Source organism: Mustela putorius, unplaced genomic scaffold (genome assembly GCF_011764305.1).
Source record: "Mustela putorius furo isolate JIRA1106 unplaced genomic scaffold, ASM1176430v1.1 tig00003836_pilon_pilon_pilon, whole genome shotgun sequence".
NCBI classification, from domain to species: domain Eukaryota; kingdom Metazoa; phylum Chordata; class Mammalia; order Carnivora; family Mustelidae; genus Mustela; species Mustela putorius.
The window spans coordinates 19,321,412-19,390,051 of NW_025421989.1; the positions used below are offsets into that span (position 1 = coordinate 19,321,412).

Consider the following 68,640-nt stretch of genomic DNA (forward strand, 5'->3'; position numbering starts at 1 on the left):
GCTTGCTAGGGTCCTCTAAGGTCTCCCCTTAGGTGCACGCAGCCTTGTCCATGAACACAGCCTTTTGGACCACCAAGGGATAAAGTAGGCTCATTCCCAAGGTCTGTTCAATTTCTGGCTGGTCTGTCTGCCAGTCTATTGCTAAAACCAAGCACTATTGAGACTTCAGGCTGGCTGCGGTGTTGTCAGCAATGACACGGGCTTGTTCATGCTCCAGATAAAGGCAGGCCCCCCTAAGGGCCCCGGGAGAACCTTTGTGCCGTGTAGCTAGGGGAAGGGGAGCGGAGATGGGACTGCCCTGGCTGAAATACCACAGACTCCCATCATAACACCACTTAGAGCAGTTCTGCCCATATCCTTGAATAAATGTGCCTCCCATTTGTTGTATGCTTTTGACCAATTTCCCGAGTCTCCATTTTTTGGGACAGGTTTGTTTAGTTTTGATTTTTAGGGATAGGATCTGCTGAGCTCCTTAACTGGCCACTCCGGAAGTCCTGCTCTGTAAACCACATAAGTTGTACAGATTAATTATACAAATTCATCTTACTCCTTGGGGGAGACAGTGGGACCTTCCTTGGGTTGTCAAATCCCCAGGGTAATGTCACCTTGGCAAAATGTTGACTTCAGCCTGGAAACTAACTGGATCTGCAGGAAGAAGTCCAATTGTACAGACCAGAGCACCTCAACTAGTGGCCCTCTGTACTTATTTTCTTCCAGTTAGTTTTTAGGCAGGCTTTTTCAAGAATATTCAATGATCATATACATTCCATGAAAAAAAAAACCACCAAAAAGAGCTCTGTGGCCAACATTGGTTCACACTAAGCTAAACAAAATCAAAAGAAGTTAACGTCAGGACTTCTCAGAGCTTTTAATATGCTGTTTGTTGAGACTCTCTAGAAAGAAAAAATATATAGTGTTTTCTCAACATAATTGTGACCAACGAACACATTTTTCCTCCACAGAGAATTTCAAAGTATTAGTGATCTTTGAGACACCCTTTGGTGTGTTTTACTTGAAAATTTCCACTTGGATCAGACATACTGAGATGTTAAGGGAAGAAGTATGTTCACAACTATGAAAGCTATATGCATTAACCTTCTAAAGGGACCGGTGCTAGTGGAAATGAATGGAGGAAATCCCTCAGGGAGGTCTATTTCAGCAGACAATCAAGCTAATACAGCTGCCCCTCCTCACCAGGAGCATTTCATTGGTAACCTTCCAACTTTGTTTTTGTTTTTTTAAGGAGGCCTTCCCATGTGCCTGGCTTGTCAGACTTTTGAAAAATAAAGACACCATCAAGGAGTACAGTTAAGGGTGAGACAGAAAAGAGTTACAAGCCGGATGTGTCAGAAGAGGCAGGCTGGGGGTGTCCACAAGGTGCTGTGGTAAGGCCAATGGCACAGTTAACCTGGACCAGGGTGTACAAGGAGACCTGACAAAGGCCATGATGTCCAGGCTGGTTCTTGCAGGCCAAAGAAGGCGTGGCCAGGACAGGCAAAGGAGAAGAGCATGTGCAGAGGCAGAGAGCCACAGGGAACAGTGTATTCTGGGGACTCCAAGTTGCTTACGTAGCTAGAATGTGGGGTGTAGAAGACTGGACAGGTACAAAGGTAGCAAAACACGAAGGGTTTTGTGTGGCACCCTGTGGGGTTTGGATCTTATTCTCAGAGTGAAGGGAGATTATGAAAGGCTGTTGAATCTCAGGATGGTCTATGCTTCAGAAGCTCCCTCTGGCAGCAGTGATCATGGAGGTAGATCAGAAAGCCAGCTCCAGGCGGCCAGCAAGAATAATGAGGGCCTGAATGAGCCAAGATGCTGGGGCGAAGCGGACAGAGGGAGTGGTAGACCATTCCTAGGCTTCTGACTTGAACAATACCAGGCACTGGTACAGCCACATAACCGAGGGAACACAGGACAAGGGGCAGGTGTTTGGGAAGGAGTTAATGCATTCAGGTTTGCACTTGTTGGGTTTGAAATTCTGACAGAACGTGTACAAGACATTCAGGAGATGGGTGGGACTCTGGGTTGAGACACAGATTTGACAGGTTTCAGGATAGAAGGTTGTTGAAGCCATAGGTGTGGAAGGCAAGGGCAAGGGCTGCAGAGACTAAGCAACAGACAAAACTGGCGGGAACTGCATCTCCCTCTTCCAAACGCCTACAGCACGTGCCTGGAGCTCAGACGGCATCTGTCATGCGCTGCAACATTTATTTAGCTCTGCGCCTGTGGGCCACAGAAAGTGTCATGCTAGATGTGAACGTATGAAGAGAAATAAAAGATCCTTTCGTCCACGGAGGCTATGATGTCGTTGGGGGGGGGAGAATTCTACCCAACTATTATGAAAATGAAATGAAGAGTTATGAATATGCTGAGTGTAGAAGAGGCAATTAATCCAATGGAAGATATAACCCAGGCTTCGGGAAAAGAGGAGAGCATCTGAGTTGAGGTGGGAAAATAAGTGGATTTCGCAAGCAGGGAAGGGGAAAGAAGGCAAGTAATTTGAGGCTGGAAACTAACAGATCACAAGAGAATGGAGTGCGGGAAGTGACAGAGAGAAAGAAGCTGGAAGGGTGGCATGAGGCCAGGATCCAGGGAATCCTGCTGAGATTTCTCAGGAGTCCATTTTAAAGAAGGCACACACGGGCCTATGTACACCCAAGGGCCTGTGATGTAGCTAGCTTCGTTTCTGCCTATTCACTAACCTCAGAAACACATTTAAGAACAATCAATCACAAATGCTAAAGGAAACCTACAAAACCACCACACTACATTTCCATTCTGCAAAACTGCGTTAGTGGAACTTTAATTACTTGGCTTCATTATAAAATTTCCACTGCATGTAAGTGTAAATAATTTCACTCTAATGCACTCATTTGAATCTGTGGCTGAAAGCACTGGTAGAAATCCCATTTTTGTGGCACTTCCTTGGCACACTGAAGGAAAACAAAATGTATACTGTTAATCAAGTCCTGAGTGACTCTGAAAGTGATGGGTTGCATAAAGATAGCAAATAATAAGAGAAAAATCTATTTTAAAGATTAAAAATATTTTATTTAAACTTTTCTTCATAAACACTTTTAACATTTTTTTTTTCAATTTAAAAACAGAATGGATAGCATAAACATGTTTGAATAGATTATATTCACGGCTTGGGAAAAATTACCTGACAAAAATGTAAAGGCTTTCAAAACAGGTATAAAAGGCAAACCTTAAATTATTCTAAGATTTTTAAATCGGCCCTAGGATTATTTGACTACTGGCCCAAAATGTACCTAAAGGTCAAAATATTTTTCTATAGACAAAGGATGCCCAAGAGGTAGAGGGCATATACAAGTTAGGTAGAAAATAACCTCTCTGACCACCTCACTGTAACTCTCCTTCAGAAAGCGAACACCTAATCCTTACTGACACACTGATAGATAAAGTTTTTAATGCAGTTGTTCCCAAAGATGTAAAAAGAAAATCCAAGAATATCGAGGGGGAACAAAGCAAGCTGATGGCATTCTCTCGGTGTTGCTCACGTAACACCGAAGTTACACGGGTACATGTACTAAAAGGCTAGGACTTCCACGAGCTTACTGATTCCAGTCTATGTCTATTGAATATTTGACTTTATAAACTCTCAATAAACTAATTTTTCAGGACTTTCATTTTAAAGATAAATCTCTTTTTAGAAGATATTTATTCCCAAACCAACTCTAATCTGATTGAACAAACATATGTTCCCTAAAAATGTTCAGAGTACAAAAAAAAAAAATCAAAAATGTGTAATAGGCAAAAAAGAAAAATGGCACTAGCAGTTTTACTGCCATATAGCCCTCAGTTATACCTAATTTACACTATTATCTATGTTGTGTTTTACTTCAGTCTAAAACTTTAAATTATGTATTCTCAAAAGAGCTAGTCTTTTCTGAGATAGCTTATAAACTGAAATATCAATTTATATTATAAACTGAAATGTTATGACCTACAACCACATATACATATATAAAAATAGTCCCACTGAACGTTTGACATGTTTAGATTATGCAGCTCAAATAATTTGTTATAAAATATTTTAAAGCTTAGTTTCATGTAATTAAGACAAAACTCTCCATTTTTACCACTTCTCCTCACACAAATGTGTGTGTCCTTTACTATGACTCGAGCAGGCTTCCCAGAATGAGGTGTCCAAAGGTGCTGCTTTAGAAAAGATAAGTGAAGGGCTCAGTCAATATTTCACAAATTAGAGTAACACACACACAGAGCAGAGTAATGAGGACACACAGAATGCTGTCTCAAGAAAAGCTAATAGTTCTATTAATTAAGCTTTGCTTTTTTTAAAAACCAGTAGTATTTCTTCCAATATAAAACCTTCAATGTGAGAATCTTGGATTTTATGAAATGGCTGTAGTGCAAGGATTTTCTTTAAGCAGACTAAAATCGAAACTGAGAGGGTCAAAGATATGGAGAACAAACATTTCTAATTAAGATGTAATTAATGAAAATCGGCTATTTTTGTAAAGTCTGCCGTTTAAAATGTAAAGTGAAAACACACAAGGATCACAACAGTTACACTGTATAGTTTCCAATCTGACTGAATTAAAAAAAAAACTATTTTGAGCACATACAATGTAGATTAACAAAAATGGTTCCAAATGAAGCACACAAAAAATAAACTTGAAAAAAATTCTATGGAAAAATTTTCCATAGTTTAGTATAACAAAAATAAATCTCTTTCAACAATTAAACCACAATTTTAAAAGGGAATGTAAGTTAATCATGGATTTAAAATAACCTATATTAGCACTACATATAAACAGGTGAGTTTTCTCAATACATTCAGAACCCAAGCAATAGCAACTATTCTTAAAGCTCAAAACTGATTACAGCTAACATCAGGTCAGACATGACTTATGTGTGAAGCTGAACCCAGAGTTAGTTCAAGTTAAGATTTCAGACATTTTCTAAAATGTGAACTTTGATCTTGGTCTTGTGTCTTGAGAATGGAGACCAAGAATATGCAACTGTTCGCCCAGACTTTACCCTAACTGGGGCTATGAAGTCATACCTAAGCAATTAAAGAGAACCACCACTGGTGTGTGACGTATAAAAGCCTGATGGGGTACCCTGTCTCGATTTTTTCCAGCAAAAGACAACGATGAGGAAAATAATGAAGACGTTATTATTGTTATTTTCTTTAAAGCAAGACAGCACACACACAAAACATTAAACCAACTAATGTATTAGAAAAAGAATTAAATGGCTAACCTAATGCCTAACTTTCAAAAGTAAAATGATTTAAAATGCTTTTTAAAAGGTAGAAAAAGACTTTTACTCATATTACTATGGCCAACAAGATACTGAATTCCGTTTTAAGAAAGTGAAAGTAAATGACAGAACCACTTAATAAAAATTTAAGTCTCATATACAAAAGAATATCATTAACTTGATTTCTAAAACCAACGCCAATGTTTTCTCTTTCCAAAAACTACTTGTGTACCTGACTGTTTCTTAAACTCAAATGTCTCCGGTTTTGGAGTTTTAAAATCAGGCGTTCTTTTCATAGTTATCTAATTGCAAAAACCAAAAAAAAAACCAAAAAAAAAAAAACCAAAAAAAAAAAACCAAAAAAAAAAAAAAAAAAAAAAAAAAAAAACCCAAAAGTCTTCACATTTCCGTGACTTCACCCTTCCATTTTGTGTTCAGTGGTGGCAGCAGCAAAAAAAAAAAAAAAAGTGAAACTAGAAAATTTATACAACAGCCATAGAAGAAGGCATTGCAATATTGCACCAATATCCTAAGACCTGGCAAGTTTTGCCAGTGTAGAACTAGTCTGTATCAGATATAGACTCTACTCAGGAGAAAATGGCATCCATGTGAATGATCCACTCCCTGGTTATTCTTGCTTAATCTTGTTCTTCCTTCTGAGTTTAAAGAGTTGAAAGGTGCGCGGCTAATCCTACAACACTTACTATAAATGCTTTTAAACAGTTATTCTTGATCTGTTCTGAACTTTGAGGTTACTATCCTTCATGCTAGTAGCTTTCAGTAAATAAAACAAAGGCTGGGGGCTTACATCCCCGGTGCCACTAAGTATTCTGTACTAAATAAACAAGTAGATATGACCAGTAAGATTATAATTCTGTTTCTTACCTCTACATCAAAAATGAGCTCAAATTTTCCACGAGTTGCTACTTTCCATTCAATAACAGACGCAGCGGCCTTACTGAGTGTAAAGAATGGGAGTTGCACTTACTTTTAAGGGGCCTCTATTTAGGAGTCTGGTATGACCTAAATGCTCTTTAAAAGTGCTTGCACGCCGCAAGGCCCGGGCTGCGTCTACCACTCCGACTCTCACTAAAAACAGGGGAACGTTAAACAGACTGCAAAGAAAAACATTTTCAAAAAGAAGACATACATTGAATAAGGAACACTAACGTTTACTTTTGAAAAGAAAATATAAAATGTTAGTTTTCAGAAATCCATACATGTTTCAGGAATACACGGAGTTCCAGTATTACTGAATCAGTATGGACTGAAGATAGGCTACTTTGATACCAATGAGGACTCCAGTTATTTTAACTTTCTAAAAATGTTAATACACGAAAAGACGTTACATCTAAAATTCAACAAGTATGGCAAACCGTGTGTGCAAGTGCACTAGCTTAAAAATATAGAATCCTAACCACGCATAAAAGGAGATGTGCCTTATATGTTCATAAGATGTATGCAAGTATGGATATGCTTTCACTAACACAATGCAGATAAGAGAAGGCAGCTTAGAAATAGTGTTTTGAATATAAAAAAGTTAATTTTGTAGAAAATTTATATTTTTGCATTTTCAGCAAAAAGCCATGCAAAAAGGTCAAGAGTTTTAAACTTAAATTATAAAACCAAAAGGTCTAACAGACTGTAATACACTGAAACGTTCCAAAAGATTTCAGATCGAGATAGGAACCGAAATTACATCCAGTGACACTTATCAGGTCTTCTCTTAGAAGATGCAGGACTCCTACGCTGACATCTGAAAGAAATGTTTAAAGCACAAAATCAACTTCCCAGATAAGTGGATCACTCTATTAAACTGCTTCTGGAAGTAGTTTCAAGAGCTAGCGCTTAGAATGAACTTATTGCATGAGTCTGAGGCCACTAAAAAGAAAAAAAATACGGATGCTAGCACAGAATGAAAATTTTTTTACGATACTAGACCAATGGCTTTGATAGTAAAACTGGTGAGGTTTTTCTTCACTTTTTTTAATTAACTACTTCGTCACAAACAAATCTTTTGTTTGGCTTTTTTTTTAAAGGGAGAAAGATGTCATTAGTTGCAACGCCTGACCTCGTCCAGTATATATTCCGGGAAGTGCAGGTTGCACACTTGTAAACCATCCAGCTTGCAGGGCATCCGCGGGTACTCATCTTCCTTCCACTTGTTTTCTTCTGGATCAAAAGTAAGGATGGAATCGCTGTAATGACCGTTGTAGCAAAGGCCTCCGAGAACCATTATTTGTTTGTCCAGCACAGTCACACCATGGCCACTTCTGCCAATTGGCATGGATGCCAAGATGGTCCACTGATCAGTCTCTGGGTTGTACACTTCTGTGGAAGGGCATCCCTGAGACTCAAAAGAGGCTCTCAAGATCACACAGACACCACCGAAGACATAAAGCTTGCCGTTGTAAGAAATCATCTTGTGAAAGCATCTTGCGTAATTCATTTTGCTCTTATTCTCCCAACAGTTGGTAACCACTTGCGTTCTTCTGGTCCGCTGTTCTATGGTCCCTTCTTTACTGGGGTCGAACACGCACACTTGTTTGGAGGTGGAAGATGAGGTGATTCCACCGGTGATAAACAACTTGTTGTTGAGCACTGTCCCTTCATGTCCGTATTTGTTAACTGGATAAGGATCCACGAATTCCCATTTATCATTGGTGATGTCGTATCTCTCGGTTGAATAGAAAGTCTCATCTCTGGTTCTGCCAGCTACGGCATAAATAAACTTCCCAATAACACCAACTGCAAACTCTGAACGTGGCACTGACATGTCTGCCATCCGGAGCCAAGAGTTCTGCCTCGGGTCATACCTGAACACTTTGGAAGAAGCATGGAATTCGCCATCTGGGCCCAGTTCTTCCCCGCCCAACAAGAACACGAAGTTATTGACGATAGCAAGGCAGTCCGGGCGCAGAGGAACCTGCGGGCCCTCCAGCTCCCACCAGACTCTTGGCTTCTTTAAGAGAAGGATTTTACTGTTAACCATGCTATGTCCAATCATTCCTCGGAATACTGTAGTTTGGGGTTTGGCAGAGCGGATGCGGCTGGATTTCATGTCCAACAAAGGCTGCTGGTGAACGTTCTGAAAGTAATTCAATGCTTGGTCAACTTCATAGCGCAGCTGTCGGGAGTATCTATAAAATTCGGATGTCTTAACCTAAGAATACAAGTAAAATAATTTAACCAAAAGAAAGAACATCAATGGCAAAAAAAAAAAAATATATCAAAGCCAACTAAGGAGGCTAGTGTATGATCTAAGGCTTGCTGTACTAAAACTGCTTTTCTTGTTAAGATCACATACTTTTTTTTAAACAAAGCTATTATATATTTGTTTTTATAATAATCTATGCACAGTCCCAAGCCTTTCAAAGTAAACAAGCTATTTTCCAGGCACAAGCTAAATTCCTCTAGCAAAATATACTGATCATCTATTCTGTATCAGGCCCTGGGATATAAGTGGTGATTATGAGGACAAACAGAGGTTTCACAGTAGAGGGAGTCACGGCCATGGTTTCCTTAACCACAAGGAACACTGTAAGAGTAACCATGACTGAATAACTTGGGCAATCAAGTTAGTGAGTTAGTAAAAATTTTAGAAGATGCAAAATTCTCAGTAGGTTTTTGCTATAAAGACTTGGTCGGATATCAGCAGCTCCTACAACCATCAAGCAGGTGACAAGGTCCAATTTTTTTCCTTTTTGTTTTTGGAGCTGGAACTACATCATTGTGAGGATTTTCTTTTTTAACCAAAATCTTATGAAGCACTTTTAAGTACTGTGCTAAGTTCCATAGGGAGACAAAAATGTTAAGTATAAGATGGGGTCTGTTTCCTCAAAGAACTTCGAATATGTTTGGGGAAATGAAAATAGACACAGATTTGCCAACAAGCGAATGAGGCGGTTGGCGGCTGGGAACGAGAGCGCACAGCCCATCTGTGAGTGCTGCAGATGTGAAGACAGGGAACATACCAAACCGGCCCAAAAGACAGGCTGCCTCGTGGAAGAGGTAGGAAGCTGGACAACCACGAAGAAAAAGCCCGTGTCATAATGACAAGGATGAGTTGAGAGTCTCCCATGTCGACGGGAAAATCAGATATTGAGAGAGAAAACGGGCACAAGTGCATGACTGACGTGAAGTAGGGATAGGTTCCCAAAGCGAGGACTCTGACTGATCGGAGAATTTAGACTTGAGGTGCTCGGGAGAGTGCTGTCACTAAGGGACACAGGAGAAGCATTCCACTTCACTGGTGATCCATCTGAGCTGCTGAGAGGACACGGACATGGCGAGGTCCAGGCACCCGTGGGGGATCCAGGGGGACTGCTTGGGAGGGAGCCAGCACCAGGCATTTACTTAGGAGCTTCCTTTTCCTCCCTCTGCCCTATCTTTCTCATTCATTCCCCACCTCGGTCCCAAGAAAGTCTGAAACAGAAAGGACCACAAATGTGTTTTAAGTATTTTGGTAACTGTCTTTCAATATAATTGGCTTCCTTTGTAATCCCAATCACTGAACTTTATGGCTTTAATATCATTATTCTGAGAAGGGGTCCTTCCGTGGGTTTCACCAGGGTAGCGAAAGAGTAAACAGCACAAAAAAAGATTGAGAATTCCTTGTCTTACTGCGTAAAAGAGACAAAATGGATATCAATACTTCACTGAGGCTTTACATGTAATATCTCAAGTTAAATTATTCCTCCCATAAGAGAGTAACAATCATCACTATTTTTCTAAAAAAATGAGGATCAATTGTAAGATGAAAAAACTGAGGCGTAGACCCTTAAGTGACGTGCCCAAATTGTTTACATGACTAAAACTGATAGAGCAGGGATCTGAAACTTGCACCAGGACAGTCTTGCTCCAAAGCTATTTCCAAGAGGTTACTGCACAGCTTCCACTACTCATTAGAAAACTCTTTAAATGACAAACTCATTTATTAAAACACTTAACATACATGTTCAACAAGTTATCCTAATGACCCTTCTCAAAGAAAAGATAGTATAATGGTTCTTGAAACAAAGAATCAATTGCGTGGATCACAATGACTGGACATCCAACCCCACTCTTCCTAGCAAAACACCTAATGTAGAAGAGATCAAATAATGAATGGTAAAGAAGTAATTTCAATAAGCAGTCTAATAATAAAAAATATAGATCTGAAGTCTCATCCTCTACTTTTGCTTCACATATAAAAACGTACAGAACAAAGGAAATGAAGTGAGCTTCAATCACTTATGAGAAACAATGGAAACCTATATCGCCATCATCACTGAGTGTTTATTAACCTGGAACGATGTTCACAATAGATTCAGTTTTTTAAAAAAGCAATTGTACACTGGTAGCTCAACTGAATAAGATTTTGTGTATGCCCGCTTGCGTTAATAATGATTATCTCTGAAACTTCACAAACATCTCTGCATTCTTTTTTATGTATCATATTTATAAACAAAAAGAGTCTTGCCATTTAAAAACTGGGTCTCTTAAAACCATCAAATACACATTTGCTTAGGAAAAACGAGCATCTTTTTTTGTCTTTCCATTTCTTCTATGAATTGCCTAATGGTGTATCTCACCCATTTTTCCTCACCTTTTTCTTAATTGCAAGAGCTAAAAGGCAATACCCTGGAAATCAACCAGAAACAGAAACCTCAAATTAAATATTTAAGTGCCTACTGTGCACAGCCAGTGGCCTGAGAGCTACACAGGTTTTGAAGTAACAGAATCCCTTCCAGCAATGTAATTAAGCACCACGTCAAGCTGCCCAGGATAGCCGATTAAGAATCCAGTAGAGGAAAATATCCAACCTTGGCACTCAGGAGTTGTGGGATCTTGGGCAAGTAACTCAACATCCTTATAGCCATTTCCTCATCTGTATTACTGGGAAAACAATACTAGTACCTATGGCTCATAACCCTAAGGCAGGAGACAAGCAAGATCATCTATGTGAAAAGGAGACTATGGTACCTGTCATGTGGCAATGTACAACAAACAGCCATTCTTAGCTACCATCACTGACCAGCGGACATCTGTAAAAGTGTCAGCTTAAGTCAGTGCGTCTGATGATGTACTTTTGGTCTGCATAAAAATTCAGTCTTTCCAAAGTAAGAGGAGAAAGGAGAGAAACTGTTACTCTGGACCTAATTCTCCCCAATAAAACATGATTGGTAAGATGCGAGGAGGAGGAAGCTTTATAGAAAGCAGCCATGTCATTTGGAAATCGAGAAGGGAAGGGGAATGTTGCACATATTGGATAGGCAGATTTCAAGTTTTTTAAAGGAAAATTAGGATCAATTCCAAGATCGGAAACTGTGTAAAGAAGCTCAAGAAGGCTTGGAGGCTCTCAAAAGCATAATGCTGACTGCATAATTGCAAAACACACTGATGAGGGGAAGAAAAGGGGAAAGTATCTAAAAAATCTGATGTGCTGCACAGAGAACTTTCTGGAATTCAGATGTTAAAAAACCACTTACAACAGATGGTTAAAAAAAAAAAAACAAAAAAAAAAAAAACAACCCACAAAAAACAAGTATTACAAAGGGTGAAATGGAGCTGTAAGCATATTGTAAACGAGGCTAAAGCCTCAGGATGAACTGTGACTTTACAAAGCGCCAGAAAATGAATAAACGGCGTCTTAGAGGTTAGAGTAAAAAGAAGTAGAGGCAAAAGGGAAGCCCCTCCTGGATGGGGTGGTTAATGTAATAGTAACAGAGACAAATAGCCTTCTCCTATTTTATTTCCATTCTTGGCTTAGGATGTTTTCTTCTTTCTAATCTGAAGATCAAACACAATGACTAAGAAGAAACTTAAATCCAAGATGGCTGAGGAAAAAAAAAAAAGAAAAACTAGATAGATATTCTCATTAAATTCAAGTCATTTGATCTCAAAATCACATCCTGGGATCCTGAGAGGCTTCACAGATAAGGCTGCTTAATTGCTTTTCGTAATCTGTGTGGAATCATGAATGGGAAAGTACTAGAAGCCAGACATCCAAACTACGGACTGGTTAGCCTGAGGCTGATCTGTATTGTTAAAAAACATCACTTGCGATAAGAAAGCGCTCCACGCTGGGAGGCAGCATGGACTCACCCAGCAATGCCAAACCTTGACCACTTCCAGTTGAATGAGGACGTAACAGAACTGGCAGAGAATGAGAGAACCTATGAATGTGGCAAAGTAATCAACAAGTCCAATGATAAAGAGAAACACCAGGGACCCATGAACCACATAAAACTACAGAAATACTTGTGTTAATGCATTCTGGGAGCAGGGGGTGGGGGCACAGTAAAGTGAGAGGGTGGGAAGTCCACAGCTTTTGTCAAATACTCCAGGGATCCATAAACTCCAATGGAAAGCTATAACTGACTACCCTCAATACAGACTAACAATGCGATAGGGGAGAAGAAAATCATGGACTGAATTAAAACAGACAATCCCACCCTCTCCATTTGGTGAAACCACAGCTAAGAGGGCTGAGTTCCATCACTACAATTTAGACATCACAAAGCGGACCACATCCCGGACAGCAAAGGGATCCAAACCATATGAAAAAATGGTAAAACTGACAAGGAATGTTTAAACTCAAGAGAAAACTCGCGAGAAAGATGGCAACCGTTTTCAGGACCAGTCAGTGGAAGTTAGAAGGAAGATTTGGGGGCCAGCATAGGGAAAAGCTTTCTAATTAGAACTGTCAAGATAATGGATGTTCATTACATTATTTTAGAAGCACAGAAACCAGGACAACTCAAATATCTCACAAATAAGACACTGGTTGGCTTGAACTCTCGTATGCAGTCTTTACCATCTGCAGTCATTAAAAAGGAGGAGGTTAATCCACACGCATGAACACAGCTGTTCAAATGTCAAGTGACAAAAACTGCAGAAGAGTGTAACATTCTCAAAAAATAAAAATGGACTCTTTTATACAGCTGGCAGTATATTCAGAGGAAAACATATGTATACACATACAACATGCAGTTGCCCTTTTTCGGGTTCTATATAGGTCTGTACTTGGCTTTTTTTTTTTTTTTTTTTTTTTTAACAAGGACTACGGTAAAAAGGGTATGGGTACCTATTCTCCCCAAGCCAGGACTGCCACCTCTGGAGTCAGCATTCCTGCCAGTGGAGGTAGTCCAGGTGGGACCACGTATCAGGAGCGCCACGGAGGGGTCCTGGCGTCACATGAGGACGAGGCACCACGGCCTGTGTGATAGCCTTCCACATTCCAAACCCAGGCTCTTACAGATTCCATCAAACGGAGTCAGCTTAACTACTTCTTATAGTCATTCTCCTGTCTCATTTGCTACCCAACCTTTGGGTCCCTTTGTCCTTTTCTCCCTCCATCCATTCTGTTGTCTTCCTTTGAAACTCCAGCTCCAAAGAATTTAAAACGTCACTTCAACTCTGTTAAAATCCACATCACAGCTCCATATCTTTATCCAGCCTGTTCTACCTGTGGGCCCCCAATAATGGAAGCTGTGTCTTGGAGATAGTAGATTATACCCAAGAACATCTTCTAACCAAAGAAATTTAGCTCCTCCTCTCTGTCACAACTCAAAGTTCTAGATCTACCTTGCCCTTTTCCCAGGGCTACAATTTTCCTCTGAAACCAAATAATACAAATAAGCACAATTATAATTAGTTTCTTCTTTCATCAAAGAAATGGGGAATTAATGCCTCTTTGATAATCCTGGACAAAGTAATTACAGATACTCTGCTTTAAAACAAAAGGTGGAGGGCTGTATGAATGGAGTCATTTGAATGCATTAACAAAGGGAGCTATCAAAAAATAATCACGTGGCTCATCCTTAAGCATTTCTCCCATCATTCACTCCCCACCTAACAGTTTATCTGTAGATCAGGTACTTCCAAAAGCAAGATATGGGGGAAAATGACATTTCTTTCATATTCTAAAGAACTTTCCTTATCCTTTCATAGGATTAAAAAAAGCTGTCTTAATACTTAGAATATATTCAATATTACTTTTCTTACTTTGATACTTTAAAACTGCATTACAAAAAAGCATCTTCTCTTATACTGAATACAAAATTAAATTTGTTACCTCTCAAAAACAGTGATCTGAAAATCCTAAATTGGCCATTTCTTCCTCTGATCTTTTAATGTAATTGTGTATGTGCATATAAAGGAGAAAATGTGAGAAATTATCAAATTGGAATGTGGTTCCTATAAATATATACTCAGGTGAAGAAATAATAGCTAGATATTACCACTGGCCAAAAATTCCACTATCAAAATGTTTCTCCCTCCACTATCAAAATGTTACATCATCCATTCATTAAATTTTTATCTTGTAAAGGTAATTCATATATTTTGAGAATTTTGAGAATTAAAACAGAATTGGTGATACAACTAAAACAGCCATTTCCACAGAGCTTACTACTTTTGTTTGATTAAAAATCTGCAATTTAAAAAATCTACTAAAACTGGCTCAGCCAGTAAAGCATGTGACTCTTGATCTCTGAGTCGGAAGTTCCTGCCCCACACTGAGTGGAGAAATTACTAAAAAATAAAATATTTAAGAAAAAATATGGGACGCCTGGGTGGCTCAGTTGGTTAAGCAGCTGCCTTCGGCTCAGGTCATGATCCCAGTGTCCTGGGATCGAGTCCCACATCGGGCTCCTTGCTCAGCAGGGAGTCTGCTTCTCCCTCTGCCTCTGCCTGCCATTCTGTCTGCCTGTGCTCTCTCTCTCCCCCTCTCTCTCTCTGATAAATAAATAAAATCTTTAAAAAAAAAAAAAGAAAAAATAGCTGGCTACAGTCTAAAATTATTTTAGGCCTTCAGCCAGCCAATTTAAGATATTATCAGCTATTTCACCTTTCAAAATGTTTTTTTTCAAATGCCCAATATACTTAAACAAAACCTCACGCCTTTTATTAGTTTATCAATCAGTGGGGGGTGGGAAGTGCCACTGGGGACCAGAATAATCCCCAAACTAAAGATCCCAGATCTTAGGCTTGACACAGTCCCCAAGTCACTGTGATTATGGACAAGCCTCTGGTTTAGATATTTTCTCCTTATAAAAACAATCAGTTGCATGAAGATACCTAAGGCCCTTCCTATATCCCAAAATGTTAACCTAATTTTCAGAATGATGAGTATAAGGTGTCATATGGAAGGAAGACAGGCCTGGCTATCAGTTTTATCATCCCCTCTCCATAATTCAATCGGTTCAAAAGAAATATCCAGAAACAAAGCATCTACTAAAACATATTATACCTCTGGGAACCACAGCTACATTTAATATTATTTTGATATTCAGCAAAACATGGAGCAGTCTTTATGTGCTGTATTACAAAAGCATCTACCCTAGTATTAGAAGTCTCTTTATAAAATCATGCTCAGAACTGAAGCTTATACTGATATATGTTAAAATCATCACCAAAAAAGCTAGGTGCAAAATACCTTTAATTAATCCCTTTGTCCTGAAAAACTGAGTTAACGACCAAGGATAAGGCTATAAAAAAATCAGTTCCTGCTAAGCACAAATCCTCTCAGTAATACTGTAATTGCAGTCAAATACCAAGTGGTAAAGACAAATTTTAGTAAGGATTTACCTAACTCTTCTTCAAGCAGGCAACCGAACAGAACTTCCGGAAGTCAAGAAACCAGAGTAAGTCGGGGGTAAGGGAGAGGCCTTTCCTCAACGTAATACTCCCTCTAATACAAGTTTCAGCACCATTTGGTTAGTGGTCTATCCCTTCAACTTTTCTACAGTGAAAAATATGTAGTTCAAAAATAAGTATGCTCAGAAAGTCTAATTTCCTTCCAATTTCAACGAAGTCATAGAACACCACTAGAAATTAAGTGTGCACAAGCCTAAAAGGTAGAAAATGATTTCCAGAAAGCCCCTTAAGTCCACTGTATTATTTCATTATAGTTATATTTAGATAGTACAACTAAATTCTAAAGTTCTTCCTATTTATGGAAATATTTTCAACTACATAAATACTGTAATTTCATTTAAGAATATGGTAAAACAGAAGGAAAGCCAAAAAGGTTTAATCCTAAAACTAACTTCTAAATGAGCAAGGCTTACCTGTGACACATGCAACATTTTCTGAGTAAATATTAAATCTGAGAATTAAAACTTTAAGGCCTAAAATCTTAGTATTTGCCTTTGTTCCTCTCCTGCTGCTAACCTCATCTCCATTTTCTAACTTCTCCGATCTTGTTCGATTTCTGCTTATCATTTGGTCTCTCTCCCTCCTTTTTCTTCCGTTCATTAAAAAAACTTTCTCCTTCTACAAGTCAATATAGCTGTCTGTATTCCATCTCTTCCTGCGTGGCTAATTTCCAATTCTAGAACTTTGTTTTCTTCAGCCATTTATTTTATTTAAAAGGAAAACCAGCAAGACTGAATTTGTAAACTCCTGTTTTCACTAGGTTCCTGCCGGCTTCATACACCCCCCACCAAAGTCTCTCTCCCAGGGGAATCCAACAGCAGTGCACACCGTGAATTACCTACCGCACCCTCCAGGAACCTACGAACCTGGGATGAATGCAAGTCAAAGGTAGAAAACAAGAGCACTCTACTCCCCTACATAAAGGGCTTAAGACTTGAGGAGAAAAACACCTTGGGTGATTTTTTAAGAACTCTGCCCATGTTAATTACAATCATCCAAGTCCACGGGGCTGGGGAAGAGGGGTAGGTAAAAAGGAGACAGATACAGAAAAAGACACCAAGTGAACGGTGAAAGTCCGCTTAACCTAATAACCTAGCTTCTACCAGAAAACCCGCTCCTCTCTGTGCTTTCACTCCAAGGGGCAAGTGAGCTAGCTGACTGTCAGTTTAAACAATTTCAAGTTTATAGCTGTGTAAGTACTATTTAATATACGAAGGGGATTTTAAACTTCTTCAAAAACAACTCAAACTTATTAGGAACCCTAACCAAATTTCACATTTGAAATCTAGGTTACTGACTTTGTAAAAACAAACAAACAAACAAACAAACATTTGTATTGTCAAATAAAGCACTGCTTATGTTTCTCATGTACTTCAGTGAGGGTTAGAAGCAGATTTCTGTTTTTTCCTCTAGATTTGTCTGGCTGTAGCTGAAGTTATTAGAAATAAACTTTGAGTTTTCTGCTGAACTGTGGTAACACTACAGATAATGGTCTGGCTGCTGGACAGAAATTTTGGATCGCTCAAGTGTTAGATTAGTCAAAACATTCTGGAGGGCATATAGCACCTACACTTTACATAGATGCAACCGTACCCATACAGTGTCGTTACAAGTGGTCCGCGCCTCAATTAACCGGAATATCACACCATCCAAGTGTGACATTAAGGACAATCAATTTACTTATGTGTCACACAGTCCACTGTTAATGCTATCTACATCACCTATGCTAACAGAGAAAATATTTGGAAGATTATCAGTGTTTTGTGAAGACCAGTTCTGAGAGCTAACATTCTTCAGTATCCAAGGTATACTGGGACACTTAATTTATAATCCTTGAATTCTTTCCCTCTCAAGGTGAGCACTAGACACCTTACCCCCATTTTAACATGTAGCTTTTAAAGCCACAAATTCTGCACCTTAAGTTAAAGCCTTTTTAAAAAAAGGTATTAGGAAGTTCTTCTGTAGCATGTTTTATTCTGATACTAGGATTAATTTTTACTAATAATGAAGCTGGGTTTTTTTTAGCAGACTATCAAAATTATCTCAAAGTTGTAAAAGTTTCTATAACAAGCTTTCATAAAATGCAGATACAGTTTTTAAATCCAAATATATTCTCAGTAAAAGAGAACTTTTTTCTCACTAAAACATTAGCTTTGCTCTTTAAAAGTTACATAAACCCCAATTTGGGGCCATATGATGAATTACACTTAATACATGAGGAAAAAAGCACACTAGGGAACCTGACTATCACAAGCTAGTTTATAAAACATTAAGAATAAAGCAGAATACATCTTTATAATCTGCTCCCTTACTGAACAGCCAGTGAAAAACCAACTGTAAAAGCCTAATTATAAGCTGAACAAATGTGTTATTTTTAATCTTTACAGGACTGAAAGATTTTCCTTCCTTTTGAAAAACTGGAAGATTTTATGATTAATACAATTTCTAAGGGGAATTACTGGCACACTCTTACCTTATGCATATTTATGATATTGAAGATGCCCTAGGTTCAAAAATATTAAAATGTCACTGTACTAAATAACCAACATATGGGTATGTAAATGAATAATTTAACAATTTTGCTAAGAAGATCTTTTATATACAAAAAAAGTATAATAGCATTTTGCCAAATATACATTTACTTCATAAAATGTTTTCAATAAAGCAGTAATTGTTTTTTTAAAAACCAAAAAACCAAAGAAAGCAAGGTTTAAACTATTTAAATCTTCCCATCACTGAAATTCAGAATGACAAATGTCAGGCCTTATCTCTGTTAACAGACGCAAAGACCCTCGGAGCTAGTAAAAAACAAAAAACAAAAACGCCACAGACGTTTGTCAGTAAAAACTGAAAATGAAGTCTATTTTAAACACCCACTACAAAGGGGACCTGGGTGGCTCAGTCAGTTAAGCGTCTTTCTTTGGCTCAGGTCATGAGCCCAGGGTCCTGGGATTGAGCTGAGCATCGGGCTCCCTGCTCAGCCAGAGATCCTGCTTCTCCCTCTCCTTGTCACTCCCACTGCCTCTACTCATCCTCTCTGTAAAATAAATAAAATCTTAAAAAAACAATCCACTAGAGATAAAAGGAATCCTAAGACCTCTTCAACAACTATATTAAAAGGACAAGATCCTTAAAATTTATTTCTTCGAAATAAATTGTACATTTAAAATTTCCTTGAAATTCTTAAAATTTCTTTGAAATAAATTTAAAATTTAAAATTTAATTTCTTTGATAATACATCGAAATCCCCAGAATTGGGCTTGCACATCTGGAAGCTTTCCCACACCTTGTGCTTTTTTCAGTGCCATTAAATTTCTCTGGCTATATTTTGTTCATGCAAACAAACTGAATTTTCATGACTATCTAACAACTTCTAAATGACCCAAGCTGGGCCAGAACACCTTATATATGTCAGATTGTGCCTCAAAAGCTCTACACAAAGGTTGAGGCTACTGGTTAGTTCCCTTTAACAGATTAAAAAACAGGCTCAGAGAAGAGCCTGGGTGGCTCAGTGGGTTAAAGCCTCTGCCTTCGGCTCAGGTCATGATCCCAGGGTCCTGGGATCGAGCCCCGCATGGGGCTCTCTGCTCAGCAGGGAGCCTGCTTCCCCCTCTCTCTCTGCCTGCTTCTCTGCCTACTTGTGATCTCTAATAAATAAATAAAGTCTTAAAAAACAACAACAAAAAAAAAACAGGCTCAGAAAGGTTAGGAATCTTATTCCAGAACAAGTGGCACTGCTCAGAGTGGAACCCAGGTCTGCTCGCTTCCCAGTCCAAGGGCTTCCTACGATGACTGCTAGAGCAGGAAGGGAGAGGACCGTGAGGTGCAGAAGCGTGCGCTTAACCCCGGTGGCTTCTAAGGAACTCAGTGGAAATCTGGAAGCCATGATCTCTCTGGTGATGGTCCCACAGAGTACTCAGTACAAAAGTTAAGACCATCTGTTTTCAGCTGGGGAGAAAAGTAGAGGATGAGGGAGAAAGATACTACAGAAGCACCAACTCAAAGATTGCAGCATCGCTGGAGGACAAGACTCAGGTCCCCGCAACGAAAAGGGCTATTCCCTGATGAGAGGCGGAAGGCCCCGTTCCCTCACTACGAAGCTTCTGTTCAGATGTGTTCATTACCACCGAAGAAAGAATTAAAGTCCACACAGGTTCCTTCCACCAAGCTTTGTTCACTTGCTTTTTATTTTCCTAAGGCCAGGGTCGGGATCCTGACAAAGAGATGCTACGTTCAAGCTAACCTCATCAGCCACGCTAAAGAATAGGTAGGTAGGGTAAGCTCATTCAACATTAGAGCGTGCAGAACATCTTAAAAGGCTGAGAAACCAGGAAAAGGGTCTAATATGTGAGAAAGACTGTTTACCATATTCTTGTTCACAGAGTTTCTGATGAACAACTCACTCCTTGAACTTCTAGAGCAGCGCTGTGCAGAAGAAATATAAAGAGCCACAAATGTGAGCCACTGATTACTTGTACACTTTCTGGTAGCCACATTTAAGAAAGTACAAAGGTGAAGTTGATTTTATGAGATTGACGCGCTACTTACTGTACTAACGAGGCACCTGAAGTTGATTTTAATAATGTGTTTCATTTTACCCAGTATACCCAAAATATCAGTTCAAGCTATGATCAATATAAAAATGAGTAATGAGGTTATTTACACCCTTTTTGTCATCCTAATAAAATCTCAATTCAGACTTGCCACATCTCAAGTATTCAGTAGCCACAAGCAGTAACCCTACTGAACAATGCAGTTCTAGGGTCATAGCTATACACTAATTTTTTATTAGAAAGCAATCTTTTAATCTTGACTTCAGCTAGTTTTAATCCCATCAAACTGAATGGAAAGGCTCTCCATTTTTTTTAAAGGAGGGAAATTTTAAGAATCTAAAAGAAATCTAATAATACTATGAATAAGATTCTTGATTACCTTAGTCATAGGATCAGGCTACTTAGCCTCCTAAGGAAAAAAAAATGGTAAATTCTAAGTTTGATTAGAGCTGCTAAGTGCCAAGACTTCTTTGGCATTACAACAATATTGCCCTGTAACTGTTCCTGAAAAAACACAATGCTGAGAAGTAGATGTGTTAACGGGACACATAAGGAAAAGAGGAACTAAGTTAACACCAACACAAAGAAATAATCTGACAAATCCAGAATGTGGGACACACTAAGACAATCAGAGATCTGACCTTTCTCAAAAAAAAAAAAAAAAAAAAAAAAAAAGTGCGGGACAGTTTTAGATTAAGATTAGACAGATGTGATAATCAAAAGCAATACATAAATAATGACTAGATTCTAGGGCACTTTGAGAAATGGGAAAATTTGAATATGGACTAGCTATCACATGATATTATTGTTGATTAACCTAAGTGGAATGGCACTGAATTTGGGTAGGGCAGTTCTGGAACCTAGGTGACAGCTACAGAGTTATGTTATACTATTCTTCCATCTTTTCATGTTTGAACATCCTCATCATAAACAAGAAAAAAGAGAGAGTTCCAGATTCAAAGGGAGACACAACAATCCAATATGCTGTATGAACCTTGATTAAATCCTTTAAAAAAAAACAGCTTAAAAAAAAGACATTTAGGGAACAAGTGAGAAAAATCACAAAATGAAGAGCCTATTACATGACATTAAGGAATTATTGTTAATTTCAACAATGGTATTATGGTTATGTCGAATTTCCTCACTCTTGGGAGATGAGCTGCTCGCTCGAGCAGTTAGGGATGAAGTGTCATAATGTCTACAACATTCTCTGAAATGGTTTTACACAGCTAAAGCCAAGGCGGAAAGATGTTAACAGTCTTAACCTAAAGGATATGTTTATGGGTGATCATTCCACTATTCTTTCATTTAATGTTTAGAAAGTCATAGGAAGTTTTAATAATTTAAAGCTAAAAATAAAATGTGCCTATCAATATTGTTTTTCTAAATTTCAGCAAATAGGATAAAACCACAAATCGAAACTGCCTACGCTTTTCCCTATGTAGATTCTCATACTAAAAAAGGACCAGCACAGATGTAACATGTCTTTATTTCTGTGCCCTTTCTGGCAGTGTGCATATATAATGGATATTAAAATGGCTTTGTTTGAGACCTGCAGCACACTAAGTAAAGGAAAAATGGATGGGCCCTCTTTTCAAGGGAGCTCAAAATAGTATGGTGCAAAATAGTTCAAATTCTTATTTCCCAACCCAATTTTCCATTTAAGTTTGGTTTATGAAGTTTTATTTCTAGAGATAAGCTCTCAAAAATGTTTCTCAACATTCAGAAAGCCAATGTATGTTAACAATGTATGTTAAACTCTATTGGAAATAAAATAGAAGAGAAAGCCACAGAGTACTATGATAAGCAGTAACTCTCATACATCACTAAGACAAGAATCACTGACTACTTTCCATTGATCTTACCAGTATTACTAAAATAAAACTGAAAGATTTCTAAATTACAAAAAAACAAAGCTCCCTCTTTGGCCAGGGCCTTATGAAGTTTTCCTTAGAAATTAACTCAAGAAGGAAGCCTTAACATTTTTATTCTGAGGAGATCTACCCAATCCTGGGCCAGTGGTGAATAATCACATCCTATGCTACAGAAGCAAACAAAATCCATCAGAAGGTACATGAGATGTTTCATGTAATTTACAAAACTACCCGATGGTATTAACTTTCATTTCAGCCACTGTCACTACTGACCACCTTGAACTGGTAATTAGAACATAAAAAGGCTCAGCACTCAGCAATTAAAAATCATTTACTGCTAACAATTATCCATTATATTGTCCCACAGAAGGAGAAATTTTATTTCTTATTTCACCAGTACTTCCATCTAGACTAAAGTTGGAGTGTTTTGTTTAAACCGTGGGAGAGCATTTGCATTTAGTGCATAAAGACAAAACAGAATTCCCCAGAGAAAGAGAACAATAAAAACATTAGTAAGGAAAAAAATCGTTATCAGAGACAAATGATTGACATAGTTGACGTGGGGCCGATTATCACCCAACAAAAAGTAATTAAGCAATGTATTCTTTAGTTTCAGTTATTTCTGCCAGATCCAGTGCATTCTGAGAATAAAGATAAAAATCCCATAAAGTTGGGTTCTCTATTAAAAGTATAAGTTAATGATATTTCACAGCATTTCGGGGGGGGGGGGGACATGCCAGACTGCTGAGTGTTATCTGCAGGGGCAAATCTGTTTATTTTTCAAACGGTGTAAACAACCCTCCTTTGCAAATATTATATTTTTATCACCACGTGTGGTAACTAAAGCTAAAGAACTATTTAACATGAAGGGTGTTGAACCAAAGCTTTAAGTGTGCTTTCTAGAAAGAGGAAAAGATGCAAGAGGTAAACAGAGCCCCAGAGGTAACCGTATGATTAGAAACCAATTAAGTTAAGCAATTACTGAAACTGCTTTCTCTCCTTTTGGCAAGAAAAGATCATAAGTGAAGACTCTGATATAAAAATGAAAGATGCTTGCGTGCAAAAAGGGCAAGGCTGTTTTGGAGAAAGACTATTTTTCAAACAACAGAACTGTTACATGGTAAAATGTGCACAGGGCTGTTTGATCAACGTTGACAGAGGATTTATAGTCTATTTAGTTAGAAATGCCAAAACAATGGTTTTAGACATAAACATGTTTTCATGGTTAAATTTAGTTAGTATTCATAGTGAAACGGGAAAAACAGAACTACTTAAGCATAGGGAAGAAACAACTAGGTAAGGGTAGAGAAGCATCACCACTAGGGCCTATTGCTTTTCAAGAACTATTTTATGTTTACTCACTACATTTTAGAGGAATACAAAACTACATTAATGTACATCATTCAAAACTACAAAAACTCCTCTCAACTCTAATTTCTGCATGTATTACTTAAATTAATTTTTAAAAACGGAGCTAACCTGACCCAATTCAGATTTAATTACTTTGTGAAAAGAAAGAAAAGCTAAAGCAAACTTGGAATATTTTGGATTAAATAATTCTGCTTCAACTTTAAAAGTACTTTTAAAACAAAACTACTCTACTTACCTACCTGGTTCTTCTTTCCCCCACAAAATGTATTTTTAAAAACCTAAATGTACAAGCTACAACACATTAGACTGCTTATCCACTAACTATTCTTATAAACTATTCTTTTTAGCTCCTGACCAAGCCTGGGAATCTGACCTATAAAGACATACTGCCTCAACTAAATGGTGGGTCCTGTCTGTTGCTTTCAAATGCACTAACCTTCTCAAAAACACTGGATGGGGTCATCAAACAAAACCTGATGTTCTGAATGATGGTATCGGTATGTCTCCAGCGTCTTCTATCATGCCGCAGCCAAGACTGCACAGCCTCGTACAGCTCTATCTCTGGGAACCTGCTCAGATGATCATTATCCAAATAAGACATGAGCTTCTCAAAGCTCAGATAAGACAGGAAGTCAGGTCTGGACATGAGTGGCACAAAGTTGTCTAGCAGAAAGGCGTCCAACTTCTCCCTGACTCCCTCGATGTTTACACCAAAATCATCTAAGAGTCTCATAATTTCTGCACAATTTTCTAAGCAGATTTTTGCTAATAGAAAAGAGCAGCAGAACTTCACCACTTCTATAAGTTGAACATACATGGCAGCCTGAAGGATCTCATGAACAGTATTCATACTCAGTTCTATAGTTCCATAATACATAAATTGAAGGACGTGGCTGAAACCAGTAGCAGTTAGACCTTTTAAATGAATTTTGTCCTGATCTCGCTCCCTCATGTCTGCAGTAAACATAATTCTGAAGTAATCACTCTGGGTGGCCAAGAGTGCTTTATGGGCCTGGAACTGATGATCTTCAATAACCAGAGTGACATCAAGAAGCAATCCCTCCTCATACAGTGCTCTGAACCCGGCAGAGACACTGGTGTCATGGATGGAGGAACAGAATCCTTCCACGTCCCCTGCCATGAATCACCTGGAAAAAAGGTAATCAAAGAAAACTGTGTTAATCATTTCCATGCATTATTAACTTAAGAGCTTAAACAATTTTTCATAATTATCTCAATTCCACTGCCTAAGTCTTAAATGTACAAGCCCTTTGGGAGAAGACAACCTAAAGGTTTACAGGCTAATGTTTTTGGCTTCCCTACCTGGGGAAAAAGTCTATTACGTATCGATCAAACGATGGCAAATTGTTAACTCACAAATAATATATGCCTAGCCCACTGATTTTACACTGTTCACCAAACATATTTCACTATCTCCCCAAATTATCAACACAAAAAGGATTTGTCAGCCAAATGCTAAATTATGAGAAAAAGCAACAAAAAAGAAATCAACCCAAAAAGTACCACTGTTGACCTTGAAAAAACCTAGGAACTTACCCAAAGGAAATAATCAGATAAATATGCCAAACTGTACACACATGATTTTTCTTTCTAGCCTTACTTATAATAAAGAACTGGAAAATATTCAAAAGCCCAACAACAGAGTATATGAAGTAAATGTGGTATAGTTCTCTAATGGAGTACTGTAACAACTGAAAACGATGGCAGAAATCTACCTATTCTGACAAAGGATGTTTATTAGGTATTGTTACGTGAAAAAAGCAATGAAGCAGACAACTGCAGTTTACTTGGAGCATTTTCCAAAATTAAATACACACATGTATGTTGAGATAAGAAAATGTCTGGAGGAACAGATACCAAAATGATATCCTCGGGTAGTAAGATTTCAAGAAACTGAGATTTACCCCCTTCTCTTTTTTACTTACCTCATTAACCTTATTGTAAAAAAAAAACAATGATCACATATTATTTATATATTTAAAATATAAATATGTAAATTTTTGAAAGGAATGAAAGCACATTTTTGCATATCAGAGAAATGAAGCCAAGAGAATGGAATGATAATTAGATCTTCTAGGGCAGAATAAACTAATTGAGTTTATTAGACTGTTTCTGAAGCAAAGTAATTTTCTCCTTTTCACACGACTACTCTCCTTTCCACCCTGCCGGCCAGGCCAAGGGCCACTTATCTTCTCCTCTCATCCTTCCCAGCTCCGGGGCCTCCTCCCATCCCCAATTCCCTCCCTACCCTTTTCGTCTGTGCCCTGTGGAACCTTGGGTCAGAGTAAACAAACTCCCCTACCAGCTCCTGCTGGTCGCAAAGTTTTCTCCACAGTCTGATTTAAACATACAAAAAAAAATCCTCTTCTGTAGCTTATTAAGCCTACCTTCTAAGCCTTCTTTTAGGTTTCTACTGTCCTTTTTCTAAAACATGGCCTTTCGCTCAGATAGAAATCTATCTTCTACTGCTCCTTGTCACTGATCACATACCCACATCCTCACCAATGACTCTCGCCCCCATGTTCATGGACAACCTTGGCACCCGGCTAAGGCTCCTGTTCTCCACCTTTTCAATGCTCACATAAGATCACTCGTACAAAACCCACAAAGTCTAACTTCCTTGGCCACCTCAACTCCTACAACCTCCCCCCTGACTCCATTTTAAAACCGTGTTCCCCTACCTGCTAGAACGCACCACAATCTAAAACCGGTTACCATCTAAAATCTCAACTGTCAACTTTTCATTCTGGCTTAACCTTCATCTCTCTTTTCACTTGGCCTATCAATCCCAAACTTTACTTTCTGTCCTTCTCCTGCATAGACCTTCTAGTATCCGACCCAATCTCCCAAGTGCTTTCCTTTCCGGTCTCCCCCACTCTATCACCATTACCTCCTCCTTTACTTGCCATAAGAGCGTCTCGGTGTGTGCCAGGCATTGTGGTAGGCATGGAGGTGTCTTTCGGGAATCCCTCCCGCACCCTGGATTTGGCAGAGGCCTCCGATGTGGCAATGAAAAGGCAGCTTCCATGGCCATGCTAAAAGCACTACTTCTCCACCCTAGTGAGTAAGCTATCACTGTATTTTTCTACTTTGTTTCATCAATATGTTATCTGTGACACCCTATGTTTAATTTCTTGACCTATTAACCCAGCAGTTATTAATTCAGCAGTTATCCCAGTCTAAAGTCATCTTTAAGAAAATCCTTTGTTAGCAAGAAAAATGTCTGAAAGGATAATAGAACATAATGTTAAAAACGGTTATCTCAGGATGGTAGAATATTAAGCAGTTCTAATTTGTTCCCTTTTGCTAAACTGTGTTTTCTAATCCCCCTGCCACAAAAGTGTACTATTGTTTTTGAAAAAATCTCATTTTAAAAACTGGAATTTCATTTTAAAAATTAAAGGTTTAAAATAAAAAATTTTTTTAAAAATTGAAGGTTTAAAAAAAAACCCTTTAATTGCCAAATCCAATGATTAGATACTGGCCCCTATTTCTCAGAATCCTTCTGCAGTATGACTTCCTCCCGTGGCTCATCACTTGCTCTGTTTCAGGATACTATTTCAATTGTCTTTCTATTCCTGGGCTGCTTACTTCTGAAATCTCCTCCCTGGACTCATGTTCTCAGACCTTTTCTCTTCTCATCTAAACACTGTGTCTCCTTAAATGACTTCATTTAAACCCAGGGTTTCTCCTATTACCCACCTCTACCCATACCTTGACCACCTCTGTCCCAGTGGTGAATGGTCCGCTAGATACTTAGTGCCCCCCCACTGGGATCTCAAAATCATGTCTAAAAGTAGTCATAATTCTACCTTCTCCCAATCAGTTCTTTCTTCTGTATTCCCCATCTTACCAAGAGGCATCCTAGGTGCTCTTGTCCCGGTTTGTCCCTAACTTACCTTCAAGTATTACTGATTAAATGACATAGTATGTTTACTTACCTAAGGCAGCAAAATATGCATAAGGTGAAATTATTATCAAGTTTTTTTTATTAGTACTCCATTAATTCAAAAGCTATACTTTCATTTTGGAAAGGCAGAACACAAGAGGGCTGTTTATCATTTGGAAAAGAGATATAAAATATTTTAGACTCTGCAAGCAATGCTTGGCAGAACAACTTTACTAATACATTCAAGATTAAAGTAAGCTACTAGGATTTTTTTTCCTGAATTATTTTTTAAAGGTAAAATTAGAATTAGAGCTTAGAATTTTCCAAGTGATATGAGGCATCTGTACACAACTGAGCACTGGGAACAAAAGGAACATCATACAGTGTGGTATCTGAATAATCAAACATTATGGTTAATAGAGGACTACTCACATCACATTAACGATCAATTTTCAGAATAACTGGAATTAAAAAAACACAGTAAGTTAAACCGATAAAATATTTGATATTTCATTATCTTTCTCAGGATCACCAATTAGCACTCTAACATCAGTCAAGATATTGGTCACATTTAATGAAGATTCAGCAGTACAAGACTGGACATTAGCATTCATATACTTGAGAGTAGACTACTTTGTCTTTTATTAATCTGTTATTTTGATAGTGCCTAAAATACCATATATTTCACTCCTTGTCAAAGTGACCCTCTCTATTCAACAGCTGTCACTATCAGATTAGGTCTCAAACAGCTATCATTTACCTTTCTGAAAAAGGTTCCATCTAAAGGAAATTTTTAAAAAGAGATACTATGATGCAGTAAACATAGAGGTACATAGATCTTTTTGAATTCATGCTTTCAGTTTTCTTTGGGTAAATACCCAGAAGTGGAATTACTGGGTCATATGGTAATTCTATTTTTAATTTTTTGCAAAACCCCCATACTGTTTTCCACAATGGCTGTACCAATCTGCAATAGCCAAAATATGGAAGCAACCTAAGTGTCTACTGACTGATGAATGCATAAAGAATGTGGAGTTATACATAATACATATATAGAACACACACACACACACACACACACACACACGGAATAATACTCAGCCATAAAAAAGGGAAAAAAAGAAATCTTGCCATTTGCAACAAGATGGATGGACCTAGAGAGTATAATGCCAAGTAAAGTAAGTCAGAAAGACAGATATCATATGATTTCACTAATATGCAGAATTTTAAAAACAAATGAACAAGGAAAAAGAGACAACAGACTCTTAAACACAGAGAACAAACTGGTGGTTGCCAGAGGGGAAGCTGGTGGGGGGAATGGGTGAAAAAAAGAGGATGAAGAGTACACTTCTCTTGATGAACACTGAGAAATGTATAAAATTGTTCAATCACTATATTGTATACCTGAAACCAATATACACCTCTATGTTAATGGTACTTGAATTAAAAAAAAATTTTTTTTAAAGGAGAAACCATGCTTTCTCAAAAGCAGCAATCTAGGTTCCAGATACTTACTATGGCAGAATCATCACAGGGCAAAGAAGCAAGGGGGGGTGGGGAAGGAGAATGACTGGTAAACTGGGAGTCAAAAGATCCTAAAAATACAGCACCCATTCGTATTCCTCTGGGCACCCAGCCCACTAAGGGGGACTCCAAGTAGGCCAGCTTCCCCGCTGTGATCCTGTCCAGTCACATAAGGTCAGATTGGGGTGGGAAACAGGCATCAAGATGAACTCTCTCTTGTCAAGAATTTAGAAAAGGGGAAAAGAGAGGCACACCGACCGTGTATGACTAGGACTAGAAGATGTCGAAGAGCAGCTGTGGGCACCAACTTCTGCTTGCCATGCTGGCTTGGCTATCAGAGAAAGCCAGTGAACTGAGAAAGAAGAATAAAGCGAAGACAAGAGGACAGGGAGTGCTCCCCAATGCCCTCATTTTTCCCGCTGCTAGGCCCAGCTCTATTCCTGTCCCCGGATTCTAAAAGAAATCCTTCCATGCTTAGAATAAATTCCAATTTTACTACCTTAGGTGGGTTTTTTTCCTTCGTATTATAATCAAGATCCCTGACTAATGTGTTTTAGAACAGAAATTCTATACTTTAAGTTACTCAAACCTTCTTGGTCTTATATGTATACATCTAAAACTGAGAACATTGAACATGATGAATTCAAAATTTTGTCATAAAACTCTCACTTATTCTCCTCCAGAGGTATAATGCACTTAATGCGGGCATGCAGACTAAATAAACTATAGTTATTTCTCAAGTCTTAGCAATGCGCATTTGTCAAATTTACTTGATCTAAATTGACTCTTAAAACTAATTTGTGGTAGCTGGAACATATCAGTTAACTTTTTTTCTACATGAAAAAGCTTGGTGCATCTATCAATAAGACTAACAGCTTTAGAGCAGCAAAAGTATTTTACATTTTAATGGGAAGCATGTGTATAAGTATAAAATAGTAAAATACTCAGTGATTAACTGACCAACATTTAATCTCTAAATGGAAGTAGTGAGTTAAGAGTCCAGGTGTTGGAGTAAGGTGCCATGTTTGAATCCCGGGTCTGCCTCTTACCAGCTATGACCTTGGGGCAAGCTATTTACTCTCTCTGTGCTCTGATGTCCTGATCTGTATAAAGCGACATCAATATCAACAGAACCTTCCTTATAGGTGGCTGTGAGGATTACATGAATGACTACACGTAAAGACTTGGGACCAGTATGTGGCATTTAAGGACACCCTAATGTTAGGGCTTATTATGCCCTTTCTGTTGGTGTTACTGGAACCAGTATAACAGACCTGACCCTTTAAGAGTCCTGTTGTCTCTGGAAAAACCCTTCTCCTTAGCCATAGCATTTCCTTCAAACCCCAACCTGTCTTTATCAACTCTAACTTGATAAAGACACTAGGGCTGAGGGGTGAAATTTTTCAAGGTCATGCAACTAGTTAGATAAAATTAGAATTTGATTTGCAAAAAATACAAAGAAACTTGTATTCTGTTGGAAAGAGCAAAACTTTGGAGATTAAGAGTGCTCACTAGTACTTACCACTGCGTGACCTGGAGAATTTCAGTTAACTTCCTGACTTTAGTTTCCATCCATCCACACATTAGGAATTATCACCACCACCTTATTACTGAGTTGTGGTGGTGATTAAACGAATTTGCTTAAATGCCTAGCCCAGAGCAAGGCCCTCCACCAGAGGTCACTCAATTTTGGCTTCCACTGTCCAACTCTTGCCTATTTATCATTCACAAAACCAAAGGAACTTGATACCCCTCAAAATCACCTCTACAGATCCCACACCTCCCTAGGGTTTATCACAATTTAAGTTTAGAAGAGAGTAGATGTAATGGTAGTTAAAACCCTGGACTTCATTTTGTAATGGCATTATTTTCCATATTTTCTCATCACACAAGTATAATTTTCTAGCTTTTATGGGCTCTTCAAGTTTTTCTGCCCTAACCAGAGTACCCACTCTCTACATTTGTCCTGTTCAATACACAAGGTCTATGGAGCCCTTGAAATGTGTCTAGTCCAAACTGACATGTGCTGTTAAATATAAAATGGATGCCAGAAAAAAAAATGGATGCCAGATTTTGAAGAGCTAGTACAAAAAAGAAAGGGTTAGTTATCTCATTGTACAAAATGTTGTACTGATCACATATTGAAGTAGTATTTTGGATACAGTGGGTTAAATAAGATATGTTAAAAGTAATCTCATCTATTTTTGACTTAAAAAAAACCCAGTGACTATGAGAAAATTTAAAATTACATTTATCTTGTATTATATTCTATTGGACACCACAAATCAACAAAATCAATGCTTAAGGCATCAAACAACCAAACTTACAAATGAACACTTGAAACAAAACCACCTTGTTCACAATCCATACCCTGGAAGCTACCAAAAAAGAAGAAAAAGTGAGGCTTAAATTAAAATAAAAACACAAAATACACGTAGAAGCAAATTAAAATATTAATTAGAAAAAGGAAAGTGTAAGAATAAAAAAAACATAAAAACTTATGCATAAGAATAAATAAAATCTTAAAAAAAACTTATGCATAAGAATTCTGTAAGAATTACAGCAAATTATGGAATAAGTAAATAATTAAAAAATAAATCACTGTAAAACTAAGCTCAAATAAGAACTATAAATCAATGAGAACTGGTGAAAAAAACCCATTAAGGGGTTTTGAGAAGAGAGATTTACTAACATACAAAATGTTCAATGTACAAAAATTCTGTATCCTCACTTTTCAGAAACAGATCATCAGATTAAAGGAAATCATGGTTTATAAACCCACATATGTATATATTCTACATTTGGCTTTACAATGTTAAATGGAAGATTTTTTCCAAAGCAGGACCAACTTAAACTAGTGACAAGACATACACTACTAGAAAAGAAATATTGAAGAGTTTGCCTTGTTTCATTAACTTGGCACTGATTTAAAAAAAAAAAAAAAGCCTCATATTTTCTACGCATAAGAATGATTAGTATAGGGGCGCCTGTGTGGCTTAGAGGGTTAAGCCTCTGCCCTCGGCTCAGGTCATGATCTCAGGGTCCTGGGATCGAGCCCTGCATCGGGCTCTCTGCTGAGTGGGAAGCCTGCTTCCCCTTCTCTCTCTGCCCACCTCCCTACTTGTGATCTGTCAAATAAATAAATAAAAATAAAAATAATTTTTTAAAAAGAATGATTAGTATAGCACTTTCCAAAGTGTAGTCCAGGGACAAATGGGGTCCTTATCCTCTAAAAGGATTCCACAAAGTCAAAACTATTTTCACACTAATAATTTTAGAAGTTGTTTTTTTCACTTTCATTCTCTCAGTGTTTTCCAGAAGCTACACATGTGATATGGTAACAGATTAAATGCAGAAGCTGATAAGAAGCCCATTGTCTTCCATTAAGTCAGATATTAATTAGATTTGCAAAAAGGTAAAAATTAGATCTTCTCACCAAGTTTTGTATGGTCTGGAAAACATTTTTGTCAAAAATGCTATTTAATGTGTAATGGGTTTAATATTCCAGTTTTAATTTATATTATAATAAATATAAACAGATACAACCCACACAAACAAAAGCTCTTTAGGATCTCCAAAATTTTTAAGAGAATAATGAAGTCTTGAGACCAAAAGGTTTGAGTACTACTGATGGTATGATCAAGAGATCAATGACAACACACGCATATACACAAAACATACTCTTCCTACCTCTGCCCTGGAAGCCTATTACTGCTATTTATATCACAGAAATTTCTAACAGTTCAAACTCTCTAGTGACCAGTAAAGAAAGAAGTCTGGTGGGGGTAAAATTGGACAGGAAATTAAAGGCAAAGAAATTAAATGCTTCCTTTTCAGTTAGAAGGCTGCCATTCTGATTTGAAGGCAAAATTCTAGGCAATTAAATAGAAGATGTTTCAAAATTAAGGTCCATGTTTATGCCATAAGCATTAATGCTTTCACATTCCTCCCAAAGGTCCTTAAAAACTCATACAAAATCCTAACTCATTTGAAACAAAAGCTAGATTCTCAGCTTATACTTATTTTCAATGAAAAGTTTAAATTATTTCATACTACCTTCATGCTTAAACTGGTAGATTACCAAAGTTGGTGCCTAATGCAGAAAATCCCATACTCACACACTGAAAAGAAAATGCAAGGTTTACTATGGATAAAAATAGAATTAATTTCTGAGTCATAAAGTTTCTCACCATTTCTGTAACTTATAAAGAAAAAAATCTAAGTTCGGCAATCTCAAAGTGGCTAACTTCTCAATCTAAAAGGCAAGAAAATTTTAAAAACAGACTCACTGTATTAGCTATATTAGCAGTCATTTTACTCTTGGATACACTATTCAGATTGAGAAACAACTCAATTTTAATATGGGAGGAAAGGCTGCACAACTTTAATTTGTTTAATACTGGAAATTCTTTCTTGTCTATCTAAATGTTTTTATAACTCAGTACCAAATTGCAAATGACTGTTTAAGCTTTTAGGAAGGCTCCAGCCCCAGGTTGGCACCTATCATCTAAATTACTTCACTTTTCAGGTATGTTTAGCATTTAATCGTTCTATAATACAAGAAACCTTGCAAGAAAAAAAAAATCACTCCTGCTTCAATGCTATTTTTTCATCAGAAGATTTTCATTTAATGCTCCTCTGCCTATTCCTCAGTACGAACAGTAGTAGTCCAAGAGTGATGTCATGGAAAACAGCTTCCCTAGCCTTTAGAGATTGGATCCAGTGAGAATTCTAGGAAAAGCCTCTATTGGGGAATAAAACCCCAAATCTTCTAAGTTATATCCTAACAAGAAATCATCAACATTATAATGTTAACATTCTAGTTCTCTATAAGAATTATACAATCAAACTAAATCTTTCATAAGGTCTTGATGTTCTGATACAGATTTACTGCAAATCTTTAAATGATGTAAAATCATTAACTAAACTCAATGATTTTATCAGAGACAAAGGAATAAATTTTCTATCTGTTCTTATATGTTTCAATGATTCAGCCAGATGAGCCTTATATTAAATACAGAGTACCCTGCCTTTTCCAGCTTCTTCCAAAGTAAAATTTCTAATTCTGAAAATGCCTTCCACTTTTGGACCAGTAGCAGTACAACATATATCCACAACGAGATGAACCATGAGAGCCCCTCCAACGATTCTTAAGATGGTAATAATAATTATCTCCTATTACTCTCCCCCCTCATTCACCATGCCCCAGATACACTGGCCTCTTGAGCTGTTTCTTGAAAACAAGCCACACACCCAACTTAAGGCTTCTACACTTGCTGTTCCCTTTGCCTGGATTACTACATTCCCAGATATATACGGTTCCCTTCAAGTCTACTCCAGTGGCATCTCAAGTGAGGCCTTCCCCAAACCCCATCTTTGAAAACAAAACAAAAAAAAAAAAACCAAAAACCTCACCCACCCCCCACAACCAGAAATCCTCACTTTCCCTTTCTGCTTTATTTTTTTCTACAGTATATTGAAATAGAGATAACAGGCTCTTTTTTTCTTAATTAGTTTGCTTTTTATGTTTTTTTTTTCAGTTTTGCTTTGACTGTTGTATCCCTCACAACCTAGAAATAACAGCACTTGGCACGTAATAGGTGCTTAATAAATATTTGTTGGATGAAGAGATCAATTTAATTTTCATGACACTCCATGTTCTGTAACCCTCCTTGATTTAAAGATGAGAAGAATCAAAAGCTCACAGAGGTTAAGGAACTTGCCCCAGGCTATGAGTCTTAAGTGGTAGAGTTGGGGTCCATTCCACTTCTGATCATGTGTGTTTAACCAGTATCCTACAATGCTTCACCAATGACTCTTTCATTTCTCTTCAATAAAAAACCCCACACCAACTACAGTATTCCAGTTCAGAGGACACATATGCTAATAAATTAATTCAACCCCTCAAACTAAATATTCATTCTTCTCCCAGCTAATGTTATTAACTCTTAAAATATTTACAAGGTGAATGGCAAGCTGACAAGGCCAACTAATTTTGGGGGCCCAAGCGAAATGAAAGTTTGGGTTCCTTATCCTAAAGCAGGAAAAAAATGTTGTTAAAGGTACTAGAATAAAAAGGTTTCTCCTTTCTTCTGTGGTCTCTCTTGACTTGTCATGTTGTTTTTTTATTTGTGGTTTAATGCATTCTAAGTGAAGAAAAATGAAAAGTTTAAATTAGCATGAATTTTACCATTCACCTTTATATTACACAATGCCAGTTTTAAATGCAGATTATTACACCAACTTCAGGGCCCTTTTGAACACCCATGAAGCCAAGCCAGCCCTGGTTCCAAGATTTTAGACCCAGGTAACCCAAATCAAGGCAGAGAGAAGGTCAAACCTTGAAACTCCCAATAAAGCAGTGATTTGCCAAAATTTTATCTTTAGGACAAACGATAAGCCCATTTTATAAAAGCTAGCACATTAAGATAGGCTCTTCCATTTGCTAATTTAATCGTGCCTGCTTATATTGCTCTGCCTTTTTATAAAACACAAAAGCATACTCGAAAAAAAACTGGTATTGGGTTATAAATAAAACATTTCAGAAAAAACTCAGAAAACCATTTGCTGGCTAAAATAATAATATACTAAAAAAATGCTTCTTTTTCACTTTTTGTGGACCATTTTTAAGCCAAATCATACTACATTTTTGATGTACCTAGTAGGAATGATTCCATACTGATCTGTTACACATATATATTAGTTCTGACAAATAATAAATCCAATTTCTCAAACCACAAATACTTACTCTTCTATTATTCCTAACTTACATCAGCAGTAGAGTGCAAATTAACACCAATTCCCACTGAAAAACTGGCTCTAAGCACCTACTAAGTGCTGTGAGGATTTAAAAAGAGAATTATATAAACACTATTACATTGTCGAAAAGTTGAAAATTTCTATGCATTTCTAGATCTGGTAAGAATTACAGAAATCTGAATCCATTTATAAGCTCTTCAAAAACAATTTTCAAATTAGTAGAGATATTCAGGCATCCTGTTCTCTAGACATGAAAAAAAAGCATTAAATTAGAGTATATATCTTAAAAGCATTTTCTAAGTTACCATTAAATCAGGTCAACAAAAATAAATATAAATTCGGAAAATATAGAAGACTAGACATTAAATACTCCAAGTGAGAAAAAGAGCATAAGAGGCCTAGAAAAATGAAAAGCAAATAACTACAGTAACGTTAAATTTGAATTAAAGAATACCGTTATTTAAATAAGCAGTTAGCATTTCGTAGGAAGAAGGCCAAGCAACGTGACTATTATATATCCAGTTGATTCGCAGCACTGCTTCGCTATTCCGTACTTATTGCTTATACTTATAATACAGGGGAAAAAAAAGAGGCAGCAACAGTTAGCCACTACAACATTAACCACTCTGGCAAAGGTTACTTAAAAAATCGCTTTGCATTTTTACAACACTTTACATCTATAGGTTATTTTCACATATATGACCTCATATAGTCCTCTCTACCCTGTGATGTGGCTGGCTATTACTGCCTAGATTTCATAGATAAGAAACCGATGTTCGGTAAGCGATTTTCTCAGCGTCACCCAGTCGAACCCAGACCTTCTGATTCCACGTTTTATGCCTCGCATTTCGCATAGTTCTATTTCAGGCATAAACAGAATTTTTAAAGGGGAGGAACGGGTTAGGGAGAAAATAATCATGGTACCTGCAGCTGTGTGCTGCAAAAAATGGCTGAATTATGCTTCTTCCGTTTTTTCCCCCCCCTCCTTGAAAAAAAATTATATTTCAAACAATTTAAGTAAACTCAAATTAGGTCCCGGCGTCTACCAAATGTTTGACTCGGGTCTGTGCAGAAAACGCTACCGAACCCGTGCCCAGCGCGGGGCCGCGGACGAAGCCCGGGCTCCTGCAGGCCGGAGGGCCAGGGGCGGCTACGCACCTCGGGGGTCTGTCCAACCTCTAGTGGACGGCAGTCTGCATCAGGAAGAAGCGGGCCGGCGGGCCGGGCGGTGGGCGGTCGGGCGCCGGGATGGCACTCGGCAGGCTCCTCGAACCTCTACAAGGGGCCGCTCCCGGGCCGGGCCGGGGCACTCCGGCGGGGGGCGAGTCTGGGCGCCTGCGGGCCCCTCGGAACCAGTCCTGGGAAAGAAGACAGTGCTGAGTCGCGAGTCGAGACAGTCGGGCTCGGCGTAAGGCGGCGCAGCGTCGGGGCCGGGCCCGGCCTTGCCAACGCCAGGGGCCTCGCGGCGCCTGGCGGGGCTCGGCCGGAGGGCCGACTCGGGGCCACGGGCGGGGGAAAGGGCTGGGGGGCCGCGGGCAGCGGCAGAAGAACCGGCAGCAGCAGCGTCGACGACGGCGTCTCCGGGCTTCTGCCCCGAAGCGCGCCGAGCCTTAGGATCACCCACGCCGGGGGTGGAGGAAGGCGGGAAAGGGGCGGGCAAGGGGCGGAGCGTGCGAGGCCACGAGCCAGGGGCCGCTCCGGGCCGCGCGCCCCCTGCGGGCCGCGGGAGCCGCCCGGGGCCGGCCCAGGGAGGCGGGGCCCGCCGGCAGGGGGCTCCATGCGCCGTCGTCGCAACGCGGAAACCTGCCACGCGGGTAGGGAGGTCGAAGGGCGGGAAGACGAGAGTTGGAAAGCAGGCCTCGGAGGCGTCCTCGGCCCCCATCGGCGCCTCGAGGGGGCCCGTGCGCGGGCCGCGGCCCGGAGGGTGTTTACCTTCCCCCTGGTCGAGCGCCAATGCCGCCATGTTTCAGCCAGCGCGCGTCACTTCCGGCGCTGGGGGAGCGGGAGCGGGTGTGGGAGTGGGGTGGGGGCAGGGCTGTCCCACGCCCGCGGGGCCCCACGTTCAAGCCGGCCACGCCGGCGGGCCCCACCGAGGGAATAATGCGGCCGGGCGCTGCTCTGCGGGCCCGGCCGAACGCGCTTTCCCTCGTGGCGTCGCCGTCGGGGCTGGGAACGCTCGGCGGTGCTCGTCTCCGCGCTGCGGTCCCGCTTAGTCTACGCGAGCGGTGGGCTAAAGCTATAGCGGTGCGCCCACCCTGGACAAGTTGAGGATTGGGACGCCCGGAAAATGTCATTTTGCATCTTAAACACCGCGGTGGGGTTGGGGTGGAGGAATCTGCGACGACGGGCGGGAAGCCTTGCCATAGCTACCTGTTATAAAATTGACTACATCTGCGCCAAATGACATCATTTTTGTAAGGCAATTTGCAGGGGGTTATTGCGTCATAGTTCCACTTGGCTTATTACACAACGATTACACGTTTCGGAAATGCATTTCCCAGAGGTGGGAAAATTCATAGAAAACGGCATGTCTGCACCACACAGAAATGTCGGATCTAAAAACGCTGTTCTATTTGCGTCAAAATAAGATGGCAAGAACGAACATTCAGAGAGCAGCGATTTGGGGGGTGGCTATTCTTTTTAAGTAAATCAGCTGTAGAATTCTAGCTAATGCTTTTAAAACGCCGCCTTTCTTGATTTAAAAATATTAAAACACTATAGGACTGTTCTGTAAATTTGTTATTGTGAAATCAATCTCTTTGTGAGAAAAATGTGAATGACAGAAATACACAGCTGGAGGCCAGTGGTTCTACAGCTAACCTTAAATTAAGCCATCCGTTGCCCATTTCTAATCCTAAACTGAGGAATTTCTCCTACCCCAACCCCCACCCCATCCCCCGCCGCCATTTTCTCTCTAGACCAATATCCTGATGAATTTACAGTGAGGTGTGTGGCTAAAAGCGATCATTATCTCTTTCTAGCAAACTTGAACATGTCATGTTTCCCAAGAGGCCAAGATAGCACACGGTGTACTGTTTTGCTGAAGTAGACTAGTTCGTGGGAAAAAAATAAAGAATCACCTGAATCCTTTGGAAACAGGGAAATAAGCTTAACTTTTCTGACTTAAACTATAAAACGAGCTTTTCCGACTTAAACTATAAAACGAGCTTTAAAAAACTATAAGCCCTAAAATACAGCATACATTCAACTTTGAATATTTGAGTTTTCATACATTATTCTTGAACATTTAGAAGTGGTGAATTTTATTTTTGTGTACTAGCGAACAAGCTTATATTTTGAAGTATATATTACATAGTGTAGTAGTGACCTATCTAGAGAGAAACTTAGGTTCTTGACTAAAGCAGGAACCAAAATGTGTCTGTGTTCTATGTAGCTGGTATGTACACCTACAGTGAGTGATGTCCTAAACCATTGTGATTAGTACATCCTTATTATGACATTACCAGGCCTCATATGTGGCATTAAAATTTTGTCCAAAAGGCTCTTTTTTTTAATGGCCTTTTAAAAAAAGATTTTATTTATTTATTTGACAGAGAGAGATCACAAGTAAACAGAGCAGCAGGCAGAGAGAGCAGGGGAAGCAGGCTGCCTGCGGAGCAATGGGGCTGGATCCCAGGACCCTGAGATCATGACCTGAGCTGAAGGCAGAGGCTTTAACCCACTGAGCCACCCAGGCACCCCAAGGCTCTTTTTAAAAAAATACCATTTCTGAAACTAGGCAGTGTCTTTTCATCAATACGTATATTTACTATGTAGAGTCCATTCCTGGGCGTGAGTGGGGGGATGGGAGGGGTGAGGGCGTAGGGGTTCTGGGGTTCTGTTTAATCAATGATACCTCTTTCACTCTCATTTTTTTTAGAGTGTTTTATAGAAGGGTCTAGTACAGTAAAGAGCATTCTGCTTCTCTGAGACCAAGCAAAGTTAAACCACGTCATTTAAATAAACTAACTCCTCCAGGTAATTCCTGTATTCAATTACTTTTCCCACCAATTACTGGAAAGTAATGGGAGCTCCCAAATACCTTGAGGGCATCCTTTCACATTGGTAGAGTCCCACAGGGCAAATGGAAGCTGTCTTTTCCTAGCCCTCTAACTTAAGTATTTGAGAATACTCCTCAAATCCGCTGCCTTGCTGTCTGAAATGTCCCGAGGCATGCTGGAGGCTTGGGTCTAAGAGGCGGTAGAGTGGGAAGGAAGTTGCAACCTGGAGGTTAGGAGGATTTAGGATACTGCACAATCTTACCCTGCCCCCACTTTTTTTTTTTTTTTTTTTTTTAAAGCAGTCAAGGCTTTTTAGAAACCTAGAGTCTGCAGTCAGGTAATTGTCTTGGTAATCCCTTTGCATGTAACTGGCTCCCACCTTAACCTCTGGGAATCGAATTACATCTTCAGTGAACTCTGACAAGGTTACACGTGCATCTCTTTCCTCTTTAACACTGTTTGGACAGGCGCCCTATAGTCGATCAGGGGTTTTAAGGCATCTTGTTGAGGTCCAGTCCATTTCAGTCCCTCAGGGCCCACCAGCATCCCCCTCCCGCAAAATCAGTACCAACTTCTGCCAGCTCACACTAAGACCTGTACACTGACACATTCCAAAAGGATGGTGGCTGTTGTCCTAAACATTTTTTGGTGCATATACCACATAGAACCTTCAAAACGCAATCTGAGCGGCTCCTGGCTGACTCAGTTGGAGGAGCATGCAACTCCTAATCTCAGGATCCTAAATTTGAAACCCACATTGAGTGTGGAGATTACTTTTTAAAAAATAAACTTTTTAAAAATATTAGTAATATTTTAATATTATTTATTAATTCTTGTTAATAAATTTTATTAATTATTTATTAGTTCTATTAAATATTAATTAGTATTTCGATATTTATTTAATAATAATTATTATTATTTATTTAAAATTTAAATTTTGGGGGCGCCTGGGTGGCTCAGTGGGTTAAAGCCCCTGCCTTCAGCTCAGGTCATGATCCCATGGTCCTGGGATCGAGCCCCGCATTGGGCTCTCTGCTCAGCAGGGAGCCTTCTTCACCCCCATCTCTACCTGCCTCTGCCTACTTGTGATCTCTCTCTCTGTCAAATAAATAAATAAATAAAAATCTTTAAAAAATTTTTTAATTTTTTTAAAATTTTTTAATTTTTAAATTTAATAATAATAATAAATAATGCAATCTGAGAGTCCCCAAATTTTCCAGCCTTTAAAGTTTGTTGTTTTTACAACCCCATAGAATAATTTGATCCTTGGAGCGCCTGGGTGGTAAAGGTCTGCCTTTGGCTCAGGTCATGATTCCAGAGTCCTGGATCGAGCCCCACATTGGGGCTCCCTCCTCCACGGGGGAGCCTGCTTCTTCCTCTCTCTCTGCTGCTCCCTGGGTTTGTGCACTTGCACTCTCTCTCTTCCTCTCTGTCAAATAAATAAAATGTTTAAAAAAAAATAACTTGAGCCTTTATGTTGCATGACTAACAGGAAATGGGTGTCTTCATGAATGTTGGAGGATTGGGCTAATGCCTACATGCCTTGGTTGTTGCTGGTCACCTGTCACTTGGAATGGCTCCTTGTAGTTTCTCTCCTATTATCTCTAGCCTCTGGTCTGTCACCACCTCTCCACGTTTCTCCAGTATTCCCTGTGTACTTCTCAACTCACAAACCTGACTCTCCCTCCAGTCCTCTAGCAAAGCAGAAACCCAAGGCCATCACAAGGAAACTTCAGTCTCTCTAATTAGCAATAATCACGCTTCAGATAAACCTCATTGGTTTACGATACTGCCACTGCGCAAATCTTTTTAAACAGGACATGGCTTCTCTGGTCATCTCTAAGCCAGATTTGTGGCCATTAAGTGGGAACCCTTTGCTAAGCATAGGAAAGGGTTTGTCCCAGTTCTCTTCCCCAAACTCATGAGCCTTTAAACCCATCCCCTGGGCCCAGCTAGGAGAGTGCCAGGTCCCTAAACAAAAGGAATATGGGCACACACACAAAAAGCCTTCAGAGAGTACTCCCCCTCCATGAGATAGTGTGTATTTGAAGTATTTATATTTGTGTTCGTTTATCAGTGTGGGGAGTTACCTCAACGTAAAGGAATTAATAACTTATCTCTGTATGGCCGAGAGGACTCAACAATGTGATTCTTTCTGGAACCAAATGCTTCTTCATGTTTCACTTCCATCCATAAAGCCCTAGCAAGCAATTCTCTGCTGGCAGTTGTGAGAATAACTGCTTTGTGCTTGAGGCCAGCAGCTAACAAGGGTTTAGAAACATTCAGGGTTGTTCTCACAGTCCCCAACACATTGTGACAGGTTTAGACAACATGGGGTGCTCTGTGAGCAAGCACAAAGGTAGGGGGATGTAATCCGGGCTTGAGACGGTCAAGCAAGCCTTCTCAGAGGCAGTAACTTCTAAATTCAATCCAAAGGGAAGAAGTACAGGGGAAAGGGAAGAGAGTAAAGGACCTCCTACAACCCAGTCTGTTTCAGGCCTAGGAGAGGCAGCAAGGCAGCTTTATTTAGAGAGCCGCTGGTAATTTAGTAGGATTCCAGTGTAGGACACAAGAAGGGGAGAGGAAAAAGAAAAAACCCACGAAGGCTGCTGAGTATAGACTGAGGCAGTAAAGGCTTCACCCCGCTTTTGTGGCCTCTCACACCATGCTCTTTTTTTTTTTTTCATAAGATTTTATTTATTTATTTGGTGGAGAGAGAGCACAAGTAGGTAGAGCGGCATGGCACACAGAGGGAGAGGGAGAAGCAGGCTCCTCACTGAGCAGGGAGCCGGATGCGGGGCTCAATCCCCGGACCCCGGGATCATCACCTGAGCCAAAGGCAGACTCATAACAGACTGAGCCACCCAGTGCCCCACGCCGTGCTCTATCAACTGTACCATTGCTATTATACTGATGAACATACTAAATGATCTTGGTTTTTACTCCTATATAATTCCATAAATTGTTCAGTTACTATAGTAATCTACTAGTAATCGAATCTCTGCTGATTTACTTGTTCATGCCATCAGTATTTATGAGGGCCTACTCTGTGCCAAGTCTGTACTAAGCACTGGGAATCTGTCAGTGACCAAAACATATAACAATCCTTGCCATCTCAAAGATTAAATAAATGGGGTAATAAAATAAATAAGCAAATTATGGGGCCTATTAGAGTGTGATGAGTGTTACAGGAAAAAACAGAGCAGGATAAAGAGATTAGGAGTGTTGAGGTGAGAGCTATTCCAGTTTTACCTGGGATGGCCAAGTTAGGGAGTTGCATTTCGCTTACAGGAGGTGAAGGACCAGACTGTGTAAAGCCTTGTAGACCACTGTAAGGGCTTTGGCCATGGAGAGATTGGGAACCATTGGAAGCTCAGCAATATAATTCACACTATAATTCATAATAAGAGTTTAGGCATAATGTAATGTACAACATGATGACTATAGCCAGCACTACTATATGCGGTATTTGTAAGTTGCTAAGCGAGTAAATCGTAAAAGTTCTCATTGCAAGAAAAAAACGGTTTTTTCTCTTCTATCTGTATGAGATGATGGATGTTAACTTATTATGGTCATCATTTCACAATGTATTTATGCCAAGTCATTACTGAAAGAAAACCAAGCATACACACACACACACACACACATACACACACACACATGAATAATAAAATAGGCTATTTTAAAATGTAAGTGGACAAATGTGGAGGCAGGAAGATGGGTAAGGAGACTTGTCTAACAATGGAATAGAATAGAGGCTAAAGGGGAGACTTGGGGAAGGGGCCAGACTGTAGATATTCTGAAGGTAAAGCCAACAGGGTTTCCTGGATGTAGGGGAGCCAAGGATGTCACCTAGGCTTCCAGCCTGAGTGACTGGAAGGATGGAACTGACATTTCCTGAGATGGGGAAGACCCCAAGAGGAACAGGTTTGAAGGAGTTGTGGGAGAAAGGACAAGGGGGCATGCCAAGGGGAGGTAGCTGTCCCGGAGAACAGGGAGCCGGTGTAGGAGATCAGAGTGTGGATGCTACCAGCAGGAGAGACAGGTACTAGAAGTGGGTCAACGTCCACCATGGATAAAAGGTGCAATGAATGTTGCCATGTTAACGGAGTAGATTCACTTTGAAATGCAGTGTAGACAATGTCCCCTTGCAAATGAAAATGTCAGAAAAAACAAATGTTTAAAAAGTTAATCATTTTTGTCCTCCTTCTGAAACAATGAAAAATAACACTATGCTTCAGAAGCCTCAACAGTGCAAGCCACATATTCATGAGGTGTTTTTGAGATTCCCAGGGGACTGAGTGAAGTAGAGCAAGGACTGGGCCCCAGGGCACTCCTGTTAGGGAGTCATCCAGGGGAAAGATAGAGGAGTAGCCAGTGAGATACTGGTAAAAACAAAGAACGTGGTATACCAAGCCAGATTAAAAATGAAAGTATTGTAAGTTGTTAAACATCCACTATCTATAAAAGATGAAATGAATGTCACCATTTTAATGGAATATATTTACTTTGAAACACAATGCACACAATGCCCCCTTGTAAATGAAAATGTTAAAAAAGAACAAATTTCCTCCAAAGTTAATCGTCTTTATGTTCTTTATGAACCAATGAAAAGCAACACTATACTTTAGAAGCCTCAAAGTACAAGCCACATATTCATAAGCACTGCATTTCGGTAGATGTGCATGCAAACTCACACACACACACACACACACACACACACACACACCCTAAGTGTGAGTGCCAGAGTTGAGGTGAGTGGGAGCAATGAAGAGATGCTATATGGTGTTTGCTCAATGAAAGAAGTGAAAAAAAAAATAAAGCCTTCAGTAATAAGTGTTGCCAGAAGCACAGCTTTGGGGTTTGGGGAGTGTGGTTAAGGGTAGAGACGGGATTGAATCCAGGCTCTGAGGTTATTTATTGCTCCGAAAACTAAATTCTTAAAAAAAAAACAGTGATCACATAGCTCTCTGGGGACAAAGTGTCTTTGTCAGTACAGGGCAGAGAGGGACTTCAGGTAAGTCAGTTCTGGCTGCCACAGCTTGGGGGTGGTAGCTGCAGTGGAAGCAGGGGAAGCATTCCTCAAACAACTGGGCCCAGGCTTGGCAGGAAGGCCTGAAGAGCTTCTTGCTCTCCAGTGATGTGAGGGGCGCAGCACTGTTTGGGGAGGTGGGGGGCACTGGAATGCTAAATATAGGTAACGCAGGATAGTCCCATGGGATGGAAGCCTCGATGGTGATTCTCCCTAAATTGATCTGCAGATTAAAAACAATCCATATCAAAAACCCAGCAGGCTTTTTTTTCCTTTTCTTTTCTTTCTTTTTTTTTTTTTTTTTTGGCAGAAATGGACAGACTGATCCTGAAATTCATATGGAAATGCAAAAGCTCTAAAAGGGCCAAAGTGGTTTTGAAAAAGGACATAGTTAAAAGAGACGCTTTCCAGTTTCAAAATGCACTATGAAACTACAGAAATCAAGACAGTGTTGTACTGGCATAAGTATAGACATATAGATCAATGGAACAATATTGAGGGTCCAGAAATAAACCGTTTATTTTTTAATAAACCCTTTTATGGCCAATTTATTTTCTACAAAGATGCCAAGGCAACGCAATAGGGAAGAGATTGTCTTTTCAACAAATAGTGCTGGGACAATCGGATATCCGCATGTAAAAAGAGCTAAGCCCTTTTGGACGGAGTTAAACCCTTTCTTCACACTTTACATAAAAATGAACTCAAAATAGGTCATAGACCTAAATATAAGAGCTGAAATTATCAACCTTTGAGAAGAAAACCTAAGAGTAAATTTTTGTGAACTTGGGCTAGGCAAAGTGTTCTCTTTTTCTATTTTTTAATTTTTTATTTTTTTAAAGATTTTATTTACTTATTTGATGTGGGGGCGGGGGGACACAAGCAGCAGGAGTGGGAGAGGAAGAAGCAGCCTTCCTGCTGAGCAAGGAGCAGGATATGGGGCTTGATACCAGGACCCTGGGATCATGACCTGAGCTTAAGGCAGACGCTTAACAACTGAGCCACCCAGGCGCCCCTAGATAAAGTGTTCTTAAGTATGATACCAAAAGCATGATTCATAAATGAAGAAATAACTTGGACTTCATCAAAGCTAAAAACTTTTGCTCTTCAAAGATACCACTAAGAAAAGGAAAAGACAAGCGACCGGCTGGAAGAAAACATTTGCTAATCATGTGTCTGATAAAGACTGGTATCCAGAATCCATAAAGAACTCTTACAACTCAATAATAAGAAAAATAAGCAACCCAATTTAAGAACGGGCTGGAATAATAGAAGAAATATGAATGGCTAATAAGTACGTGAAATGATGCTCAATACATCATTAGTCATTAGAGAAATGCAAATGAAATCTGCATCTACTTGAATATCTATAATAAAAAGAAAAAAACAGTATCAAGCGTTGTTGAGGATGTGGAGAAACTGGAGCCTTCATACATTGCTGGTAGGAATGTAAAATGTGCACCCTCTTTAGAGTTTGTTCAGGGGCGCCTGGGTGGCTCAGTCATAAAGCGTTGCCTTTGGCTTGGGTCATGATTTCAGGAAACTGGGTTCAAGCCCTGAATCCGGCTCCCTGCTCACCAGGAAGCCTGCTTCTCCCTCTCTCACTCCCCCTGCTTGTGTTCCCTCTCTTGTGTGTCTCTGTCAAATAAATAAATCTTTTTTTAAAAGATTTTTAAAAAAATTTATTTGACAGAGCGAGAGAGAGCAAGAGAGGGAACACAAGCAGGGGGAGTGGGAGAGGGAGAAGTAGGCTTCCCACAAAGTGGGGAGCCTGATGTGGGGCTTGATCCCAGGACGCTGGGATCATGACCTAATCCGAAAGCAGATGCTTAATGACTGAGCCACCCGGGTGCCCCTACATAAAAAAAAATCTTACAAAAAAAAGTTTGACTGTTCCACAAAATGTTAAACATAGATTTGCCATCAGACTCAGCAATTGCACAACTAGATATTTACCAAGAGAAAGAAAACATGTTTTCATAAAAATGTGTACAGCAATGTTCACAGGAGCATTATTCACAACAAAAACTTTTACATCAATGTTCATAGCAGTATTATTCACTATAGCCAACAATCCAAATACCCATCAACTGGTGAAAGAATTAACAAAATGTGGTATACCCATACATGGAATTAACTCAGGAATAAAAAGGGATGAACTGCTATTTTTTTTAAATATTTCATGTATTTATTTGACAGACAGAGATCACAAGCAGGCAGAGAGGCAGGCAGAGAAGCAGGCTCCCTGCTGAGCAGAGAGCCTGACTCCGCTCGATCCTAGGACCCTGAGATCATGACCTGAGCCGAAAGCAGAGGCTTCAACCCACTGAGCCACCCAGGCGCCCCAGGAATGAACTGCTATTGATAGATACTATGACATGGATGAACCTCAAAACCACTATGCTTAGTGAAAGAAGCCAGATGCAAAAGACTACGTTTTATATGATTCCAATTACGTGAAAGTTCCAGAAATCATCCGTAGAGACAAAGGCCTTTAGTGGCTGCCCCGGGGCCAGAGATGGAAAGGGGGACTGACTGCAGATAGACATGAGGGATCTCTTGGGAGTGACAGAAATATTCAAAATCTGGATTGTGGTTACACAGCTCTGAAAATTTACTAAAAATCACTGAATTGTATACTTGAAGTGGGCGAGTTTCATGGTATGCAATTTTACCTCAAAGCTAACTTTAAAAAAAAAAAGAGATTTGGGGATTAGTTTTTTTTTTTTCTATTTACTTATTTGAGAGAGAGAGAATGAGAGAGAGCGAGAATGAGAGGGGGTAGGGTCAGAGAGAGATGCTAGGCAGGGAGTCTCATGTGGGGCTAGATCACAGGACTCCAGGATTATGACCTGAGCAGAAGGCAGTCACTTAACCAACTGAGCCACCCAGGCACCCACCTCAAAGCTAACTTTTTAAAAAGAGTATACTTGTAATTGCCTGTGAATTCCAGCTCTGCTACTTACAAGCTGTGAGATTGTTGGCATGTTATGTAATCTTTTAGGGACTCAGTTTCCTCACCTGTAAAAATGGGAATTATACTATCTACTTCATCAGATTGTTGTGCAGGGTAGATAAAGTGAATACTTGTTAAGTCAGCGCCAATATTTAACTATAATTTTAAATTAATATTATTTCTTGTGACATTTCTACTTTTAGTACGTTTCTGACAATGGAGGATATTATGTTCTATTTATAATCAATGAATTTTATTTTTCATTAAGATATAATTCACATACCGTAAGATTCCCTCTTTTAAACTATACAGTTCACTGGTTTTTAGTATAGTCACAAAGTTGTGCAAGCATCACTAGTTTGACAATTTTTTAAATGGAAGTATAGTTGACCTACAATATTACATTAATTTCAGGTGTATGACATAATGATTCCACATTTCTACATTTTTATCACCTCAACGGGTTTTTCTTTTTTTTTTTTTTTTCAAGATTTTATTTATTTATTTGACAGACAGAGATCACAAGTAGGCAGAGAGAGAGGGGGAAGCAGGCTCCCCACTTGAGCAGGGAGCCTGATGCGGGGCTCAATCCCATGACCCTGGGACCATGACCTGAGCAGAAAGCAGAGGCTTTAACCCACTGAGCCACCCAGGCGCCCCTCAACGGGTTTTTCTGAGTTGGCTGGTGTAACTATTCAGAATCTAAGATTAAATTCTAAATTTATAAGCTTACAGATCTGTAAGTTCCTGAAGTTAGGAACTAAATGCCTCCATTCAAATACAATACAATGTACAGTCTCTACCATCACTTAACCAATGAATGCATTTATTGAAATAGAACTTCCTATTTTAGGTAAACTGTTGTAACCTAAAACTTATGTGATAGGAAACATATTCTTTTAAATCTTACTTCAGTATTCTATGAACACAGGTGATCTAAATTCTTATTCACCCCTCTTTACATTTTTTTGCTGGCTAGAAAAGAACACCTGTTCATGACAGAAAATTTGTAAAGTACAGAAATGCATGGGGAGAAACAAAAATTACTCGACTTCTTTTTGATACACCGTGGGGGAAAAATAAAAGGAAATTCCCCGAAGTCTTTAAATTTTAAAACACCGATTTAGTGGTAATCTTTCTATTGAAGAAGTGAATTTTCCTGTATGGGCTTAAAAACAACAAGAGCAACAACAAAAAAACACCTCCTTGGGCGCTCTTAAAACGCCTAGCTCCATCCTATGCTAACTCCACGCTGTGCAGTTTAGAGCCACCACGGACCGCCTCCCAGGCCCTAGAAACCTGAGAACAAGTTAGGGACTTTGCTCTTCCGGAACATCCCTGATCCGCTGAGCACTTCATCAAACCTCCGCGCGAGGGCGCCCTCCCGGCCACCCGCCAGGTGACGCGAACGCCGTAAACGCGGCCAACGTGGCCATCACCGCCTAGCCGCACCCCAAGCGATCTCGCCTTATTAAATTATGGAAATCAGCAAAGATGGACAGCCCCCATCGTCTGTCCTCACACCCCCAGAGAACATTCCCAGCTTCCGGGAAACTCTTCCGGCCATACCCACGGGAACCGGAAATGGCTTCTCCCTCGCTGGCGCGCTTGGCGGTTGCATCACCCGCCTAGCGGAGGGGGGGAGGAGGGGGCTTCTTTTGGGGCTGCCCTCAGCGTTGCCTGCACAAAAATCCGTCAGGTGGGCGACGAATGGATTCCAAAACTCTGCCTCCTGTTTTTTTAGTGAGTCGTCCGTCAGACATTGTGTAAACCCAAGCGTAGAGAAGTCCAAGCAGCGAGGACCCTGCTGCACTAGCCCGCCTCCTTTCCCAGGCGTGGGTCCTAGTCGGCCTTCCGGCCTCCCCTTCCCCGCCCCACAAAAGGGGACCTGCGTTCGGTCAGGCGGCAGCTTGGGCGACTTCCTTCTTCTCGGAGCAAGATGGCGGGGGGTGAGGCTGGAGTGACTCTGGGGCAGCCGCATCTTTCTCGCCAGGATCTCGCCACCTTGGTAAGGTTTCGTTCTGCAAGGATGCGAAGTGAACTCAGAAGTGGATGATCGAGCCTCCGGGGAGGCGTTGAGACGAGGCAGTGCCGGGCTGTCGGGAGCATGTGTTAGGAGGGAGACTCGTGCCGCCGCCTGCAGCTCGGCAAGTCCGTGAGCTGTACATGGGGTTCTGAGTTTGTGGGACCTCAGGCACCCGGAGGATTCGGCTGGAAAGTCATGGTGTTAAGTGTTACTAAGGCTTTTGCTTCTGAAGGTGTGGAAAGGGCGTATCTACCGTATTCTCAGTGCTTATGCTGACAAGGTTGCCGGGGCGGGTTGGGGGGTGGGGGTTCGGTCTCAGGCTTTGACATCTCCCATAGTGAGTGGAGGTGTAGTTCTGTAACGATGCAGGACATTTAGGGCTTCCCAGTTATCAAAGTACAATATTGCTTTTGCAGGAAAAGTGCTTTAGAAGTAGAGGACAGCTGTTCACATGGTGGCAGGCTATGGGTAGCAAATGTAAAGTCAAAGGAAGTCTAACCTACAGCGATTTGAAATAAAAATGTTTCATTGTAGGATGTTACCAAGTTGACACCACTTTCACACGAAGTTATCAGCAGACAAGCCACAATTAATATAGGTAAGATAAGAATAATTTGGCGACATGACTTTATCTCGACAGGTAATTTTATTATCTTCTCCCTTTGTGTGATTACTTGAATTTTATGAGGACGCAGATATTCAAGAAATAGACTTTGAGCCTGTGAGTAAAATCCTGCCAGATTTTGTGGGAAGCATATACTGTTCACGCCTAGCTCATGTCTAGGTGAGAAGAAATGGTACAGACATATGAAAAATTTAGTAGCATAAAGCAAGATGTAGTCATATGCAACAGAAGAGGTGAAAATATGGTACTTGCCACACAGGGTTGTTGCAAGGGCATAATTTTCAAAAATTTTATTTGGTATATAAGTGATTATTAAGTAGAAGGGGTTTTTTCCTCCCCTAATTGCCACCTAGAACTTTAGAGGAGAAGGTTTGTTGACTGAATGTAAATTTAGGGTATTTGACAGAAGCAGCACGATTAAATTTAGTTAAAAGTAAAGCTCTACCATCAGGTTATATTAAGTTATAAGATACATCTTACCCTTAATAGCATTACCATAATTAAACCTGGGTTGTTTTCCTATTATTGCAGTTTCTTTTTGGTTGTGTCAGGACTCATATTTTTTTACTTCACTGTGGTTGTGCTGGAAGTTCTTTAAGATTTTATCTTATTGAGTGTTTATTTTAAATGAAGGCAGTTTTTCATGTGGTTAGAAACATAAGATGAATAGCTTTTGCTGTACTGGAGTGTAGCTTTTGACAAGATTGTCATTACAGGGGAAGTTCCATTCAGTCCTGTATCAGAATAAGGTTTTGGTAGGAAAGAATATGAAGGAGGAAAAATTGAAGTCACTGTTGGTTTTATGTTGGTATTTATAGTGAGTTTTAGCTTTGGATTTTCTATTCCAGTGCTTTCTGAAATAGTATTCTGTGTAACTGAATGCTCATGAATTAATTTCTTATACTTTGTCTATAGGTACCATTGGTCATGTAGCTCATGGGAAATCCACAGTTGTAAAAGCTATTTCTGGAGTTCACACTGTCAGGTTCAAAAATGAACTAGAAAGAAATATTACAATCAAGCTTGGATATGCTAATGCTAAGGTGAGTTTGTGTTGTAGAACTAGAAAAAGCTTTGTTGAATGTGCAGATAACAAATTCGAATCTTTTTTTTATTGGAATTTTTAGATTTATAAACTTGACGATCCAAGTTGTCCTCGGCCAGAATGTTACAGATCCTGTGGAAGTAGTACACCAGATGAGTTTCCTACAGACATCCCAGGGACCAAAGGGAATTTCAAATTAGTCAGGTGACCTCTTTCAGAAAACACCTTATACTTCATGTTCTATTGTCTTGTGATTGTGCTTTTTTTTTTTTAAAGATTTTATTCATTTATTTGACGGAGAGAGATCACAAGTAGGCAGAGAGGCAGGCAGAGAGAGAGAGAGAGAGGAAGAAGCAGGCTCCCTGCTGAGCAGAGAGCCTGATGCAGGACTCGATCCCAGGACCCTGAGATCATGACCTGAGCCGAAGGCAGTGGCTTAACCCACTGAGCCACCCAGGCGCCCCGTGATTGTGCTTTTTGAAATATTTAACTGAGATATTAAATTTTGAAACTAATTGCTGAGTATCTTTTTTCTATGTTTTGGTGTTCTTACTGTCTGTAAGGACAGTAATTTGAAAAGTCTAAATCATCCTCATCCTCAATTTAGATACTTGCATGTAAGTTCTCCAAAGGAAAGGTAACGTGAGCAAATGGAATGGAGGGAAACACAGCTCATTGGATTGAGGGGAAGCTTTTTGCGAGGCTTCCTACGTTTCTTTTAAATAGTGTTGTTTCAGTTTTTTAGATAGGGGATGAACAAAGCCATCCTTAATTACTTCTCTTCAGTACATGGGCTTGTTACCACATCAAGTTTCTGAATATGATTTGTATCCTGGTTCTTTATCAGATGTTACAGACTCCTATTCCCTAGTGATGTTAATGGGGTTAGGGATGGCCCACAAGGAAATTTTACATTGGGCCAGGGCTGGGACTGGGGAAAGGTAAGTGAAGCCCTTCCCTTGAACCCCAAATGTAAGGGGGGGAATCCTAAAAAAAAACCTCAGTGATCAGGATAAACAGTATTTCAAGGCAGTGCTTTTTGAAATTGATGCAAAGAAATCTTAATAGAATATTATTTGTTTAAATAAAGACAACTCAAAATAGCACATTTTTCCCATTTGCTTCAGTATCATTTTTGGTTCAGTGTGGCATTATTAGTTACCTTTGATATTTTACTCATTGTGAATTTGTTTGCATTTTGTTTTTAAAAATCTTAAAAATTTAAATGTTATTTATCTTTTAGTGAGTTTTTTGGCCCTCTCTAAATTTTTTTTTTTTTAAGATTTTATTTATTTGACAGAGATCACAAGTAGGCAGAGAGAGAGGACGCAGTCTCCACACTGAGCAGAGAGCCCAATGTGGGGCTTGATCCCAGGACCCCGGGATCATGACCTGAGCCGAAGGCAGAGGCTTTAACCCACTGAGCCACCCAGGCACCCCATGGCACTCTCTTAAATTTTACATCTAAGACAAATATCTCACTCAGCCTCACCCTGGTTCTAGTCCTCATCAGAGAACAGGAAACCTTTTTTTATAAGTGGCCAGATCATAAATATTTTTATCTCTGCAGGCCGTAGGTTCTCTGGGAAGAAGCTACTCATCTTTGCTCTTGTGTTACGAAAGTAGGTGCAAATAATATGTGCTTGAGTGGGTATGGGCCAGATTTGGCCTAAGGGTCTTAGTTTGCTAACCCCTGTTTTAGATCATGACCATATGAGCATACACTCTTTAAAAATAGTAATTCTCAATGAGTAGCAGTTTTGCTAAAATAGTATTGCCGTCTCTATTTCACATTGGCAGTTCCAGCTTTTCAAGGTGCTGGAGGAATTTTTGGCAAATTATTTTTTTAGGTGGTAGTGCCCATTCTGTTAACAGTTTTAGCTTTCAAATCAATGACATTTCCAGTATACATTTTATATCATGCTCTATACCATATTCGTTTTGATTGGATTTGGGAATTTTCTACCTGTGAAAATATGGATTGTTTTTAGAACTGATTGTTATTTCTTCATCGTTAGACATGTTTCCTTTGTTGACTGTCCTGGCCACGATATCTTGATGGCTACTATGCTAAATGGTGCAGCAGTGATGGATGCAGCTCTTCTGTTGATAGGTAAATATATCAGAATTGGTTTCGACAAATCAGTGTGGAGCAAATCCAAGATAGAATATTAAAGGGGAACTAGGGACATTAAGGGCCGTATCCATTACCTAAGAGTGACACAAATGGGAGCTAAGATGTCATCCAGGATGACACCTCTGCCTACCAGGTATCACAAAATACTAAGATAGATGTGGGGCTGATTAGAGAATTCGTAGGTTAGTATATATTTTTTTTAATTTAAATTTTTATTTTTTTATAAACATATAATGTATCATTAGCTTCAAGGTTAGTCTATATCTTTAAATTAAAATCACTAGTGCACTTTTCCTACCTAGATGACATGAGATGGTTTATTATTTTAGTTAAATATTTTTATAAGTGTACATGTATTTGTCATCTGCAGCAATGTTGATGTATAGTGGTTTTATTTAGATGCAAATCTTATTCATAATAAGTGCTAAAGTGTAGACCTAATTGGGATTTTCAAAGCTAGGATTGTGCTACCTTCCTTCTGTGAGCTGTCAAGAGATTTCATTGTTATGGGACATTGTTTTTATTTTTTTGAAGATTTTGAGATTGAGAGAGATAGGGCAAGAGCAGAGAGGGAGAAGCAGGCTCCCCACTCAGCAGGGAGCCTGATACTGGGCTTGATCCTAGAACCCTGGGATCGTGAACGAAGACAAAGGCAGACACTTAATGTATGGGACATAATTTTTAAAGGGTGCCAAGTAGGTACAGTACAGGACTGCTTAACATCACTGCTTGGGGAAGTTGATTGTTGGAATGCCCAACAAAACATGCCAATGTTTATGATACGCTGTTGGTTGTCTGTGCATTTAGTGTTCTTGTCTCCCTTTGTTAGGGAGTACCCTTTGGTAGTAGTTAAAATTCACAGACTGCATTAAGTGTTTTCCCTTAATTACTCTCTACCTCTTAGGAGCTGAACTGGGCCAAAACATCTCTAAGACTGGATAGAGCCAGAGGGCTATACCTTATACCTGAGCAAAGGGCAGACCCTGGGATGCCAAACTTGTTGATTCCAAGCTTCTTGCATAGCACCAGGGATGAAAGTCAGATGATCTGGAGGCTCCAGTGAATGCAGGCACAAAGGGTGAAACAGGGCAAACGGTGGACGCTTGGCAGTGATATCCAGGACTTTTGCCTGGAGTGAGGCTAGAATATGCAAAAGTTTCCTTCATTAGATGCCAGGTAAATTTGTTTTGGTAGTAAAATACACATAAAATAAAATTTACCATTATAGTTATTTAAAGTGCACAACTCAGTGACATTAAGTACATTAACAGTGTTCTATAAGCATCACAAATTTCTAGTTCCAGACATTCTCATTGCCCCAAAAGGATACCCCATGCCTGTTAAGCAGTCACTCTGTGCCATACCTTCCCTCCAGCTCCTAGCAACCACTAATCTGCTTTCTGTCCCTTTGGATTTGCTTATTCTGGATGTTTTCAGTTAATTCTCATGCATCTTTTTAATTCTTCATCATCTAGCTGGTAATGAGTCTTGTCCTCAACCTCAGACTTCTGAACACCTGGCTGCTATAGAAATCATGAAACTGAAGCATATTTTGATTCTACAAAATAAAATTGATCTGGTAAAAGAAAGTCAGGCTAAAGAACAGTATGAACAGATCCTTGCATTTGTACAAGGTAAGAAGACGTAATCACTAATAAATCTATGAATCACTTTGAGAGATATTTAATCCAGATACCAGATGTTAAATTTAACTTTTACTATAATAGACTGTCTGAAATAGATAAATTTTTCCATCTTTTTTTTTTAAGATTTTTAAAAAAATTGTTTTATTATTTATCTGTCAGAGAGAGAGAGAGGTTACAAGTAGGCAGAGAGGCAGGCAGAGAGAGAGAGGAAACAGGCTCCCCACTGAGCAGAGAGCTCAATGTGGGGTGTTATCCCAAGACCCTGAGATCATGACCTGAGCCGAAGGCAGAGGCTTAAACCACTGAGCCACCAAGGCGCCCCAGATTTTTGCATCTTAAAACCTTATTTACCCGGGCTCCTGGGTGGCTCAGTGGGTTAAAGCCTCTGCCTTCAGCTCAGGTCATGGTCCCAGATCCTGGGATCAAGCCCCGCATCCAACTCTCTGCTTGGCCAGGAGCCTGTTTCCTCCTCTCTCTCTGCCTGCCTCTCTGCCTACTTGTGATCTCTCTCTGTCAAATGAATAAATAAAATCTTTTAAAAAAAAAACAAAACAAAAAACCTTATTTACCTACCTACTACTTGTTAGCTACCTGATACAATTAGTGAAATCTATGTGAATTTGATAAACTAAAGCACATACATTTTTTTTCATCCATGTGTGTTTCAAATATTTTGCTGAGGTATAGTTGATGTACTATGTTAGTTTCAAGTGTATAATATAGGGATTCAATAGTTCTGATAATTCAGTACATAATGCAGTGTTCCCGACAGTAAATATAGTTACTGTCTGTTACCACACAAAAGTTGTTAAAATACTATTGTCTATATTCACTATGCTACAAATTTCATCTCAGTGACTTCTTTTATTATTAGAAGTTTAAACTGAAGTATATTTTTGCTGGCTGAAAGTTAGAACTGAAGTTGTATTCTGGAAACTGTGAGTCAGTTTAGGAAAAAAAGGCCTCCTTAATGAACAGAAGCTTTTTTGGTTTTGAACTTGAGTCTTATTCTATTCTTGCCGAGTACTTTGATCACTGGAACTGACAATGATGTATTTAATCGTTATGAGTTCATTTCTCTGTCCCATTCATTTCTCTGCTGCATAAGGTTTTTCATTTCAGGGAAGACATAATGCATGTTATTGTTGACAATTCCCTCTCAGCGTTGTTCGAAGGATTGATTCCCATGAATCTAGTTCTGTCATGATGAAAAAGAATAAGTCATTTTGATTAAAATCTAATTATATTTGGTCCATTTCTTTGACCAACCTGTTTGACATATAATTAATAAGGAGCAAATATTTTATGAGCCAGTAGTCTTTGATTAGCAAAGAGTCTGTAATTTTACCTTGACATTTATTTGGAGGTTAATTACATGTTACTAGAAATCTTTAAACTAGTAATGTGCTTTTTCCCAGGAGCGTTAATATTTACTCCTTTAGATGGTATTATCGTTTTAGCATAGTAAATACATGTGTAAATATATTTTAACAAATTTTTTTCCATAAAAGGAGTAGTATTCATTTTTAGGAGTAAAACCAACAGAATACTGCCATCTTTCTAAACAGAATTATCACTTTGCACCTGTTGGCATTTGTGTGAGGATGTTTAGGCATCTATTTTAGTGTTTCTTGTTTTTGTTTCTAGAGATTTTATTTATCTATTTGACAGAGATCACAAGTAGGCAGAGAGGCAGGCAGTGTGTGGGGGGGGAGCAGGCTCCCCACTGAGCAGAGAGCCCAATGTGAGTCTCGATCCCAGGACCCTGAGATCATGACCTGAGCCAAAGGCAGAGGCTTAACTCACTGAGCCACCCAGGTGCCCCTGTTTTGTTTTGCTTTTTAAAATTTATTTATTTTAGAGAAGAAGGGGCAGAAGAAGAGGAAGAGAGTCTCTCAAGCACACTCCCTGCTGAGCACAGGGCCTGATGTGGGGCTCAATCACACAATTCCAACCAATATCATGACCTGAGCTGAAACCAAGCTGGAGGCTCAACTGACTGAGCCACTCAGACACCCCAAGGCGTCTATTTTTGTAATCTTGACTTTTTCATGTAACATAGAAAGACCAAGTTCTGTAAAAGTAAAGGATTTTAATCTTTTTGAATTTTGTATAGGCACAGTAGCAGAAGGAGCTCCTATTATTCCAATTTCTGCTCAGCTGAAATACAACATTGAAGTTGTTTGTGAGTACATAGTGAAGAAAATTCCAGTACCACCAAGAGACTTTACTTCAGAACCCCGACTTATTGGTAAGTGATAGTATTTGTCTTTAACTCTTTTTCTTTTTTTAAAGATTTTATTTTTTTGACACACAGAGAGAGACAGCGAGAAAGGGAATATAAGCAGAGGGAGTAGGAGAGAGAGAAGGAGGCTTCCTGCTGGGCCGGGAGCCCAACGCTGGGCTCCATCCCAAGACCCTGAGTTCACGACCTGAGCCGAAGGCAGAGGCTCAACCCACTGAGCCACCCAGGCACTCCTCTTTAACTCTTAATTTGATCTTTTTCATATTGATGATTCATCTTGAAGGATGTTTATTAATACTTCCTCTTTCTGTAGAGATAAAAACAATCTTCGTAAATTTTTTTGATTCTGGGATTGTATTGACAATGCTAGATTGCATTACTGGAAGAGGGACAGAGTCCCCATACAGAAGGAACTTTTAACCTTTTTGTGGTCTGTATATGGTATTTCACATGATCAAGATGGAGTTATACAGTATTCTCCATGGAATTAAAATGTTTTGATCAGTAACAGGATATTAGAACTTTCATACAGATGTTTTTGTTGTACATTAATGAAGATTTTACTGAAGTTCATAGGACCAATATTGGTACTACACTAAGCTTGTGGTTCCTATACAGATGTAGGAGCCTTTTTAAAACAGACATTTGAGCCTCTCTGAGCCTGCACAACTTGATATCATGGGAAGTGTTCTCTTGGGTAATTGTGATGTGTATCCTTGTTTAAAGTCACTGTTCTTTTTCTTTTTCTTCAATATTTTATTTATTTGTTTATTTATTTATTTGAGAGAGTGAGAAAACATGAGAGGGGAGAAGGTCAGAGGGAGAAGCAGACTCCCTGTGGAGCTGGGAGCCCAATGTGGGACTCAGTCCCAAGACTCCGGGTTCAATACCTGAGCCGAAAGCAGTGGCTTAACCAATTGAGCCACCCAGCGCCCCCAAAGTCACTGCTCTTGACCTAAGTTCAGTGCATGTAGTTCGAAAGTTCTTCTGTAGGTTGTTTTTTTTTTTAAGATTTTATTTGATTTACTTAACAGAGACACAGAGAACACAAGCAGGGGGAGTGGGAGAGAGAGAAGTAGGCCCTCTGCTGAGCAGGGACCCTGGGATCATGACCTGAGCTGAAAGCAGATGCTTAGCGACTGAGCTACCCAGGTGCCCCTGTTTTGTAGTTTTAAAACTAAATTTTAATTTAAGAAGTTACGCAGAGATAGATAAAGGAAAAAAAGTCCACAGTCTCCCTGCCTTTCACTTCTAGCCCTTTAGTCCAGAAGCAGCCAAAGTTAATGGTGTGTACTAGTCTCACACCTTCCTCTTCGTGCATATCATTATGTATAAACATGTACGTGTTTCCCATTTCAGTTTTACTTTATGGAAATGGGATCATACTCTCTGTGTTACTTGTGTCTGGTTTTATGTGTGTGTGTGTGATTTTAAATAGAATGTGTGGGTTATTCTTTTAGGTCATTATATTATAGGTTAGACATCCTTTTTTAGGGGTGCCTGGGTGGCACATTTGGTTAGGCATCAAACTCTTGGTTTCAGCTTAAGTCAAGATCTCAGGGTCATGGGATTGAGCCCCATGTCAGGTTCCATGCTCAGTGTGGAGTCTGCTTAAGTTTTTCTGTCCTTCCCTCTGCCCATCGCCCCAGCACGCATGTATGCTCTCTATCTCAAATAAATTAAATCAGTCTTAAAAAAAAAAAAAAAAAGCCGAAACGTTCTTTAATACCTGCTGATGTTCCATAGTATGGATGTACCATAGTGTGCCCCCGTTAATTAACTTTTATTTCTACTATTTTCATCATACGTAAACCTGCAATAAGCGTAAGAGTAATGATAATAGATTTTATCACAAAGTTGCCTGTGTGTATAAATATTATGTGGCCTCTATCTTAGAAAAATTATCTTAGTAAAGAGTATTTCCTTTAAAATTAAAATGAGCAGATTCAACTTTAATTTGTTTTGTTTTCTTTTAGTTATTAGGTCCTTTGATGTCAACAAACCTGGCTGTGAAGTTGATGACCTTAAGGGTGGTGTAGCTGGTGGCAGTATTCTAAAAGGAGTATTAAAGGTGAACTGGATTTTGATTGTTATATTTTTATTTGTTTATTTTTCCCTGTCTTAATCATAAGGTGAATAGTAGGATACTCCAAATTAAAAGTAAAAATTTTTTCCTAAATATTTTACTTATTTACTTGACAGAGAGATCACAAGTAGGCAGAGAGGCAGGCAGAGAGAAGGGGGGAAGCAGGCTCCCTGCTGAGCAGAGAGCCCAATGCTGGGCTCAATCCCAGGACCCTGGGATCATGACTTGAGCTGAGTGGGCTTAACCCACTGAGCCACCCGGGCGCCCCTGGATCACATTTTATATGGAGATAGGCTTGTGTGGTAGGTAGTTAGCAACAGTTGGATGGATATTTCTGGTTTTGAACCTCTCTTCCCCATTATTATTTTTTTTTTTAATAACAATCCTCAACATAGAGAAATAATGGTCTTTTCAGTTTGGGCATCTTCCTCTTAAGACTTCTGCTATGTAACTGGTAATGGTGTTGTCCCACAGTAAATCTAATTTCTAACTTCTATGTTCTTCTATGTTTACAGGTGGGCCAGGAGATAGAAGTCAGACCTGGTATTGTTTCCAAAGATAGTGAAGGAAAACTCATGTGTAAACCAATCTTTTCCAAAATCGTGTCCCTTTTTGCAGAACATAATGATCTTCAATATGCTGCTCCAGGAGGTCTTATCGGTAAGGATTTTTCTCTCATCCCTACATTTTTGTCATATTTTTCGTGGGAAAAGGATTGCCCAAAAAGATATATTGTAGATTTTTAATTGGGTATTTCAAATAATTGATTGGGGTGGGGAACATTAATGTGGTTAAGTTATTGGTTTTAGTTCATAAGATAGTTTCATGTGTTTGTAAAAACTATTTCTAAGGATAAAGAAGAATGTGTTTTGGTTTAGTATATGAAGTAATTCCTTTTAGCAGTAATAAGTGTTATGATCCAGCATTTAAAATAATTAAGTATACTTCTTTGTCTACACAATTTTGGTGGTAGAGTGGTTGTTTTTTTGTGTGTGTTTTGCAAATGGAAAATTATCCACAAATGTCAGTTGAATCCTTTCAGATCATGTTTACTCTGAGGTGGGAATAAAAAATAACTTTGATTGTGTAGCAATTACTGAGATGATTTTACGGATTTTTCTAGTTTGTTACAACTTAGTGTCTTAGCAGATACCCAGAAAAAGACAAGATTCAAATGAGACTTAGATATGTTGTACCTTTGAATTAAAGAAGTTGTTGTTGGATAAAGAAGGAGTTCGTCTTTTGGTTCTCTGGTTTTTGGGTATATAATTCACTTTTTTATTCTGTCATTAAGAGTTTACTATATATAATTTAATGATAATACTCATGTAGCCACCACCCAGCTTGAACCAGTTAACCAGTGCTTTACCAGTCTTGGTTCATCCTTTTATCCCCATCCCTATCCTCATATGCAGCTAAAATATTTTGAAGTGGATCCTCTGAATCATATATGAAGTCCTGAAGTTTTTGTTTTTGTTTTTGTTTTAAGATTTTATTTATTTGACAGAGAGAAATCACAAGTAGATGGAGAGGCAGGCAGAAAGAGAGAGAGGGAAGCAGGCTCTCCGCTGAGCAGAGAGCCCGATGCGGGACTCGATCCCAGGACCCTGAGATCATGACCTGAGCCAAAGGCAGCGGCTTAACCCACTGAGCCACCCAGGCGCCCTGAAGTTATTTTTTTAATCAGCCTTTCAGGGGAGAAATGGCAAGCAAATATTCTACAAATTACTCATTATGAATTTTGTATCTTTTCAACCTTTATTAAGTATATTCAGACTCATTTTTTAGTTAGGTTGTCATCTCTGTCCTTTGTTTAGAATTTAAATCAAGAGACTGTTTTCAAATGCCCAACTAATCCGTGGGTTCATGATTCTGTTTCTTCAGGTAAGACAGGTATTTTCTCATGCCCATGAAGCTATTACATGAGTATGAGAATATAAATGTGTATTAAAATGTATAGGTATATGCTGTATTTATTTGACTAAGTTTTGGGTAGACTTACAGGAAATTAAAAGTTAGGCTTTATATATCTTGTTTTTATATCAGGAGTGGGAACAAAAATTGACCCTACTTTGTGCCGGGCTGACAGAATGGTGGGACAGGTACTTGGTGCAGTTGGAGCTTTACCAGAGATCTTCACAGAATTGGAAATCTCCTATTTCCTACTTAGACGGCTGCTAGGTGTACGCACTGAAGGAGACAAGAAAGCAGCAAAGGTAAGTGCTTTCTATAATTCCTGTTTCAGAAAAGTGGCAGTGATGTTAGGACCAGTTTTGAGGTTCATTCTTTTATAGTTAACGTGGGATTAACATAAAGGGTGAGTGAATTTGGCTTTCTACTTTTAGGAACTTGAAAGTCTCATATTAGGTTAGCAGAAATGGAAAATTGCTGGTATGTATTGTTGGCAAGGATATGGGAAAATACGTGTCATTTTTGGCAAGCATTTTCTTGATTTTGGGGTTTATCTTTCCTCAATTTTATTTTCCTAGGTGCAAAAACTGTCTAAGAATGAAGTGCTCATGGTCAACATAGGATCCCTGTCAACAGGAGGAAGAGTTAGTGCAGTCAAGGCCGATTTGGGCAAAATTGTTTTGACTAACCCTGTCTGCACAGAAGTAGGAGAAAAAATTGCCCTTAGCCGAAGAGTTGAGAAACACTGGCGGTAAGTTTACTAGCCTTCGTCACTATCTAATAAAAAAGACACAGTCAGTTTCCTTAAGTTCTTGGTGGTGGGCAGGCATACTTTACCTTGAACACAACAGTTTTTTAGCTTAACTATTTTTTGAGGCTTTAACTCACTATTTATTTGGATGACTTTGAATTTGTATTTCTAGCCTTGATTTGTGATACACACAACCTATGAAAAAACCAGTGAATTTAGGCTTGATCTTTCTCTTTGGCTTTGTAAAACTTTATATTTGGAAATAATTTCAAACTTAACAAGAGAATTGCAAGAATTGCACATAACTCTTTTTCTCTTTTCCCAGATATGCAATTTATTTGAGTGTGTGTGTATTCTATATGTATAAACTTCTTTCTTGACTGTTTAGGTGTGGGTTGTATATATCATATCTCTTGATCTCTTAACATGTTGGTTTATATTTCCTAAAAACAAAGACATTCTCTTAATTAACCACTTCAAGAAGTTAACATTGATAATTACTGAAACCTATAGTTGATAATCCAGTTACACAGCTTGTCCCTATAATGTCCTGTAGTCCCTCTGGTCTCGGCTCATTTAGTTGTCATATGTCTCTTAGATCTCTAATCAGGTACTTGGGTTTTTTTGTTTTGTTTTGTTTTGTTTTTTTGTCTTACTTGACATTGACTATTTTGAAGAACACATTTTTACTCTTTCTCAATCTGAGTTTATCTGATACTTCATAAGATTAGGTTCAGGTTATGTATTCTTGGCTGGAATAGTTACATAGATGGTGATACCTCCTCAGGAAATCACAACCAGAGGCACATGAGATCTGATTGCTCCTCCTTGTGGAAGTTAATTTTGATTATGCAGTTGAAGTGTTGTCCAGTTTTCTACTGTATACTGTTTTTATTTTTTATCTGTGCACCTACTAAGCATTTTATGGGAAGACTCACTGAGATGAAGTCAATAGCTTACTCCTCATCACGTCTTACCACCCTGGATTTCGCATCCGCTGATGATTCTTGTCTGAATTGAACTTGATTATATGATTAGAAAATGGTGACAACCCTCCCCCAACCCGCCACTTCTCATTTATTGTTCTTTCTTCCCTAGTGTTTACTTAACTGATTATAATATAGACTCATAGAGTTTTATTTTATTCAGTAGGTTATGATTCACTACTGTCCTTACTTATTTTCATGCTCAAATTGCTCAGAGGGAAGCAGGGATCAGAGAGCCTGATGCAGGGCCCCACCCCAGGAGATCATGACATGAGATCATGCCCTGAGCCGAGGGCAGAGGCTTTAACCCACTGAGCCACCCCAGCACCCTTTGGTTGAATTTTAAGTAAATAATCCAGCTTTGTGGTATTTATGTCATTTGATTTTACTGTTTGGTGTGATTACACCATTTGCTATTACAGACACACTGATTCCCAGGGTATTTTAAAATAGGCTTAAATAATAAACTTTCAGAAACTCTCAACAGGGAATATATTATTCTTACTTAGTTAGAATGGTACATTTCCTAGATCAGAACAGATTTTAGAATAAAAGGATTTTTTTGTGTGTGTCTGCCCACTAATACTGTAAGAGGATTTTATTCACATGAAACTAGATCTTGCTTAAAAATTAGCAAGACTCTACCAGAAAACTGTTAGAACTAATAATAAATGGATTCAGGAAAGTTGCAGGATACAAAATAAATATATAGGAATCTGTTGTCTTCTAGATACTAATAACGGTAGCAGAAAGAGAGATTAAGAAAACTATTTTATTTATGGTTGCTTGGGAAAGAATAAAATACCTAGGAATAAATCTAAGGATGTGGAAGACCTATACTCTGAAAACTATAAGTCTTTGGTGAAAGAAATTGAAGACAACACAAATGGAAAGACATATTATGCTTATGGATTAGAAGAATTGATATTGTTGAAATGGTGTTACTGTCCAAAGCAATCTTCAGAATCAGTGTAATTCCTATCAAAATACCATTTTTCATAGAACTAGAATAAATAATCCTAAAATTTGTGTGGAATCACAAAGGATCCCAGATCGCCACAACAGTTGAGAAAAAGTACAAAGCTGGAGATATCACAGCCCCAGATTTCAAGCTGTCTTACAAACCTATAGTAGTCGAAACAGTATTGTACTGGCACAAATATAGACATATAGATCCATGGAACAGGAAAGCCTGGAAAGAAACCCATGCTTATGTGGTCAGTTAATCTGTGACAGAGGAGGCAAGAATATACAGTGGGGGAAAGAGAGTCTCTTCAAAAAATGGTGCTGGGAAAACTGGACAGTTACACACAAAAGAGTGAAACTGGGCCACCTTTTTTTTTTTTTTAGGATTGATTGATTGATTCAGAACAGAGCATGTGCACAAGCATGGTGGATTGGGGAGCAGAGGAAGAAGAGAAGCAGACTCCCACTGAGCAGGAAATCTGACTTGGGGCCTTATCATGGGCCCTGAGTCCATGATCTGAGCTAAAGGCAGATGCTTAACTGACTGAGCCACGCAGGCGCCCCAAAACTGTACCACTTTTTTACACCATACCCCAAAACAAATATTTAAGACCTAAATGTCAGACTTAAAGAGACACACTCTTAAAACAGGTAGTAATCTTTGACACCAGCTTTAGCAACATATTTATGGATATGTCTCCTCAAGCATGGCAAACAGAAGCAAAAATAAACTATTGAGACTACACCAAAATACCAAATTTTTGCATAGCAAAAGAAACCAACAAAATGAAAAGATAATCTCCTGAACAGGAGAAGGTGTTTCTAAATGATACATCCGATAAAGGCTTAGTATCCAAAATAAATAAAGAACTTTCACAACTCTAGGCCAAGTCAGCTAACCAATTCAATTTTATTTTATTTTTAAAAGATTTTTATTTATTTATTTGACAGAGAGAGAGAGAGAGAAAGAGATCACAAGTAGGCAGAGAGGCAGGCCTAGAGAGGGGAAAGCAGACTCCCTGCGGAGCAGAGAGCCTGATGCAGGGCTCTATCCCAGGACCCTGAGATCATGACCTGAGCCGAAGGCAGAGGCTTAACTCACTGAGCCACCCAGGCACCCCAAGAATTCAGTTTTTAAAAGGGTAGTGCACCTTAATAGACATTTTTCCAAAGACGTACAGGTGGCCAACAAAGACCTGAAAAAAGGCTCAGTATCACTAATTGTCAGGGAAGTGGGTTAAGCCGCTGCCTTCGGCTCAGGTCATGATCTCAGGGTCCTGGGATCGAGTCCCGCATCGGGCTCTCTGCTCAGCGGAGAGCCTGCTTCCCTCTCTCTCTCTCTGCCTGCCTCTCCATCTACATGTGATTTCTCTCTGTCAAATAAATAAATAAAATCTTTAAAAAAAAAAAAAAAAAAAAAAAAAAAAAAAAATACAAATCAAAATCACAGTGAGATACATACCACTCCAAATGGCTAGTGTCCAAAAGACAAGAAAAAGGGGTGCCTGGGTGACACCTTTGGTTGGACATCTGACTCTTGATTTCACCTCAGGTCGTGATCTCAGGATCGTGAGATTGAGCCCTATATTGGGCTCCGTCTCAGCTGGGGGTCTGCTTGAGATTCTCTTTCTCTCAAATAAGTCTTAAAAAAAAAAAAAAAGGTCAAAAAATAAGTGTCGTTGAGGATGTGGAGGAAAGGGAGCCATCATGCACAGTTTGTGGGAATATAAATTGGTGCAACTACTATGGAAAACAGCATGGAAGTGCCTCAGAAATTTCAAAATACCATATGATCTAGTCATTCTACTATGGGGTATTTCCCCAAAGAAAATGAAAACGCTAATTTGAAAAGATATATATGTGCATATATCTATGTTTATTGCAGTGTTATAATAGCTAAGTGTCCATCCATATATGATTGGAGGAAGGAGATACGCCTACACTGTGTATATATACACAGTGAAATATTACTCAGCCATAAAATAATAAAGTCTTGCCATTTGTGACAACATGGATGGATCTAGAGGATTTTATGCTAAGTGAAATAAGTTGGAGAAAGACAAATAGCTATATAATTTCACTCACAGGTAGAATCTAAAAAACAGGCTCCTAAATTGAGAGGACAAACTGGTAGTCTCTGGTGGGGGCATGAGGTGGGTAGGGGGACAATTAGAGTCCGTGAAAGGGATTAAGGCTTTCAGTTATACAACAAATAAGTTCTGGGAATGAAAAGTGCACTTTGGGGAGCATAGTCAATAATATTGTAATGTATTGGGGCACCTGGATGGCTCAGTGGGTTAAGCCTCTGCCTTCAGCTCAGGTGATGATCCCAGGGTCCTGGGATCAAGCCCCACGTCGGGCTTTCTGCTCAGCAGGAAGCCTGCTTTCCTTCCTCTCTCTGCCTGCCTCTGTCTACTTGTGATCTCTGTCAAATAAATAAATAAAATCTTTAAAAAAAAATGATATTGTAATGTATGGTGCCAGATGGTGAATACACTTATGGTAAGCATTGAATAATATGTAGAATTGTCAAATCACTATGCTTTATACCTGAAACCTATATAATATTGTATGTCCGTTATACCTCAATAATAAAGAAATTGAAGTAAGAAAGAGTCAGACTTCTAAAAATTAGCAAATATGTTAAAACTGTTAAATGAGGGCATCTGAGCGATCTTTACATTGCCTAGGATTATGGTTTTACCTTGTGTTTAGATGAGTTTTGTTCTGGAAGCTGTTGTTGAGGTAGCATTCCATCGTGGTCATTGATTAGAGCAAGCATCGAAAGAGGGAGCAGAAGTTCCTCTGCTATTGAGAGTAATCTGCTTAGTTCTTCGCTTAATTTTCTTGGCCAGCCAGGGTCATGTTAAATCCTTTGTGATCTGTTCAGTGCTGTGAATGGTCAAAAAGCATTTTTCAAGGAGAAAAGGTTAGAAAAGGAGATTTTTTAGGAAATCAGACTGTGGTAGATTGTGTATCATCATGATTCCTTAGGTGGACTAGAGGACTCTGGTGGTTCTGGAGGAGTTAGTATATTTCTGTAGAGTGAAGACAAGCATATTTGTAGGTCTAAGGACCTAAGAAGAAAGTGTGAGCTTTCTTAGTGGAACAGCAGGTTTGGGGAACATTCAAATTTAGTAGATCAGCAAGTAAAACCAGTTATGTCATATGATTGTGTAGTAATGATAATGAAATGAGTATAAAATTCATGGTTTTTAAAATTTTCTTTTTGCAGTTTAATTGGTTGGGGTCAAATAAGAAGAGGAGTGACAATCAAGCCAACAGTAGATGATGACTGAAGAATTCCGGTGAAATCATACCTTTGGATGGAGTCAGAATTTCTCTTTACAACCTAGGGGTATATTTTCAAAGCAGTACTGGGAAATTAATTTCACAGCTCATTACCTTAGTGGTAGCTGTAAAGTTATTCTCATTTTTTGGTGATGAAAATTTAACCTCTAATGCTAAAATAGGGTCTACAATAAATGTAAAAATTGGCATAATGTTGGATTGAATCTACATTTTAGCAGAAATTAATCATTCCTAAATAATGTCTAATTTATACATCACTGCAGGATTGAAATGAAACTGCTACAGCCAGCCTTTTCTGTAGCACACATACCAAGAAACCTGTTTCAAATAAAGGTTTTCTTCTTACTTTGCGTGATTCATCTTTGAGTGGTTCCAGGCTCGAAGGACTATTGTACCAGTAAAAACTTGAAGACACAAGTTCTTGAAAACCAGCTTCCCTTTGCCCCGTATTTTATGTTGCATTATCTTTGAAATTATGAATGAAAAAGAAATTAATAAAAATTAACTTAAGAGCATAGGAGCTCATTCCCATGGACACACCTTTATGTCCCCTTTTTCAATTAGCAATAATCACGCCTCGGATAAACCTCATTGGCTACGATTCCTGAACTGGGACACAGGAAACTAGAGCCAGAAGTTCTCATTTTCTTTTGATGCCCTGCAGTTGTTTCTGCATTGGTTTATACCTGAAACCTGATAGCCTTCCCCCACTGGAAAACACTGTTAAACCTGATGATTCTAGATAAGTAACATAGATCTTTCTAGGTCTTATTTTGTTTTTTTTCTTAACTGCTTTATTGATATGGTTATAATGTAGATTCTAATGTTAGTAACCTTTGGATCTTTCAAGAGGTCAGTGATGTTAGAAAGCAAAGGGTGTGCCTTTTGATTTTTACCTTGCCCTCCATTTTACATTTTTCTTGTCCTCTGCTTTATTTTTTATTTTTGGGTTTTGTTTTGTTTTGTTTAGATTTTATTTATTCATTCAAGCGAGAGCACGAGTAGGGTGGAGGGGCAGAGGCAGAGGAAGAAGCAG

General features: G+C 39.2%; 2 protein-coding genes across 3 annotated transcripts; one reads left to right on the plus strand and one right to left on the minus strand.

The window, feature by feature from the left end:
• Nucleotides 1–3,029: 3,029 nt before the first annotated feature.
• On the minus strand, nucleotides 3,030–37,868 carry KLHL15 (kelch like family member 15). 2 transcript variants are annotated; one of them, XM_045089413.1, is made up of 5 exons: nucleotides 37,815–37,868; nucleotides 37,041–37,240; nucleotides 24,126–24,837; nucleotides 7,322–8,413; nucleotides 3,030–7,006 (listed from the first exon to the last, which is right to left on the minus strand). In XM_045089413.1, the coding sequence occupies exons 3-5, from the start codon at nucleotides 24,828–24,830 to the stop codon at nucleotides 6,995–6,997; spliced, it is 1,809 nt and encodes a 602-aa protein (XP_044945348.1). In that variant the 5' UTR covers nucleotides 24,831–24,837; nucleotides 37,041–37,240; nucleotides 37,815–37,868; the 3' UTR covers nucleotides 3,030–6,994. The 2 variants fall into 2 exon arrangements, with proteins under 2 accessions (XP_044945348.1, XP_004769219.1); XM_004769162.3 differs by having other exon boundaries at nucleotides 3,030–8,413.
• Nucleotides 37,869–49,732: 11,864 nt separating this feature from the next.
• On the plus strand, nucleotides 49,733–67,949 carry EIF2S3 (eukaryotic translation initiation factor 2 subunit gamma). Its single transcript, XM_004769160.3, has 12 exons — nucleotides 49,733–49,876; nucleotides 50,429–50,492; nucleotides 51,435–51,562; nucleotides 51,647–51,768; nucleotides 53,583–53,677; nucleotides 55,177–55,335; nucleotides 57,464–57,598; nucleotides 59,569–59,663; nucleotides 60,194–60,338; nucleotides 61,725–61,894; nucleotides 62,168–62,340; nucleotides 67,528–67,949. The coding sequence occupies exons 1-12, from the start codon at nucleotides 49,808–49,810 to the stop codon at nucleotides 67,589–67,591; spliced, it is 1,419 nt and encodes a 472-aa protein (XP_004769217.1). The 5' UTR covers nucleotides 49,733–49,807; the 3' UTR covers nucleotides 67,592–67,949.
• The last annotated feature ends 691 nt before the right edge of the window (nucleotides 67,950–68,640 follow it).

Coding starts and splice junctions, on each gene's coding strand:
- KLHL15 (XM_004769162.3), bottom strand. CDS start 24,830: ATGGCAGGGGACGTGGAAGGATTCTGTTCCTCCATCCATGACACCAGT. Junction 8,414..24,125: donor CATCCAGTGTTTTTGAGAAG/GTTAGTGCATTT, acceptor TTGTATTCTTAG/GTTAAGACATCCGAATTTTA.
- EIF2S3 (XM_004769160.3), top strand. CDS start 49,808: ATGGCGGGGGGTGAGGCTGGAGTGACTCTGGGGCAGCCGCATCTTTCT. Junction 51,563..51,646: donor TTGGATATGCTAATGCTAAG/GTGAGTTTGTGT, acceptor TGGAATTTTTAG/ATTTATAAACTTGACGATCC. Junction 55,336..57,463: donor GATCCTTGCATTTGTACAAG/GTAAGAAGACGT, acceptor AATTTTGTATAG/GCACAGTAGCAGAAGGAGCT.